The 72,089-nt window shown below is 38.1% G+C and overlaps 1 protein-coding gene across 6 annotated transcripts; it reads right to left on the reverse strand.

Moving 5' to 3' along the window:
• Positions 1 to 20,978: 20,978 nt before the first annotated feature.
• Positions 20,979 to 37,465, reverse strand: LOC117915827 (protein IQ-DOMAIN 1). 6 transcript variants are annotated; one of them, XM_034831537.1, is made up of 8 exons: positions 37,209 to 37,465; positions 36,552 to 36,582; positions 32,238 to 32,406; positions 31,114 to 31,362; positions 28,338 to 28,565; positions 24,070 to 24,183; positions 22,028 to 22,535; positions 20,979 to 21,597 (listed from the first exon to the last, which is right to left on the reverse strand). In XM_034831537.1, exons 3-8 carry the CDS (start codon positions 32,319 to 32,321, stop codon positions 21,446 to 21,448), a joined length of 1,335 nt encoding a protein of 444 aa, XP_034687428.1. In that variant the 5' UTR covers positions 32,322 to 32,406; positions 36,552 to 36,582; positions 37,209 to 37,465; the 3' UTR covers positions 20,979 to 21,445. The 6 variants fall into 6 exon arrangements, with proteins under 6 accessions (XP_034687428.1, XP_034687427.1, XP_034687424.1 ...); XM_034831536.1 differs by having other exon boundaries at positions 36,473 to 36,582; XM_034831533.1 differs by lacking the exon at positions 36,552 to 36,582.
• Between the last annotated feature and the right edge of the window lie 34,624 nt (positions 37,466 to 72,089).

Consider the following 72,089-nt stretch of genomic DNA (forward strand, 5'->3'; position numbering starts at 1 on the left):
ATGCCTCTTTGATCGGACACTTTTACAAACACCCAATCCCCTTCCTCAAGCTCCAAGGGCCTTCTTATTTGGTTTGCATAGCTTTTCTGTCTATCTTGAGCAGTCTTAAGCTTGTCCTTGATGAGTTATATATTTTCTGTAGTCTCTTGGACAATCTCAGGTCCCAACAAATGACTCTCACCCAACTCCGTCCAACACAAGGGCGATCTACAAGGTTTCTCATAGAATGCTTCATAAGGTGCCATGCCAATGCTAGATTGGTAACTGTTGTTATAAGCAAACTCTGCCAAAGGTAAGTAGTTTGCCCAATTCCCTCCAATGTCCAAAACACAAGCCCTTAACATGTCTTTTAAGATATGGATCACTCTTTCTGACTGACCATATGTCTAAGGGTGAAAAACGGTGTTAAAATTCAATTGGGTGCCCAAAGCCCTTTGTAAACTTTGACAAAACTGAGAAGTAAACTTAGGGTCCCTGTCAGACACTATAGACAAAGGTATCCTATGCAATCTCACAATCTCCTATATATACAACTTAGCTAGAGAGTTCATGGAATTAGTAGTCTTCATGGCTAGAAAATGAGCTGACTTAGTAAGACGGTCCATAATCACCCAAACCCCATTTTTGTTGCTTCTAGTTCTTGGCAACCCTATCACAAAGTCCATAGTGATATGATCCCACTTCCACTTAGGTATAGGTAAAGGTTGCAACAACCCTACAGGCCTCTGGTGTTCAACTTTCACTTGCTGACAAGTTTGATAGTTGGCTACATACTGAGTAATGTCTCTCTTCATCCCACTCCACCAGAACTGTCTCTTTAAGTCTTGATACATTTTGGTACTCCTAGGGTGGATAGTATACTTTGCCCTATGAGCATCTGCTAGAAGTTCATTCCTCAACTCCATATCCCTTGGTACACACAATCTTCTTTAAAATATCTCACTCCATCTACATGAATAAACCAATTTTCATCTACTTCACCTTCTACCAACTGTGCTTTAACTTTTTCTAAAAACTCATCATGAACTTGGGCCTCCACTATTCTTTGGATAAACATTGGTCTAGTCGATATACTGTACAAGCATGGACCCTGTCCTTCCCAACCAACACATAACTCAAAATCCTTAATAATTGCATGCATCTCAAACTCTCTCAACCACAAGCTAGACAACTGGCCATAACTCTTCCTACTCAAGGCATCTGCTACAACATTTGCCTTTCCATGATGGTAATGAAGAGCAAAATCATAATCTTCCAATGTCTCCATTCATCTCCTCTGCCTAGAGTTCAGATCCTTTTGAGTGAAAATGTATTTCAAACTCTTCTGATTAGAGTACACATCAAACTTCTCGCCATACAAATAGTGTCTCCAAGTCTTAAGGGCAAACACCATTGTTGCAAGCTCTAAATCATGTGTTGGATAATTTCGCTCATGTGACTTTAATTGTCTTAAGGCATAAGCTATCACCTTGCCTTGTTGCATTAGCACACACCCTAGCCCTATTGTAGAAGCATCATAATAAACCGTAAACAACTCTCCACTAATAGGAGTAGTTAACACTGGAGTAGTGGCAATTTCCGCTTCAACTCTTGGAAAGCATTCTCACACTCCTCATTGCATTCAAAGTTCACTCTTTTTCTAGTCAATCGAGTCATTGGTATTGCAATTCTAGAGAAGTCTTCCACAAACCTCCTATAATATCCAACCAACCCCAAGAAACTTCTAACCTCAAATACGTTAATAGGACTTTGCCACTCCTGCACAACTTCCACCTTGGAATGGTCCACTACTATTCTTGCCTCAAAAACCACATGGCTAAGAAATTCACTTTAGTAAGCCAAAACTCACTTTTTTCCAACTTTCCATACAACTGATGTCTTCTTAAAGTTCTAAGGGTGGTCACCAAATACTGCTTATGCTCCTCCAAACTCCTTGAGTAATTCAAGATGTCATCCACAAAGACAATCACAAATTAATCCAAGTAAGCACTAAATATTTTGTTCATTAAATCCATGAAAGTAGCGGGGGCATTAGTCAACCCAAAAGACATGACTAAGAATTCATAATGCCCATATCTCGTTCTAAAAGCGGTTTTAGGGACATCTTCTTCTCTAACCCTTAATTGATGATACCCAGTTCTCAAGTCTTACTAAAATACTTTGCACCCTTCAACTAATCAAACAAGTCACCTATCCTTGGAAGATGATACTTATTCTTCACAATAACTCTATTCAACTTCCTATAGTCAATACACAACCTTAACGTGCCATCTTTCTTTTTCACAAACAACATTGGGGCTCCCCATGGCGATGTACTTGGACAAATAAAACCCTTACTCAACAATTCCTCCAACTGAGTTTTCAATTTCTTCAACTCAAGAGGGGCCATCCTATAGGGAGATACTGAAATAGGATCCTTTCCTGGATATACTTCAATAGGGAAATCAAACTTTCTATGTGGTGGTAAACCTTGAAACTCATTTGGGAATACATCCTAAAACTTCCTCACCATTGGAATTTCTGTAATGTCCTTTTGGGCTTTTTCCTTACTACGAAGGCAAGCTAGGAAATTTATTGATCCCTTCCTCAACACATATTGATAGCATGGATCAGACTACAAAAAAGGCAAATTAATACACTTCCCTCCAACAAAGCAAATCTCAAGTCCATCTGGTAGACAAAATATTATCCTGTGGTGATGATAATCAATAAACGCTTTATACACCATCAACTAATCCATTCTCAAGATAACATCATACCCAGTCATATCCAAAATCCTCAAATCCACCTTAAGTGTTCTATTCGCCAAGGTAATAACGCACCCCTTGCATATTCTATCAACTCTAGAATTCGTACCCATAAGGGACTTGATAAGTAATAGATTTTCTACCATTTCCGTTTTCAACCCCAAGGCATTAGCACAAGATGCAGAAATGAAAGAATGAGTTACACCAGTATCAAACAAAACATGTACCCAAATACTATAGACCAAAATCATACCTTCCACCAAAACTCTACCTGCCACCTGCCACCTGCCACCCGCCTCTTTCTATCTCTAGCACTTGACCCCTAAGAAGATCGGGTTTAGCTACTCATGGTGGCTGTCCGGGCTCCCTTCACTGCTGGGGGTAATTGCGACATCTAGTAGTAAGGTAAGTGAAACTGAGGGGGCTGAAAAGGCACCACTGGGGACCCCCTTGAGGCTAAGGTCGAGCCTGTTGTACGTTGCACAATGGGCAAGCCCTCCATAAGTGATCTCCCACCCCATAACCACAACATACTCTAGCAGTAGTCGCCCTCTGAGCACTCTGCTCACTTTCTGCATAGAACAAAGAATGCCCCTCAAATTGCTAACTCCTTTGCCTCTATTGCTGGCCTTGGGATCTCCTTTAGGAACTTTCCCCCATTTTTTGTTTTCCTTTTCTGTTTCCCCTTTGCTCCCAAATTTGATTGGTTTCCTCTATGTCTTGTTCCACCAATAAAGCTTTCTTAACCAACTCAGAATAGTCCCTTATAGCCAGTGGGACTAATCTATTTCTAATAGCAGGCTTCAAGCCCTATTGGAATCTCCTGGCCTTCTCTCCTTCCTGACTAATCATCCTTAAGGCAAATCTAGACAACTTCGAAAAACGAGATTCATACTCCAACACTCACATAGTTCCTTGGATGAGGTGCTCAAATTCCATCCTCTTGGCATGCTTATCTACCTCTCTAAAATATTTGCCCAAGAAGATTCTCTCAAATTCCTCCCAAGTCATTACCTTAGTGTCGTATACTCTCTTCATTGATTCCCACCAAAAATCAACTTTGTCAACTAGCATGTACGCCATCAGACTTACCCTCATTTCCTCAGGTATGTCCAACCCCACTAGAATTCTTTTCATTCTCTTCAACCAATGCTCAACTGCTTCAACGTTGGGCTCTCCATTAAAAGATGGAGATTACATCACCATGAACCTCTTCATTGCCTCCATTTGGCTCATTACTGGCCTCATAGAGCGGCTCCTCGTCTGAGAGTGGTCTGAATCTTCCTGGCCTTGGGTACATCCTGACCTCCTGGAACCCTAGCCTCTCATTAACTGAGCGGTCTCTCGTAACTCCCTTCTTACTTCCCAGATCTCTTATCTTACCAACTCTAGCTCCTCATCTATATCAGATCTTCCTCTTTTTGGCCTTCCTGCCATTTCAATTCCAACAAGCCCTAATCCAACCACACTTCCAAGGTGAGCAAAATAAATTCACATATAACCATTTAGCAACTTCAACAACTATTAAAAACATTAGCTTTCATACAATCACAATACATAATTCAACATAATTAACACTATAATGCTTCTTACATCATCAACAAGCACCATAACAAGATTTTTCAAACATTAAGGATCAACAATTAAATAATTTAATTAATAACCAGTTCGTTAACTAAACACATACAAAAAATCATAAACATAACAATACACATGAACTCTCACAAACACTAACCCCAAGGTATTATTGTAACCTTGGCTTTGATACCATGCTGTCACGACCCAAATTCCGGGCGACCCAAAATGTGGCCTATGACCCCAGGTCAAAGGTTTAACCCTAAGGGTTCCTCTTAATCCACGTTGGCAGTAATCCAAAATGCTCTGAAATTTTTTTCTACACATAAATCACACTAGAGTTCCAACCAACTAACAATCCAAACTATCAATATACCAATCACTACTCAAGAGCAACAAGATATAATAATTATCATTAAAATCTAGAAATAAAAGTTCACAGTTGAGCAAATTAATAAAAAATAAGGTCTCATTACAAATACATAGTTCACAGTTTGCTAGTACAAGTTCCAATATAGCCAACATAACAAATACACTACACTCCACTAGGCCGCTCCAAAACCTCTTGGGGCATCCTGAAGTCTCTCTGCCCCACCTGTGGATCCTCAGGAGTGATATCTGCATCTAAAAAGATATAAGAAGGAAGAGGTGAGTATTCCACATTGTTCAATAGGGTGCCTAACACCCATGGGGTTAATGGGGATTACTAAGTTTCAAATGAACACAAAAGAAACATTCTATCAGCATTGATCCACCCACATATTTTAATCTTTATAATTATAACAATTCCACAATTTTCAACAATTAAATAAAATGCATATAGACATGTGACACACAATCATACAATGCATTGTCGTTCTCGAGCTTTCACCTAAGGATACGCGTTTGCACACAAATACACTCCACATTCAGAGTCTTGTCTGGGTAAACTTTTGGGTCTTTCACCCTAGGGATCTCACTCCCTTCTTAATTCGCCTCACATGGCCCTTTACTTTTCATTACTTTTTATTTTTTTCTTTCTTTTTCCATTTCATGCACTTTTCACAGTTTTTATCCTTCCTTCACACAATTATGATGCAAATGAAATGCCATGAGGTTAGTTACCCTCATTCACACGTATCACCAATATCACATAAATTTTCGACTAGTCCAAATATAATTGAAATTACAATCATACCACAATTCCATAATTTTCCAACAATTCGAATAATTTCAATAATCAAATATAATTATTTTCTCCAAATTAAAATTACCAAAAGCAACCAAATAAATTTCCAATAATTCAAATCTCAATTAAACATGATCTATACCAAAATTCCATAATTTTCCAACAATTCCAATCATTCCAATAATCAAATATAATTATTTTTCCACAATAAAATTATAAAAAATATTCCAATAATTCTAAAAAAAAAAAAAAAATCAACATATCAATAAATTATAAATTATACCACAATTTCATTTATTCTCAACAATCCCATTAATTTAAACAACTCAAATGTAATCATTTATCAACCAAAAAATTTTCCTGTAATCACCAAAATTCCAAAAATATTCCCAAATCATCCAATAAAATTTTTCGTATCACAAATATTACATATTTAACTCCTAACAACAAGATCTATAATTTTTTTCAAGAAAAAAAAAACATTTAATTCAAGTTTTAGGGTTAAGTTTCCCTACCACAGATCTACAAATCAGACCGTTGAAACCAAAATCAGCCATGGTAGAAACATTCCTTGCATTGAGTAGAACACTTCCTCAAAATTTCACTCAAAACAGAGCTCATTTGGCTGCCCAAACGGCCGGCTAAAGAACAACGAAAATTTTTCTCTTCTGTAGTCGCCGAGACCCCATTTCCGCCACTTCTTTCTTTCTTTTCTCATTTCCCTTTTTAATTCTCATTCCTTTGCCTTTAAGCCTCCAGCCATAAGTGGCTCACGACCCAAACATTCAAAGCCTTTGAATTTTTTATTTTTTTATTTCTTTTGTTTTGTTTCATTTTCAATATATTTCCACTTCTTTCATTAATTCAATTTCCATTTCACTTTATTTTCATTTTTTTAACAACACAAAATAATTTAATAAACATCATCCCAAAATTTTAATTTTCTCTAATTTATTATTAAGCAAATTAATTTAATTTTTACTTAATTAGTTCTAGTTAATTTTTAATTAATTCATTTTTCATTTTTCGTTTTCGCCTTTTGTTTTCGAAAATTTTCAATTTTTACGATCCTAAGAAATTTCCTACTATAAAGCCGACATGGTACAAAAATTCAACTCGCTTAATTGACCAACAAAATATTTCGAACTCCGCCAATCCAAAATTCACATGTGTTCTCCAATCACTTTTTTTTTTTAACTTTTCAACCACCATTCAAAAGAAGACTTTTCAAACTAGAAATTCTAATGTGACCTAGAATACCCGGTCATTACAACTGCTCTTTCTATGAAGAAATAACCTGAAAATTGAGGAGCAAATAATATATCTTTATGTCTTCATCTTGAGAAGGTTGCATGGGAGCGGCTAGCCTTTGGGGTTGAACCCGTTGAAGATGAAAACATTTTTGTATTGTTTGGACGGAAGAAAACCTTCGCGAATTCGTGGCGATTGTCAATAGAGCAACAATTACGAACGATGCATGACTTCTCATAATTGCCAAGGAGAGTTGTCCACAATCTGCTGAACATACCCTTAATGAATGGTCTCTCTTTGCTGGTACAGGCAAGATATTGATTTGTGTGATCCAGTTGGTGGTTATTGTTGGTAACCATGGGCTATTGCAGAAGGACAAGGTTGAAGGTGGGTTTATTTGGAATTAGTGGAATCAAAGAAGAAGGACGTGTTAATGGTGAAAAATCTGGGAATAAAGGAATAAGAAAGCTACTCTCGACATTCTCCATTTTCAGACTACGTCGATGCATAAACCCAGAGAATAGATCCAGTTGATGACAAAAACTATGGAGAAATTTGGCGATAATAGTACTAATCCACTAGTTGTATAACTCTATCGAATGAGCCACTGCATGGGAGATATATGGAAGAGCTAAAACTAGTCAAGATTCAGAAATCCCAACTAGCCAATACTGGACCCACCAATTCCTTTCCATCTTTCCCCCTTCTACATGCACACATGGCCCCTCATTTTGCTTTATTTTGAAAGACATGTTGCTTTCCTCTAATCTTGCAATGCTTGTTTTTTAAATCAATTTTAGAATTCCATCGTCTTGTGCTCTTTTCTCAAAGGCCACGTGTCACGTTTCTTTCCTCACTTTTGCTTAAAAAAAATGATTAAATCCAGTTTTCAAATAATTTTAACTCTTCAGCTCTTTTATTCATCCTTAGATATCTTTAGGACTCTAAAATCATTTTAATAAATCGTTTGCTGCCATTTTCTCTTTGGCAATCATCTTTCATAGATTTCTTTTCTTTTTTTTTAATAATTTTTTTATTTTCTCATTTTTTAATAAGTATGAATAAAATTCTATACTTCTAAACATAATGTAATACTAGAAAATTAATTCATACAAAATAAATTGGGCATGGGTGGGGCCCAACATTTGTGATTGATTGCTTGATTGACTTTGTCCTACTCTGACATGCATGCGATTATTCTGTATTTGTGCACTAACATTATCTCTCATGATAGCACTCGGCTTGCGACTAAGGTACGCCTCATACCCGATCATATTTATTTATTTATTCGTTATCATGCATGACTTGTTTTATTATTTGATCATTGCCTTAACCAAATAGTAAATACCTAATTCTTGGGTGTTAGAGGGGTTTTACAGTCTATCACCATACCTTCCTAATAGGTAACCTGATCCCCGAACCCAGACTCTATTTTTCGTAGACCTATTTTTCATTTAGGAGTCACATTTAGGGTTTTTCATTCTTATTTTGTTTTTCCCTTTAAAAATAAAACAAAAATAAGTGGTGACTCCAAAAACTTTTCAAAATCAATTTTCCAAATAAAAAATGAGTCTCGCCATTCGAGTGGAAACTCATGTGAGAAATACGGGGTCCACAACTACTCATTTAGATTATGGACACCAGTTCATAGGGATTTTGCATGCAATGAATAGTAGGTTACAAACTTGAGTTTTAGCTTACTATAATTTCATAAGATATTTTAATGCAATTGACTCTGTTTAGTGAAGTGTTGAGTCAACTTTAGAATTAGATTTTGAGGGAGCCAATATTTCCCTACAAGTCTTAGTGGTCCTCACTCGAACTCTTATTTCATGGTGACACATTTTATTTGAGAGATTTGCATTTAAGTTTCATAAGTATGGATAAGGGCTTTTGGTAAAAACACAAGGTTGCACTGGATCTTATGAATTATCTTTTTGAACCGAACTAGATAATTAATTGGAGCCCAACAGGGTTGTAATTAATTAATTAGGACTCAAGTGGGGTAGTGTGGACCCTCCCCTGATCCATCGACCAACGCGACTCATGATTAAAAAATATGTGGAGAAAAAGTGTGGTTTTTGAGTTTTGGAAAATCCGTCCCCAATGAGGAATGGTTTTGTTTGGAGTCGCCACTTACTTTTTATTTTTATTTTTGAAATGGGGAAAATTAAGTAAGAACAAAAACCCCTCAATGACTCCAATTAAGAAAAAACGGTCTGCGAAACTCGATTTTTGAGTCCGAGGATCAGGTTACCTATTAGGAAGGTACCTCATGCTAGGTAGCACCCCTCTAGGCCCGGGGTTCGATCTCTACTAGTGAATTGGGTACATTGGAGAATATGGGTCAAAGATTAGTCAATCCCCCCAGGCTACATGGATGATAAGACTCATACAATCCTAGCTGGTATTCAACGTGCATAGGAAATCAATAATCAGAATAATGATGCGTACTTGAGGTCCCTAGCCATGCACTGCGAAAAAGGGTGAGTAATAAGCATCAGCACACAACATATGCAACCACCAAATATACTAAAATTTAGTCGTATTTCTACTCGAATTAAGAGAATTTTTAGCCATGACCAAACCTTATATATGTAACTTCTAATCTCTACCAAATGACCGCCAAAATGCAGCCATGAAACTTCATTAAGTGGCTGAAATATAGTTATTCCAATTCCGTTGACTTTCAGTTGGGAATTAACATTTTTTCCACTTGAATTTCATCCACTAACAACCACAAATTCCATAATTCTCCATAAAAAAATTTAGCTACAAAAGATCAATTATAGGCCATCGAATTCATGAAAGTCACATGCATTTTCTTTCACATAGGTCGATGCTAGTGGCAATAGGGAATGAGGTCTAGATTGATAGGAGCTGCAGACTAAAGCTAGATGATGTTTTGGGGGTGATGGGTGGGCATTATGAGTGGGATAAGCTAGCGGTGGTTGTGCGTGTGTTTTCATAATGGCAGCTTGGTGAGTTGTGTAGGCTTTGTGAGTGCATGAGAGGGAGGTACGACTGCATGGTGAGCTGTGTGGGCTTTATGAATGGTCGTGGCTGCATGGTGGAGGTGAAGTTGTGTAGGTGAGCTATGAGATGGTCGTGGTTGCATGATGGAGATGAAGTTGTGTGGGTGAGCATGTGGTTGAGTTGTGGGTGAGTCGTGGAGGCCATGGGCTGCATGTGGTGAGTTGTGTGGGTTGTGTGAGTGCATGAGAGGGAGGTACGGTTGCATGGGTGAGCTATATGGTGGCCGTGGTTGCATGGTGGAGATGAAGTTGTGTAGGTGAGTTGTAAAGTGGTCGTGGTTGCATGGTGGAGATGAAGTTGTGTGGGTGAGCATGTGTGAGTGAGGAATGGCTGTGGGTGAGCTAGATTTGGTGGTTGTATGGAGACCTTCTTTGGTGCAACTCTTTGTGGAATGGCATCAATGGTAGCATCTGGTTGTTTTCTTTTCCATTTTGATGCTAATTTTAGAAGAAAAAAAAAACTTCATGAAAGATGTCAAAAACTTCATCACCTCTGAGTTTAAGAAACCAACAAGCCTTAGTTCATCAATTCTCAAGACATAAAACCAGCTTTTAAACCATTCTCATGAACCGATTCTTGTACTAGACAACCTGACTGCCAAATCCATGTTTTCCTCAACATTCTTTCGACCCAAATTCTAATAGTTTGAACCCATTCCAAAATTACATATGCCTCACTCCTCAATACTTCAAACCTTGACCCATTGCCACTGATCCCATTAGAAGAATTCTCAGCATTCCAAGTAATAGTATTACAACCTACTAAATGATTCCAGCTCCATTTACCTCTTTGCTTAGAACATGTAGGTTACTCAAAGAGGACCCATCCCCTTTAGACATGAAGCAGTAAGCACAATCTTAATGTGCTAAAAAAAGGTTCTCCAGAAAACAGATGAAAGAGCAGAATCATGAATAAGGGAGGATCCAAAGAAAGAAAAGAAACATAAAAATAAATAAACAAATAATAGAACAAGAGAAAGCCATATTCATTATCTTATCAAAGGGCTTGAAAACTAAGTGAAGTAATTAGAGCATATCCCATATAAATGAGAATAGCAACAAGTCTTCTGAATGCTACACAACAAAGCTTAGGACAGAGTCGTATTATTCTCCAATCAACCCAACAAAGTGAGAAATGAATCAACAAATATAAGCCCACTAGTAACCTAAAAATCAACAAAAACAAACCTATGACTTATAACATCTACATATAAATCAGTAAGTTATTCCTAGAAATCAATAGAAAATGGATCAAATAAATGAAAAAATAAGAAGCTCATAGTTTCCATACCTGGAAAGGTCCCCTCAAGCAATATTACTTGTATTTAAGTGAGTTGTATCTTCTTGCAAAAAATAGCCAGACCTAAAACGAGCTACCTTCTTTCTCTGTTTTTTTACTTTCTCATCTCTCTTTGAAAATCCTTTTATACCAGCTTCCCCCCTCAGCATCTGCACCACCTATTTTTTCTTCTTCTTACGCTTTGGAATCCACCACGATCAGCCTCAGAACTCCAGGTTATTCAACTCCTCTTTCTGTCACGAGGTGGGCAACTGCCCCTCATAAATCCCCCATTGCTTACCCATCAAGAATCCACATAGATTCGGGGTGGGTTTCAATCAACCCGCAAACCGGTCGATCTAGCTAAGAAAAATTCTCAAATTTTGATAAAAAGTTCCTTGACGAGTAAGGTATTCGACAAAAAAAACGGTACGCAATTATAAGCTTGGATGAGGGAGAAATGGCTAAAACAAGCTAGAGTGCTCCAATTTGGATGGGCTTCAGTGAGCTGCCCCGACGAACTGGTTGAGTTGGTTGCAAACCGATAGAGTCGGTATAGAAAAATTATCAAATTTTGAAATAATGTTCCTTGAAGGGTAAGAAATCCAAAAAAAAAAAAACAGTGCACAATTATGAGCTCGGATGAGGGAGAAAGGACTAAAACAAGCTAGAGTGCTCTAATTTGGATGGGCTTCAGCGAGCTCCAACTGAACTGAAGTTTTTGTGGAGACCTTAACCTTTATCCTGCAGCATGATATGAACCAAGGAATTGGCCGTGATGGCATTTCATAATGGACCAAATTCTCACACTAAATCGAACCATAGGTGAACTCACGTGAGGTCCAAAAACCAATGAAGCTCAACAAGGGCTCCATGACTGTGACATACAAAAATTAGGTGTGGGCGATACCCCCAAAATACATGCAAGTGTGACCTTAACCTCTATCCTGTAGCATGATAAGAACTAAGGAATTGGCCATGACGACATTTCATAATGGACCAAATGCTTGCATTAAATCGAACCATAGGTGAACTCACATGAGGACCGAAAACCGATTAAGCCCAACAAGGGCTCCATGGTCGTGACATACAAAATTGGGTGCGGGCGGCACCTCTAAGATACATGCAAGTGTTAAGGGACAAAATTGAGGGTTTAGAAATATGCCCATCTTCACTAGAGTGAATGAACGAATGGTTCACGAGCACAAAGCGCAAGTGATGAATGGGTAGAAATGAACTCTAGTGAAGAAATCAAAGGCCAACAATTTTGTCCCCGCACAATAATACCGAAGGCCAAAGGAGCTAGGTTATAATGATTAAGGACTAAGGGATCCGAGCATGATACCGGAGAGCCACCGATGGATTAGGGGATTCAGACACGATGCCGGAGAGCCTCTGAAAAGAAAGGGGATTCGGACACGATATCGGACAGTCGCTGAAAAGATAGGGGATTTGGGCACGATGTCGGAGAGCCACCAAAAAGATAGGGGATCCAGACACAATTCCAGAGAGCCGTCGAAACAATAGGGGATCCGGACATGATGCTAGGGAGTTGCTAAAACGATAGGGGACCCGAACACGATGCCGGAGAGCCGTAGAAAAGATAGGGGATCGGGACACGATGTCAGAGAGCCACTGAAAAGAAAGAGGATCCAGACACTATGTCGGAGAGCCACCAAAACGATAGGGGATCCAGACATGATGTTGGAGAACCACCGAAAAGATAGGGGATTTGGACACGATGTCGGAGAGCCTCCGAAATGAAAGGGGATCTGGACATGATATCGGAGAGCCGTTAAAACGAAAGGGGATCCGGACACGATGTCGGAGAGCTGCTAAAATGATAGGGGATCCGAATATGATGTAGGATAGCCGTCGAAAAGATACGGGATCTGAACCAAAGAGTCGCCGAAATGAAAGAGGATCCGGACACAATGCCAGAGAGTTGCCGAAATGATAAGGGATCCGGACATGATTTCGGAGAGCCGTCGAAAAGATAGGGGATCCGGACATGATGCTAGGGAGTTGCTAAAACGATAGGGGACCCGAACACGATGCCGAAGAGCCGTCGAAAAGATAGGGGATCCGGACACGATGTCAGAGAGCCACTGAAAAGAAAGAGGATCCAGACACGATGTCGGAGAGCCACCAAAACGATAAGGGATCCAGACACGATGTTGGAGAACCACCGAAAAGATAGGGGATTTGGACACGATGTCGGAGAGCCTTCGAAATGAAAGGGGATCTGGACATGATATCAGAGAGCTGTTAAAACGAAAGGGGATTTGGACATGATGCCGGAGAGCTGCTAAAATGATAGGGGATCCAAACATGATGTAGGATAGCCGTCGAAAAGATACGGGATCTGAACCAGAGAGTCGCTGAAATGAAAGAGGATCCTGACACAATGCCAGAGAGTTGCCGAAATGATAGGGGATCCGGACACGATGTCGGAGAGCCGTCGAAAAGATAGGGGATTCGGACATGATGCTAGGGAGTTTCTAAAACGATAGGGGACCCGAACACGATGCCGAAGAGCCGTCGAAAAGATAGGGGATCCGGACACGATGTCAGAGAGCCACTGAAAAGAAAGAGGATCCAGACACGATGTCGGAGAGCCACCAAAACGATAGGGGATCCAGACACGATGTCGGAGAACCACCGAAAAGATAGGGGATTTGGACACGATGTCGGAGAGCCTTCGAAATGAAAGGGGATCTGGACATGATATCGGAGAGCTGTTAAAACGAAAGGGGATCTGGACACGATGCCGGAGAGCTGCTAAAATGATAGGGGATCCGAACATGATGTAGGATAGCCGTCGAAAAGATACGGGATCTGAACCAGAGAGTCGCCGAAATGAAAGAGGATCCTAACACAATGCCAGAGAGTTGCCGAAATGATAGGGGATCCGGACACGATGTCGGAGAGCCGTCGAAAAGATGGGGGATCCAGACACGATGTCGGAGAAACGCAGAAATGAAAGAGGATCTGAACACAATGCCGGAGAGCTGCCAAAATGATAGGGGATCCAGACACGATGCTAGAGAGCCGTTGAAAAGATAGGGGATTTTGACGCGATACTAGAGAGCCGTCGAAAAGATAGGGGATCCGAACACGATGTCGAAAAGCCGCCAAAAAGATAGGGGATCCGGACACGATGCCAGAGAGCTGCTGAAAAGATAGGGGATCCAAACACGATGTCGAAGAGCCGTAAAAAAAATAAGGGTTCCGGACACAATGTCGGAGAGTCGTAAAAAAGATAGGGGATTCGGACATGATGCCGAAGAGCCGTCGAAAAGATAGGGGATCCAAACACGATGTCGGAGAGCTGTTGAAAAGAAAAGGGGATCCGAACACGATATCAGAGAGTCGTCGAAATGATAAGGGATCCAGACATGATGCCAAAGAGTCGTCGAAAAGATAGGGGATCTAAACACGATGACGAAGAATCGTCGGAATGATAGAGGATTTGGACACGATGTTGGAGAGCTGTCGAAAAGATAGGGGATATGGACACAATGTCGAAGAGCCACCAAAAAGAAAACACGATGCTAGAGAATCGTTGAAATGATAGGGGATTCGGACACGATGCTGGAGAGCCGCCAAAACAATAAGGGATCCGGACACGATGTCGGAGAGTCGCCAAAAAAGAAAAGGGGATCCAAACACGATGCCGGAAAGCCATCGAAACGATAGGAGATCCGAACACAATGCCAAAAAGCCGTAAAAAAGATAGAGGATCTAGACACGATGCCGGAGAGCCGTAAAAAAGATAGGGGATTTGGATACAATGCCGGAGAGTCGACGATGGACTTGGGGAGCAAACAACTCAAAGGGAGAGAGGGTATGCCTTAGTATGGTGTCTAGGAAATGCCAATAAATGACTCGAATAAGCAAGAAAATCAAACACCTAAGTCAAGATGAAAGGAGGGGGTATACCCTTGCAGGACGATACCCAAACATCAAGGATCGACAGGAGACAGAATGAAATGGGGGATGCCCTAGTCTAGGATATCAGTACCATGTCAGAAAGGGCTATGCACTAGTCTAGGATATCAATACCACGTCAAAAAAGGGTATGCCCCAGTCTAGGATATCAGTACCATGTCAGAATCCCGTAACTGCACATGTGGTTAAAATAAAAGAGTTGAAAGCATCACACATAATCATCCATAACAAATCATGCACTATTTTTCACAACATCTAGTGTCCACAGAGCTGTTAAGGGGAATGCCCCTGGATGTACATCTGACATATGTATTCCCTGACGAACGAACTACAAAAATGCATCCCCGAAGACCATCATCCATTTGAACACGCAAACATGACAATGCATGGGATATGTCCTAGTGTACACTCCTACTAGTTCAATGAATATGGATGAATCTGATCTCGGGCAAGCCCCGAAAGCACTCTACTATATGAAGAATCTAGGTTGAATGTCGAGTATGTCCAAACATCGATGCCAAACATCTTCGAGTGAAATGGATTGCATGTGTACATGTAAGAACTGATGTCATCATGCAAGGATAGGGGGTATGCCCCAGTATGAACATGTCAAAGCAGTAAGAAAATGTGTCCTCGATAGTCCCAACTCTTTGCATCATCTATCTCTGATCGTGGACCAAAGACAAGGAGATTGAATGGAGAAAGCATTATATGATTCCTCGATATCCTCAAGAAACGAAGGTCGGCTAACATCCCGTACTTCAACCAGTGGACGGAGCCTGTCCAAATGAAATATGTCGAAGCAAACACAAGATCTCGTGGCCTTAGGGTGGTCTTACGACTCAGACCGTAATGAAACAATGGGAAACAAGACCCAAATACCCAAAAATAATACCAAGCCTTTGAGTAAGCAATGTCAAATATTGGAGAATCGTGTGAGCCTAGTGACTTAGCCTACATATAAATGAACAATGCCAAATGAGAGGTTATAAACGTTAGAGGACACGTCGTTCAAGCAAAACGACGATCGGCGAGGGTAGAAGAAAACGAAAAGGGATAAGACAAATGATGAAGGAGTGCAGAAGAAAATAGTGAAACAATCAAGATAGAAAATATGGCAACATGTGATAACGACGAACAACTCACCCTAATAATGACAGGTCGAAACAGGCCATTGTAGGACAAGAATGGTGATGTAGATAATGATCCAAGGGACCCAGCACTAAGGAAACCCAATCCTCACTCTCGACGTGTCTCCCAGATCCATGTAGAAATGGATCATACAATGCTCTCACCCACTCTCAGAAGAAAAATAAAATCCCTTACACGCAAAATGACATTTGATGACTGAGCCGTGATACCGATGGCTAACAAGGCTAATCCAAATATCAATGAAATGAAAATCAAACGAGCTTACTTTTTTTTTTTTTTTAATGAAGCCACAAACTAAGTAAGCTGAAGGCTACACTAGCACAAGCTAACAAGTGACTCTCAAACCCCAAACCCAAATGGTTCCCCCATACTAAGACTCTTGGATCAAAACCTAGGGGTTGAATGAAGGGTATGACATACTTGATTTGAAATACTGGGACGAGAGCGCATCATCATCACATAAGGGAAAACAAAATAAAGACGAGACGACACGATAAAAACAAAACTCAAAGATAGATGGAGCGACGATGCCAAATGGAGGAAAGAAAAAACCATGAACGACCTACAAAAGGAACAAACGAACAATGACACAATGTGCTCACAATACTCTCCGATAAAAAAAATAACTGCAAAGTGCACACAATAAGAGGCCCCCAACCCAGGCGAGAAAAAGTATGCAAGGCTAAGTGAATGAAAGGGTCTTAATGTACCTTGTGAGGCTCAATAGGCTAGCAATTGGATATATCAATGTATGGATATGCAAAAGGGATATGGCTACTCGAAACAATGGCCACCCATCATTCAACCATGATCTCATGCGTAAAACTTCTGTAGTTGGTCCACGTTGACTGGCTTCGAAAACTGATTTTCGTCTAGATCTGTCAACCATGCGGCTTCTTCTCGAGTCAACTCTAGGATAACATAAGGCCTGCTCTAACTTGGTTTAAACTTACCCCTAGGGTCACTGATCAATCCCCTGAGGACCCTCAAGACTAGGTCACCTTTCTAAAATTTCTTAGGCTTAACCCTCTTCTTGAATGCACGGACCAGTTTCCTTTGATAAGCATGCATGTGATTTGTGGCCCTCAATCTCTTTTCATCAAGTAAATTCAACTAGTCGTATCTGGCTCGCAACCAACCCGTCTCAGCAATTTGATGCTCCAAAACTATTCTCAAACCTAACAAAATGAGAAATGAATCAGCAAATATAAGCCCATCAGTAACCTAAAAATAAAATAAAAAACAAACCTATGACTTATAACATCTACATATAAATCAATAAGTTATTCTAAGAAATCAATAGAGAATGGATCAAATAAATGAAAAAAAAAAAAACAAGAAGCTTACAGTTGCCATACCTGGAAAGGTCTCCTCAAGTAATATTGCTTGGCTTCAAGTGAGTTGTATCTTCTTGCAAAAAATAGCCAATCCCAAAACGAGCTACCCTCATTTTCTACTTTTTTTCTTCCTCATCTCTCTAACTTCTGCAGACCTACTCTAACCACTTCTTTCTTGTTTTCTTTTTTCTTTTTCTTTTTTTATCTCTTCTCTTCTATGAATCCTTTCCTCCCATTTCAATCGTCACCCTAGCAGAACCTCCCACCAAAAATTTCCAAAACCTCATTTTCACACTCTCTCAGAAAATCCTTTTATACCAGCTTCCCCCTTTAGCATCTGCATTTCCTCATTTTTCTTCCCCTTCAGCTTTGGAATCCCCCACCATCAGCCTCGAAACTCCAGCTTATTCAACTCGTCCTTTTATCACGAAGTGGGCAGTTGCCCACAAAAATCCCCTATTGCTTACACATCAAGAATCCACATGGATTCAGAGTGGGTTGCAATCAACCCGCAAACCGGTCAATCCAGTTGAGAAAAATTCTCAAATTTTGAAAGAATGTTCCTTGAAGAGTAAGGAATGCAACAAAAAAACGGTGCCCAATTCTAAGCTCGAATAAGGGAGAAATTACTAAAACAAGCCAAAATGTCTAATTTGGATGGGCTTCAGCGAGCTGCCCTGACAAACCAGTTGAGCTGGTTGCAAACCAGTTGAGCCAGTTGCAAACCGGTCGAGCTGGTTGAGAAAAATTCTCAAATTTTGAAAGAATGTTCCTTGAAGGGTAAGAAATCTAAAAAAAAAAAAAAAAAAAACAATGCGCAATTATGAGCTCGGATGAGGGAGAAATGGTTAAAACAAGCCAGAGTGCTCCAATTTGGATGGGCTTCAATGAGCTCCAACTGAACTGAAGTTTTTGTGGAGACCTTAACCTCTATCCTATAGCATGATATGAACCAGGGAATTGGTCATGACGACATTTCATAATAGACCAAACGCTCACACTAAATCAAACCATAGGTGAACTCACATGGGGTCCGAAAATCGATTAAGCCCAACAAGGGCTCCATGGTCGTGACATACAAAAATTGGGTGCAGGTGACACCCCCAAGATACATGCAAGTGTGACCTTAACCTCTATCCTGTAGCATGATATGAACTAAGGAATTGGCCATGACGACATTTCATAATAGACCAAGCGCCCACACTAAATCAAACCATAGGTGAACTCACATGAGGTCTAAAAACCGATTAAGCCCAACAAGGGCTCCATGGTTGTGACATACAAAAATTGGGTGCGGGCGACACCCCCAAGATACATGCAAGTGTCAAGGGACAAAATTAAGGGTCTACAACTAGATTAGGTGACCTAAATCCAATTTAGGGTCAAGTCATTTAAGCCTATAGGGAGCCCTATAAATACCCTTTTAAGGGTTAAATTTTCAAATTTTTGCTTATCATTTTCCAAAGAGCCTATGAGGACCTTAGATTTCTTTATGCCGAAACCCTGGATCATCTAGTACATGCAAATGTACCCTAAGCTTCTCTAGAGTCTAATCTAAGTGGAAACATGTTTTTTTAAAACCATTCAACTTAATAAAACTAGAGAAGAAACATTTATACCTGGATCTGAATGTTCCTAGATTAATTCCTTTTGGTGGAGAAGATGACTAAATATTCTAGATGTCTCATACACCTAAAGTCTTCCTCTCAATGACTTAAACCGTGACCTTAGCACTCTAAAGAGTGAACTTTAGAAGGGAAGATGTCTTTGCGCTCTCTCTCTCTCTCTCTCTCTCTCTTTGGCAGTGAAAGATGATAGTTAAAAGCTTTTTTTTTTTTAATCCTTAAGCCCTAAGAGGGTATTTATAGGGTTCTTCTACTAAGCTTAGGTAACTTGAGCCCACCAAGGCTTGGGTCACTTAATCTAACTCGAAATGAATCCTAATTGATTAATTAACCACATAGGGTCATCTAATTAAATTAGTCCAATCCAAAGAACTTGTTAACTATCCCTTGTGCAACCTTGTGTAATTACCAAAATACCCTTATGCACAAGAGTGAACTTATAGTCAATCCAACCCTCATAAATCATGTCATCATGGTATATGAGCTTAAAGCGAGAACCATTAGAACTCATAAGAATAATAGCTCTCTCATAATCTAATTTTGAAATTGATTTAAAATCCCACTATAGATAGTTAACTACACTCTAGTACTCTATGTAAATAACAATGAGATGAAGCTCGAGCTCGTGACCTACTATCCATTACGTGCAGACTCCTCATGAACCGGTGTTTGTAATCTAACAAGGTACTGCTATCACCTTTCAAGATTACCTCTTCAATCCTTGAGTTACAAGTTCCACTTATTATGTGATGAATTGACGTACTCTAACTCCAAAAAGCATATGTCAAATTTTCACTAAAAGAAATATTATGGTCATAGTCTTTTAGATCACATGTTATTTGGATCACCTAGAGGACACACTGTCTTAATCATATGAGATATTAAGATGCCTCTATTGAGAATACCTATTACCACCAACCTACATCAATAGTAACCTAATTCATAAAAATATTTAACCACTTTATGGTTTCACTTATAGGTTAAAGCCTCCTATTAACTTTAGCATAAGCTATATATTCCATCAAAATTGAGAGTCCATACAATATAATAGCTTGGTAGATTATGACATTCAATAGCATTATGTCATGATTCACCGTACATCATTTTTAATGTGTAAATTTTTTATTTTTTATTTCAAAATCCTTTAGATTTTTGTATACAGATTAGTATTCACAAAATTATTCCAATTGATTTGCAACGTGCAAAGTGTTTGCATTTTGGATGCATTAAAAGTCTTTAAAATAGAGTTTGGCTTATTCTAATTATGTTATATCCCTCTTTCTATTTTCATTATTCCTTCCCTAATTTTAATCATTTTAAAATGATATTCCCATATATACTAAAACTGCGATTTTCTTTCCAATAAATGATTAGGGTTTTGGAACATATTAAAAATTTCTACTGCACGACTCTCACAATATGAGGCATCTTCTTCTTCAAACATTCCTTGAGCATCACTCAGACTTTGATTATTCAGGTATTAGTCTCTTTTCTTAAATAGTTTTTTAATTTGCTCAATTCATTCATGTATTGTTATGGTGGTTAGAACAACTTTCCTTGACAGTGACTGATTTTTGAGAAGAAAGTTTTTTTTGAAGGAAAAAAAAAAAAAAATCAATTTCAACCTAATAGTTTTTCAATTTTTTTTTCCAATTATTGTATGCGTGTATGTGCATATATAAAAATAAATTCATAAAAATCCCTAACAGCACAAATAAATTCAAAATACTGAAGAATAAAAAATAAAAAAATAGTTTACAGAAATCCCGAGATTTAGGAAAATACAAACAAACTCGAGCAAGATCAAAATCATTAACTTAAAACCATGATAAGTGTGGAATTTCATTGGAGGCGAAGAGAAACAAAAACTGAAATTTGCATACCAACTCTTGTCTACGTGTTCAGATGCCAACAAATAAACAGAATCACTAGTCTACATGTTTTTCTAGTCTTTCTTTCATGAAATCACAAGTTGCCACTATCTTCAACAAACAGAGATAGAAGAGCTGAAGAGACAGTAGCATGAACGTGAGGCGCTCTGAAAAATCATCCAATTCCACTCCAAAAATAAACACCCATAAAATCACATACACCTGAGATGCCAATAATTAAATGATTACAACAGACCCAAATCTTATTTCCTAGACAACCCAACCCAACCCACCTTACGAATATTATGATAGCAACTAAAGCAGCAGTGTGGTTACTATCTCCTTTCAACATGTTCTATGACAAGAAAAGACAAAATGGTGCTGCATCGGCCACTCCCTCCCTCTCTCTCTATATGTACAACCTGATGCAGTAACCACCCAGAGAAACATAAAACTAGAGATCACTGACCGATGTAGATTTTGTAGTCTCCAAGTCCCCCTTTATGTTCACCTTGGAATTATCCTTTATCGGCTTCTGTGCACTTGCTGCTTTTTTTAACACACTTCTACTTTGCTGCCTGGCTGCTTGAGCCCCAGAACCTATCCCTGATCAAACCAAATCAACACCTAAATAAATATAAAGCAGAGAAAACTACCAATTATATGCATTAAAAGTATTTATAAATAAATAAACCAACTAATCTACAAATAGGACAGTGACCATACACATCAGTGTTGTTTATTAATGGTAATGAAATCCAAAAAAAAAAACAGAAACAGATACTAGTATCTAGTTTGTAAAAGCATATACTACTATCCAATTACATATTGGAGAAAGTTTCCTGCATATCATTTAATGGTTTCCAAATGTCCAAAAGGTTGAGCCAGGCACATATATTTCTTGTAGTGGGAAAAGGTCACAATTATAACTGGCAATGAACAAGAAAATGGGAGCATAGGCTTCTTTGTGCAGAGCAGTCCTTTCAAAATAGATATATAGATATAGATAGATAGATAGATATAGAGAGAGTCTCACCGCTGTTGGGCAGAGACAACCGCTTCTTTGCCTGTTTATCTTGTAGTGTGGATCTCTCTTTTGGATTGCTGTGGGATCTAGACCCAACACCAGGTCTAGAGTTGGCTTCTTCAGCCAGATCTTCAAGAATTGGCTTAGACTTTGGCTTGACTGAAACCGTGCTGGATGCCTCTTGAAACATTGCTGATTTAGTGGGAGAAGAACTACCCCCATCAGAATTAGATGGACCCATTTTCTGATTTGAGAGATTTAAAGAAATGGGTTTCTTTCCAGCAGATTTTGACTGGGTCTTGGAGCCATTCTTTCCCTCAGTTGAACCATTCTCACGAATCATCACTCCATCTCTCAGATTTATGTCAAGAAACCGATTCTCCCATGGACGAACAGCCATCCATCTTTCCAACCAGTTCCAACCCCAGTTGCTTTTATCTGGTTCAAACCCAGAGGGAACAGCCTGCTGCCTTGATCCCGCCTGCCACTGCAGGAACAGAAATGATCTTACACAGGCCTACAAGGGGGAAAACTGAAAGACATAATCTAGGGCAGATTATAAGACCCTAGTGAGAATCAATATCCACAAAAAGGCTCCTACAGAGGAATTTGGATTTACCCAACAACTTCAGTAAATATTTCCAACAATGTCCAAACACAAAACCCAAACCTATAAAAGATGCAATATTAGAGAATAACTCAGAAAATGCTAAGCCCTCTCGCAGGAGGTTCTCAGCATTATTCAAAATGTACTAACATACTACCATGTTGTCAAGGATACATAGCGGCCACAGATGTCTCTTGCAGGAAATGTGCTACTGATACAATTGAAAAATTCTATGTTTATCTGTAATATAATGGAGATAGCATGCTATCACAGTACAACAAATCAAGATGCATATTTATTAGATTCAGAATTCATGGGTGGACTAAATTTGAGAATTAATGATATAATGTAACGTCTGCAAATTAGCATTAAAGAATTCTACAGCATTTCTGATAATAAAGTTACATATTGAGATGATATGTTATATCCTTACAAATGATAAAATGCATCACAATGATACCCATAACTTTTGCATGGCCTCTGATTTTCCTTTTGGAAACTAACGTTTGAATTCTTTCTTGTATGCATGTTTGCCATGATATTTCACATAATTTTATTTTCCAAAGATTGCATCCACTACCCAAGTCAGTTTGTACTTATTTGAAAAATGATTTTCATTTTTTATTTACTTATTTTTCATGTTACTTTTAGCATTTCTTAATTTTCTATAAAATCTTGTAGATTTTCTAAAGATATTGAGCCTCTTTCCTACAAATCAATACAAGAAGCACAATACTCCATTATCTATGGAAAGATAAATAATACAATATTGACATGTGAAACTTGAGAATATATGTTGCATAAAGTCATAAGGTGAAATCTTAATGATTGGGTTCCTTGAGAATGAAAAGTATTTTCAAAAACTCCCATTGCCTGGTCTTAAAAAACAATAATAAAATAATAAAAAGCTAGTAACCTGTTACATCTGGACAGCTGAAAAAAGTTGCACTCACCCATTTCTGGTTACCCCATAACCTAGAAATATTCATCCAGCCTATCAAAGTCATTACCTTTGGATCTCTGAATAAAAAAGACATACCTTATCATTTATGGTTTATGACATGGGATATAATAATTATACAACATATTACAGATCCAGCATAAAAGTAAAGCATTCAATGTCAGCTTTAAACATAGGTGGCAGGTGAATTTTTTAGTAAAATTGCTTAAACCCCACAATCAAGAATGAACAGAAGCTAAAAGGAAATTGCATCAATCTATAGATTTTAATCCATTAAAAACTCTAAAATATCATTCCGGTTCAGAATGCTAAGCTGGAACAGAAGTTCTCAAAAGCAATCCATGACTAGGTTTAGATGTACAGGATTGAACATGTACTTTCTTGTTTGTTATTAATTTCCCTACTTTAACTCAGCTTTCTAAAGGTATAACATGGTTCATATGCAAGTGACTTCATATTCAAGGGGCTTTATCATATTTTTACCTGATGAGCCAGAGCATAGGCCATGGCTCTCTCTCGCTTAGCTGCTGCCTCCTGCCTTTTTAGCAATTTGGCTTGAATATCTTCAACAGATCCTACACTATCGCACCACCCTTCCTGCATCAGTCACAAGCCACATGAATTTCCTAACTGAAACTAATCAGAAAATTAAGAATGAGCATGGGGTAATATTTCAAATTCCACTTATTTTACATATTAGTCATGGATACACTTACTGTAATACTAAAGAATATAATTTCATCCAATAATTTTGTAACAAATGCATTTCAGGACCCCATTCTCCTCACAACAGATGGAACAACTTTGGAAATGCTATGAGAGCACTACTGGGAATTATATGGAAATACGAATCTAGACGGTCTCTTTAGAAATTGCAATCAGGTTCTATCATTTTATTTCTACCACAAGATCCCAAACATTTGGTTTTAGCTACATCCAGGATCATCAATTTAGAGCACTACACTACTAACAACTACCAATCACATCTTGTTTCACTAGGTAGAAATTCATTTAGATGTGTCAAAAAGGGAGTAAGGAGTTTCATAGATCCCAAAAGGCAAAAAATGTAAAAGTAAAAGATATGAAAGACCATCTTCTAATAGAGATCTATGCAGACCAATAATAAATTTCTCCATGGTGGGGCATAGGTAGACCAAAAAGTATCTCAGATAAGTCATCCCTTGCTTTGAGGTGTCTTATGGTTGAAAATAAATAATAAGAGTAAGCCCACTTGAGTTCGGTCAGTGGAGGAAGTTTGATGGTTTGGCTAGGCGTGAAATCAAGGAGCTCGCTCACCAACTACTAGGGCTTTACACTACAGGCATCCCATGGAGCAATGTGGTAAGGAATTCCATTTACTTGAGAGTAGATTTGATGGGGTGGAAACAAAATTTGTCTAAATGGGAAGGTCGATGCTTACTAAAAGCATTCTATCAAGTCCAATAGTGCACTTTGTTTCCACCTTCAACAACCCAATATCAGTGCATAAAAGACTTCAAGAAATGTAAAGAAACCTCCTTTGGGTGACCTAGATGAAGAGAAGAAATGTCTCTTTATAGTGGGGTTTGAAGTGCCTCCCTGCATATAGAAGGGCTTAAAAGTTTGTCTTTACTTAATAAAAATGCTGCTTACAACCAAGGATGAAAATATCGGTAATCACGGATATATTGGTACTTCGATTTTACGGATATATCGGATATATCGGAGATATATTAACGGATATTGGAAAAAAATATTGGTAGACTTAAAATTATTAAAAACTCATAGAAATGCAAGGAAAACCTCATAATAATACAATTAGAAGTATAATGGACATTTTAAAGTTGTTTTATTGAAAAACTTGATATGTATATATGATATAATTTGCGATATTAGATATGATTATATCATGTTGATCTATAAAAAATGTTAATTTTGTAATTGTTCTCATTATAAAGTCACATAAAATACTTTATTTCATTAAATATCAATAATTTGTACACATTAAATTCATTAAATAAACATATTTCATATTCAAAATATACTAGTTCATGTTAATTAAATTAATTAAATAATTTTAGCTAAGTTAACTAGTTTAATTTAATTCTAAATGTGAAAATAAATCACAAATAATAATCTAAAATAAACATATCAATTTATAATTAAATAATCAAATTAACCTAAGTTAATTCAATAAAAATATAAAAATTAATTACAATTGAATGTAAAAATAGCATTAAATCATCCATATTGCAAACATACTAATTAATTGAAAATACATGAGCTAATTACAATTGCAAACAAAATTAATTACAATTTAAATTAAATATACCTTAAAATGATTAAATAATTGAGCAACCTTAATAAAAATTGGAGTAATGAGAGAGCAAATGAAGAATGAAAGAAAAAATGGATGAAATAGATGAAATTTGGGCTATTTATAGAAGAAATTTGGGCCAAAAAAGCCGTTGGAACATTAATTTACCATTGAAAATCAATTTTGGCCGTTGGATCAAAATCTGGGAGCAATCTGGCCGTTGGATTGCCATATTACCATTGGAATCACATCTAGGCCGTCGGATCAACACGGATGTGATTTGGGCCGTCAGATCACATTGCATGAAGGAGGGGAAATATCACAAAAAAATCAGCGATATATCTCCGATATATCTCCGATATATCGCTGATATATCACCGATATTTTGTCACCAAAGGCGATTTTTTCAAAATATCTCCGATATATCTCCCAGAACCGATATATCGCCGATATATCACCGATATTTTGGCGATATTTACGGAAATATCTCCCCTCCGATTTTTCTTCACGAAATACCGTGTCGACCCCTCCCGATACACGATATATCGGCGATATATCGCCGATATATCCCGACATTTTCCTCCTTGCTTACAACATGTTTCAAAGGTTTGCAGTGCAGTAAAATAGCTTATGGAGGAAAACTACAGTAAAGAAATACACAAAGAAGGCAGAGGGGTGAGAAAAAATGGCCAACATAGAAAAAAGGGAACGCAAAGCTATAAAACCCAACATAAATCTAATGCAAGTGAGACACATGCTTTGAATAAAGCATTTGCAAATCAGGTATAGTGGTTCAAAAACTTATTGCAGTATGAATGTAAAATCTTGGATAATTATGTTACAGCCCAAAGCCAAAAACAATCTAGCCATGGATGTGAACCCCAAAACTCATGTGAGCCAGCCATTAGCAAGTGCGAAACCTAGAAGCCTATGGGAAGTTGAACTGGTAACATACCATGTTGGGATTGTATGCCCTGAAAGCCACTTTATTGACTTTTTATTTAATTAATAAAATAGTTTATTGTGTTTTCATTGTATATCTTGCCTAACAAGTATCTTATTAATAAAATAATTCTTTAAGCTTCAAAAACATTCTTGACAAAGCTTTTTCTCAAAATAGGGCGAATTTTTAAAATAGATTAAGATGTTTTCACTTGCTTTTTGTAGACTGCTCTAAGAACTAAGGAAACGCGGATGATAAAGCTGTTCTGACAACAAATTTCTCATGTTGTCTTACTTTTAAACACAGGGTAAGGTTGGCTTTCAGAATTGAGTACCTAAATAGAAATTTATTCCTAAAAACAGTATAGAACTATTTTTCAAAACTATTCTCAAAATTGATTGTTGAGAAATACTTTTTAAAAATGCATCCAAACAGGCCCATAGGATAGATGGTGATTCTCCAAGGAGCCCCCTTTGCCTAATCATCGGAGGTGGCTAAAAATGGTGTTTTCATATGAGATACACATGAGAGAACCTAGAAACTTGTTTATACATAAACTAGATCAATTATTAATTTATTGTGTAGAAGTAAGTTTCTTTGCGATTTTTTAATTTGGAAGTTTGAAAATTTGTTCTCACTTAGAGAACAAGTCATATATTTAAATTTAAGTCTCAAATAAGTCTTATTATGGCTTTTAGCCTAATTATAAAAAATGTTCTAAAAATCCTAATATTGATAAAGTCTTTTAGAATCTTGATTGGATTAGGATAGATTTCTAACAAGGCTTTTGAGATTCTCTTTCATACTCTATAAAGGCCATAAGGAAGATAACTAAAGAACTTTTGTCTATTCATTGACAGCACTCTTTCATTCTCATATAAAATTCCAGCCTTAGTCTCCCAAAATCTTTTGCATGCCATAACAGTTTTCAAAGAATAAGAGTGGTTGTTGGGGAACCTATATCCCCAAGTCCATGAAACCTTAAAGAACATTTTGAAGGGCTCTCGGGGCTAAGAAAAGTTTAAGGATCGAGATCTAGGGCTGCATTAGATCGCTGTTGAATTTAGAGATACAAAATGTAATGATCGAGATTCTAAACTAAGTCTAATTTTCCAGGAAAAGTTGTTGGTTTCTTTTTGTCATGTGATTTCTTGGGATTGTCTTTAAATTAATAGGAATGAGATTTTTCATGAAGTGGTGGCATAGACGAGGACTCTTGCACAATGCTTTAAAGCCCAAAAAGCAGCCAAGCAATGGCCAGGTGCAATTTTCTCTACTGAAAATTTAAATTAGATCCTCACATTCCCTAAGTTCAACAACAAGATGGACAGCATCTGAACATGTGATACAGTTCTGGTACAATAGAAAAAGCCCTTGAGGCCTAGCTCAAGTGGCAAGTCCTTGGGGTGGGTATGCGGGGCATTTCAGTTCAAAAAGGAAAATATAATGTATAAGAAAAATTATCACCACAACAGACAAGGTCCTACCAAATTAGGATCTAGGGTTGCTTACCTCAATTTCTCGAACACGAGCCTCATTTGCTAGTTGCAGATGAAGTTTTTGTTGTGCTGTTTGACTTTCCAATGCCAAGCGAACACGTCTTGCACGGACACGAGCTTGAACTCTCACTAAAGCTTGCATGCAGCGTAGAGTTATTGCAGCTTGCTTTCGCACAGCATGGCCCCTAACAAGGGCTTGAAGTCTTACCAACCCTTTCAAAGCACGTAGAGCTCTTCTAGCCTGATCAATGGTCAATAGAGCACATTAGATAGAAGTATATGGTATGCCAGTGCTCCCAGTGCTGTCAAGCCCTGATCAATAAACCTACAAAATCCTTCAAATTGTATCTAATTAAACCCAAGTATTGTAGGCATTCCCTCATTTCCACCCTGGAACATTTTTGGTTTCCCATTTATCGAAAAAAATCCCATTATTGTTATTGGACATTGAGCACATTAGATAGAAGTGTATGGTATGCCTGTGTTCCCAGTGCATATTAAATGCATTATGAAAATAGAACAGATACCCATGCAGACCATAACACATAATCTCTATTTCTAAATAAATTGTAATTTTGGTCACTATATTTGAAGGACCTGTTTTGCATACAACCAGTTCTGGCCATCCAAAGTCGGACCATCAAACTTTGGTTGGACAAAATTAAACAAACCCTGAGGGTTGTGCTGAAGTTCAATTTTACACATGGTCTCCAGAATAAAATCATGTGACTGCACAGGTGACTGTTTACAAAACAACAGAAATGATAGAAACATCAAGTTTAAATTCAGTTCATCCAGTCAAGGATTCCAGACAGCACCAAAAGTATCTCAAGTGTCTCTGCAGAATATTATTTAGTTTAAAAAATACCTTTTGATAGTTTCCTCACCAAATGCATCAAGGTCTACATCTCAGAAACTGGCCTTGATATCCAACATAAACGGGACTGCTAAATTTTTGGGTATTCATTAATTTAATGTTGTCCTAGTGTAAGTTCGGTTACAGGAATGCTTTTCTAGCTCTACAGTTTGACTATAATTGGCAATAGTTTTTTTTTTTTGTTTCTTTTTTTGATCAGAAACAAAAAATTGTATTAAATATGGAACCATAGTTGGGAATTGTACTAGTCTGGTAACCTCCAATCAAGCTATTTTCCTGCTTGGATCCTAGTATCAGTTGGACTAGGCCTTAGCTTCCGATTTAATAGAATATATCCCCTATAAGAAAAGAAAAAGGACCAAAACAGTTGGGCACAGTGAAAAACATAAAACTGGAGAATTGGGCTAAGGCAGGATAAGGGCATTCAAGCATGACAGTTTAAGGTTGTGTTGAGCTAAATCAAGCTGACTAGGAACTTAGTCTCAGCCAAAGTCCATAGGGCCTCCTTTCGTGGTAATGAGCTCATGTTTTTTTACTCAGAAATTCAGATTAGCATGTGGTTCTTGATGAGTCCAAATTTGTTGGGTGTTAAAAGTAAGCCCATGGAATAATTAAAATGATGACAGAACAGAGTATAGAAAATTTTGGATACTAAGCTTATATTTTAAAGTCATAAATATTACTTGGATGGCTATAACATGAGCCGATATGATGACTAGAATGTAGATGCAACTAAATATAAAAAATTTTGAACAGTAAAACTATGTTTTAAATTGTTTGAGGGTTCATCAGAAGAACAAGTGTGGATTCCTTCTAACCCTATAGTAGAACTCATAACTTGTTCCTTCTCTTCTCTCTATTTTTAGTTCTAAAAAGTTTCTACTTCTCTTTTTTGTTTTTTTTTTTAATTAGAAACAGAAAATGTATTAAATTAAGAATAAAGAAATATAAAAGAAGGATGAGGAATCCTCCCAAAAATACAATGAACTAATTACAAAGTATGCTTGAAGCATTCAAAGTACTAAATAAACCTATACTAGTAAAATACCACATGGGAATATACAAAAAACAATTCATAGCTCCAATATTAGAAAATTTTCTACTTCTCTCTGTTCAGTCATAAAACCTATTACACCATTTTATTGCTAAGAAACCACAGGAAAAGAAAAAGAAATTCTCTATGTTAAGACAGCCACTCCAGTGGAACTGTTATAGGATTCCAAGTATCTGTTGGCATTCTTTATGACTTTTGACAATCAAACACAGCTAAATTATAAAATTAAACACACCCTGAAAAACCTTACTCTCTCTTTCTACTTAATTGATTAGAAGAGACCCAAATTCTATTTAAGAACAGTCTAACATCATGCCAATGAAAAGATATAAGTTAGTGTGAAGTAAGGTACTAAACACTGCAAAGGAATGGAAGAAAAAGGAAAATTTATTAAATATAATATTAAAATTTTGTGCTCCAAGTGGAAGACAGTTGTCCAGTTCAAATAGTTATTGTGGAACACTTGGATTATAATAACCATAGCAATGACCCATGTATATAAGCAGTGTATCAAATCATGCATATAAGTTTATGTCAAACTTCCTCATCCACCCAAGTGCCGGCAGCCCAAGACCAACAGACTAGCCTTCTCAGAATTTTCCTTAGCCAAACCAAACAATCAAAGAAGGTTCAAATAGTCCTTCAGTATATGGACAGGGAAAATAAAGTGAGCAAGATACAACTGCAACAGTTGGACATTTAGAAGGGGCCAAGATCCAGACACAACTCAGCACAGCCTTAATCCCAACTATTTGGGGTAGGCCTTCAGCTCTAGATCCCAATTCATCTTTCAACTAAAGAGACATTTTAGAAGGTAATCAGGAAAAAGATAAAAAGTTATGCTTAGCACTTCAGTACCAAAAATCCTCGAAAAGCTGTTTGGATGTATGTTGCAGCCCACTCTTCCCTCACATTTTGCTGAACTTGAACTGCATCCTGTGCTTGATTTGAACCAGAAGGGGAACCAGCAGGATCTGGGACTGAATTGAGATCAGCATCTTCCACTGGTGGAGCAGCATTCTGATCTAACTCAACTTGAAGTAAATCAGTATTAATCTCAACAGAATGCTTTCTCCTGTGCCAAAACTTGCTACCTGCTGCTGTTCTCTGAAATTTTAAAAACAGGGGAAAAAATGATGCATATTTAGTGTAAATTGGGTGTTTATAAAGTTTACGGACCAAACCAAAAATAACCTAAGGTTTAAACTTAGGATCTCACACAACAAGGCATTCAAGAAAATGCTATTACCCTAAACGAGAGTTCAAATACTAATCCCTACCCCTAGCATCCACAAAATAGTATGACAATCCAGAAGAGATGCACTTCATCAATAACTAATCAAAATTTTTCACTTCTGTTGTGACCATTCTATTTTCCTCTGATTTTATGACTGTTCCACTGATTTCTACTCAAGAGCATGTTGGTCAGCTCAACTAAAACATTACCCTGGTCACCTGGAAAAGTATATAAGTCCTCCTTAATTTAATCTTCAGGACTTTGTACCAGTTTTGCAGGAAGCTTTACATTGCCTTTTTTTTACACTATCCTAATCCTTTCTCCAAGCCAGGGACCAGTTCTATGATAGAAAAAACTCTGAACTAGACAGAGTTAGTTAGATGTATATAAATAACTCAAAATATGACATAATTCCCAAATCTTACTGGAAAAAAAAAAATCAGATAGTAAATGTGGAAGTCATCATGCTTATCAACAACTAGGTATTAAGTCAAGTAGAACAGATGCCAGCAGATATACCACATGCCAGATGGAATAGCTAACCCAAAAAAATTTCATTCTCTGAACTTTCTCTCAGATGTAAGATGAGAATTCATTATTCTTAATAGCACATGCAAAACGAGAATAACCATCAATAGACTCCAACTTCAGACAAGAAACTAGCATAAGATATGCATATCTTTACCAAGCAGGAAAAGAAAAAACATACAAAATTTGGAAACTTATAAAATAAAAATTTACTCACATTTTCATCCTTCTCTGAAGACTGCGACTTTTCTGATTTCTTTAAACCAACCAATGCTTTAATCCATTTCCCTGAGACCCCCATGTTATCAATCACTTCAGCTCAATCAAATAAGACTTGCCACAGGGAATCTCCTTTGACAAATCAGTGCACAAGCTTTGCTTCTTATCTGTATATTAATAGCACCACAGAAGAAACAAAAGCAATGATGGGCAGAAGCACAATACACCTCTGATGAATTAGTCACTCAAAACACTGTACTTCAGAAGTAGCACTTAACTCAAACAACAAAAATGGAAGCACAGTTTTCTCATTAGCCATGTTTGGGTAAAAACTTGCAACTAGAGACTCATAAAGAAATTCACTAACACATGGGAAGTGATTTACCCAAACCCAAAATAAAACTGCAAGATTGAGATTTGAAAATATAATTAAATCACTGATCCACTGTATTACAGCAACATTCCATCATGGAAGATGGAACACCTCCTCTAGAGGCCAAATTTCTAATTTCCAAAAAAGAATATTATTAGGGTATGTTTGGGAGCTGTTCTCAAGAGCAGATTTTTGTTTTTGAGAACAAAAAACCATAAAAACATGTTTGGTTGCCCATTGTTTCCATGGCTTGTTTTTGAGAATTGTTCTCAAAAAAGGGTATTTTTTAGAACAACTTGAAGCTGTTCTCTTGTTTTCAACACTGTTGAGGAAACAAAAAAAACATAAAAGGAGAAAACAGGAAGAACAGCTCTGTTCGCCCACTTGTTCATCTTTGTTCTGTCTCTGGACAGAAATGCATCAACATTTACACATTTTGCTTTGTAAATTGATCCTCAGGCACACTTTTCAAAGATCTTTAATACCCACTTCTCTGATTCCACTGAACTCGCTCACACAAATCCCCAACCAACTCATTTCAGACTCGATTCTGTCTCCAAAACCCCAAATTTTCTACACACCTGCCTGCAAATCCCACTATTTTCCTCCCCTAAATAGGTCAAATCCATCAACCCAGTTCATTTCTCGGGTGAGTCTGAAAAAATACAGTGGTGGGTCTGTGAACAAGTTGGATAAGGACAAGGTAGTGGAGGAGATCAACCTCAAGTTTGCAAAGGTGAGGGTGGAGATAGAGATGACTTTGGAGATTATATTTTGATGAAGAAGCCAGTTGTACAAAAGCTGTTATGAAGGAGGTGGTGGACATGTTTGAGGGTCTTTTGGAGAAGTTGCTAGAGAGTCACAGAAGGATGGTGATGAGGTCACTGGGGCTGAAGATTGAGCAGTTGAAAGTTGAGCTTGAGCAATTGAATGAGTTTGATTCATATGGTTTTTCGTCCATTGGTTTACTAATGTGTTATGTTCTATTGAGGATGAATCTGCTATAAACGTGTAGCACGAATTACAGATTGTGGCAATAACAATTGTAAAAATGATGCAAGCAATTTTAAAAATGGATACAATTTTTTTAATTTTATAAAGTGTAAAATCTAAAATATATATACATTTAAAATATCAAGTTAATTAAGGAAAATACTCGATCAAAAAAAACTTCCAAGCAATTTTTTTGTTATACTTGTTTTATGAAACTGTTTTTATTAATTCAACTAAACATCTTTTCTTGTTTCTAAAAACAAAAAAAATTGTCTTTTAGAACTCAATTTCCAAATGCCATTTTACTTCTAAAAACACCAACAAACTATTCTTAAGAACTATTCTCAAAAATTGTTTTTCAAAACCATTTCCAAAAACACCTCCCAAACAAAGCCTCAATGTGACAGCATTGCAACAAGAAATGAGATGCCACTGCTCTTAAATCATCCAGTATATTATTGGTAGTTTCCAAATAAAATGATATCACTATTCTTAAAACATCCAATTCACCATATATAGTTTCCAAATAAATCATGAGCATAAAATAAGAAACAGAAAAGAGTTCTGGGCACCTTAAGCAGCTTCACCCTTCAACGATGAAGGGAGTTTTCTCTAGGAGTGACTGGGGGGAAAGGAAAAATAAAAGAATATGCTTTAGAGTGGCTTCCTGTCCTGAATGATATGACATCATCCTTCAATAATGAATTTATGACACAAATATCTGATTAACTGAATACAAATGACCCAGAAATGAAATACTGGCTGCCTATGTGATCACCAAGTGCCACAGTTTCTCAAGCACATATAGACATGAACACTGACTAAAGGAGCAACTAGAATAAGGATGAGAGGATCCAACATTAGCCATCAGTGACCTTCAGGAATGCAGCTCAGTGTGCTCTTCAGTAGTTGGCACAAGTCTAAATGGTGTAAGATGGCATGGAAAGAGGTGCCTCAAGGCAACAGTACTCGAACCCACCCACTGGGATGAGGCCCCAGATAGCATCTCCAGCGTACGCTTTTTTTTTTTCTTTTTCATTTTTTGTCCCCATTGAGATTTGAACCTCTAACCTCCCATAAACCCACTCCATCCATTTACCACTTGAGCCAGGCCTCAAGAGTACGCTTATGCCTTCCTAGTGAGCAAATACTGCAAATTATCAGTTTTGGATATAGAGATGTTGTCTTAAACAGATGACAAAATGCATAGTAGGTTTGTCACATTCAGGTAGACACACATGTCAAATTCTTTCAACTAGCCCAAATCATATATACTTAATTGATCATATAATTTTACAACTTTTAGGGGGAAAATGGTCTGGTACAGAAAAAGGTCACAAAAGAAACAGTATGCAATTCTGAGGTGAATTAGGTGTTTATACAGGTAATGATGGAGTTTCCAAGAAGCACATTAATGGCACCATTTTGTCTTCCAAATGGAAAGTGATGGTGAGAGTGACCACCTATGCTTGCATGCCTAGCCTCAAGGCCCTCACCTACATGCCATGCTCTAGGGATTTCCTAAGATGTTAATGGGTTCCCAGAAACCCATTACAGCAAAATCCATAGCACATTGTGCCCTTGATGGAGGAGCATGGCATGAACTTGATGACAATTAGGAGCCGCAGAAAGACAGTGAATCATGGAGAGTATGATGACAAGCAAGGAGTGAGGACACTACAAAGTAACACTCAGCTAAAAAGTCTGACATGCAACCACCATGCCATGCAGACTATTCACTTGATTGGCTCCATTTCCAATGGAAATATATTTCATGCTCCATATGAGTGTTCAACAATGCTCATGAGCTGTGTACTCTGTGGCCATGTCATGGCCCTAATGCACATTTTAGGCAAGGATATGCACTTGGCTTATATGAGTGTATAAGTACCGTCAGCGTGTCTTGGGGTCATCAATTGCCTTAGTACTCAGCCACTAGCTAGGGGCTTGCTTAGGGGGTGTGTCATGGCCTTAACACACGTTGTGGGCAAGTATGTTATTCAAGATGTACATGCTGTGGACTACTGGCTATTTTGGTATGCCAGCTTGGTCAAGGACTTCTAAGGTGACAATGTAAATTCAGTGGACATTGATGAGTATGATGCATTTCTTTCCTGTTTGAGACTGTGAAGCTAAAATTATGCCATGCACTCTGGATGCTCATGTGGGGTTCACTATCAAAGAGGGTAAGTGAATCCAAAGTACCATACCACATTTACAGCTGCAACAAGCTTTGTAGGCAGAATCAACTAAAAGGTCTAACCTATTAACCATTCAAGAAAATCTCCACAATAAGCAACTTAATGTATATGCATGGTTCAGCCATCATGACAAATTACCACATTTAATAGCAAAGATCAAGTAACAACAGGTTGTACACAAAATACACACTCAGATTTATAACCGATCACATGTAAATAGAAAGTCCAACACAATGAATGCCACCTGACATTAACCAACCTCCAGCAGTGGTTGAGCACTCCAATTGACAAATCAACCAAGTCTAATCCCAGTTGGTAACTTCTCTTACATGGAAATCATTAATAGTGTGGAAACAATGGTCCATCCACACCATTTGCTAATTCCACAACAGTTTGGTGATGCAATCATCTCTTCCAAATAAGAGCATCACACAAATTAGCCTCATTGTAATATGTAATGATTTTGAAGAGCACTATTTCACCACCACAAGGATCATATCTCTAAAAGGAATAAACATAAATTCTTCAATAAAGACAGAAGACCATTATTACAGTTCATTCCATGGCAATTAAGGGAAGCAAGTATAGATTACATTTAGTTGCTAACCATCAAACTCAGTAACACAATTTTAAGCATATGACATAAGCAGAAGTACAAGCACTAACATTTAGGATGATCATGAATCGGAAAACCAGTCAACCCATACAACTCTTGAGAAATAGTCAGTAACCTCTCAATCCTAACCTTCAAACCTTGACCTTTTACCATGTGAAACCTGTAGATTTAACAAAGAGTTACAATGCCATCTCCCATATTCCCCCTCCAAATTCCACTGCAACACACAAATTAACCAATAACTCCCACTTTAAAGCACCCGGCACACACACGCATAAGAATTCGAACTCTAACCGAATATAACAACTCTTCATTAAATTTACTTCCATTACAAGAAGGGTTTTGCACAAACAAATCAAAACTGTGCATATTTTCGCACTATCCTTAATCCGTTTGCAATCCAATTTATTATCCCAATAAAACCATACTGATTTTGCAAATATAACACAGATCTTGTCACGTGGACTGTCAAAGAGCAAATGTATTCACTGCCATTATAAAACCCATACCACATTAACCAATTCTACGGCACCGTTTTGGAGCATTTCTTGCAATTCGACACAAAGTTCATGGTTCTACAAAGACCCAAACGACAAATACGCAAAACTACAACAAAACGGCAAAAACTCAGAATTGAAAATTGAAAATGTTAAATGTGGGCTAAATCTTGAGCACCCTAAACTCAGAATGCAGCAGGAGGTATTATAAAGTCACCGGAGAAAAAACGAAATTGGGAATGAGAAGAGCTCAGATCGAGGGATCAGGAAGCGGAAAAGGTGAATTCACCTGAGATTCTGAGAGAGACCGATTGAAAAAGGTGAAAGAAACTTTTTTGGGGCCGTTGATCTGCGAACCAGTCAAAGTGTCAAACTCGGTCACTGTCCCATCTTTACACACCTAATTCAAGCTTCCAAAGATCAGAAATCCAAAACCCAAAACCCCAACGTCAATCTCGATCTCAATGCTCCTTCGCTTTCTCTCTCCACATTCTCTCCCATTGATGGTGAGTAGTTTTTGTGATAAAGGCCGGCACAGAGGGACAAAAGGGACCGTTGGGTGCTAAGGTGCGCCGGGAGGGGATGGTGACGTCTGCGTAACGGCGTCGTTTTGAGATTGCTGTGGTCAGGTCGTTGTCAATGCTCACGCGTGCGGCCAAAGAGTGAATTATGAGTGGTGGATTTATCCCAAACCGCACACCATCACGCATTGGGCGCACGTTAGCTGTCACCGCCTTGCGTTGAAACGGAGAAGGGAGGGAAAACGAATTAAAAAAATGGGAGAATTATCTTTTGGGGGTAGATGGGCCCAAATTAACAAAAGGTCCATATAACTCTTCAAATTAAGTTGAAGGATATGAAATAGTAACAGACAAATATACCCTTTAAGAACACATATAAAATATTTTATAAAATTAAGTTAAATAATTTTTTTTTAAAAAATACTAAATTAAATAAAAGTAGTTTTCAAAAATATTAAATTAAATATTTTTTTTTCAAAAATATTAAATTAAATTTTTTTTTCAAAAATATTAAATTAAATTAAAGTATTTAAAAAATATTAAATTAAATATTTTTTAAATATTAAATTAAATAAATTTATTTTTAAAAAATATTAAATTAAATAAATTTATTTATAAAAAATATTAAATTAAATAAAAGTATTTTAAAAATATTAAATTACATAAAAGTATTTTTAAAAAATATTAAATTAAATAAAAGTATTTTAAAAAATATTAATTTTTTTCTCAAAATCAACAAAGGGCATTTTTGAAAATACTAAAGGATGATATCCTTCAACTCAATTTTCATACTTTCATTGGGTCTTGGGCTTAATTTGAAGAGTTACATAGACCTTTTGTTAATTTGGGGACTCATCTACCCCTAAAACATAATTCTCCCTAAAAAAAATTAACCTTTTAAGTCATTCCACAAATTATTCTCATAATGTGTGCCTTCAATAGTAATCTAAAAACAATTCCAAAATTATCTTCTTTTTTTTTTTTATATGGGAGGTGATTGATTTCTCACTTTTATTTTGATGCTTTCTTTTTTTTTTTCACTTTTAATGTCCACTTCCCACCTCCCACTCTTTATTTTAATTTTTTTTCTCCCACACCTCACTTCTACCTCCTTACATCTAGTGTTTGAAAAATAGTGATTTTTCGTTAACATTTCAATAATTTCGTTAACATTTCAACAAAAAATCGCTTATCGTCAGTGGTTGGTACGAAATTGGCCACCGATAATTGGTCCAACAATTTTTTGTTAAAAAATCAATGAAATAGTTGATATATTGGCATTTATCAACTCTTTTGTCGATTTTTTTCGAGAGTTTTCCCCATTTTGTGCCCCCACCTACCCCTTCTTTGGGTTTTAAGTTTGGTTGCCACAAGCCAAGTTCCCACTTTTTAATATATAGTCGTAATAAATATGTTAAAGTTCATTATTAAAAAATAAATTTTAATTATTTTATTTTAAATTTTATTTAATTAATTAATAAATAAATATATAAAAATCATCATTATAATTTTCTCAATAAATATTTTTTAATATAATTAATATGATAATTAAATATTAAAAAGTCATGTATCATCATTTATTTTATATTATTAAATGCATTTGAATTAAATAAATTATAGTTTTAATACTAAATGTATCATCATTTATCTTATTAATTATATTTTAAAAAATTACTATCACTTCACTTTTAAACTTTTTATATTTATCATTTCAATTTTATTTTATTTTGAATGTTTTTTTTAATATTAAAAATATAAATTTATTCAAAAAAATACTAAAATATAAAAATAATAATAATTAATTTCTAATATTTTATAAATTAAAATTAATTTGATTGGATAAATAATAAATTATTAATACCGACATATTCTTACTTATCGATATTTTTATCTTTAGCAATACCTATGTCAATTACACTTTTAAAAAAATAACTTTAACATGTTGTGGACCCCGCATTTCGGCTCATGCGTTTTCCACTCGAATGACGAGCTCGATTTTTATTTGAAAAATTAATTTTATTGATTAGGAAAAATGACTTGGAGTCGCCACTTATTTTTGTTTTATTTTTAAAAGGGTAAACAAAATAAGAAAGAAAAACCCTAAGTGTGACTCCTTGTTTTGGAAAAAACGGTCTGTGAAAAACCGGATCAGGTTCGGGGGTCAGGTTACTTATCGGGAAGGTACGGTAGAGATCGTAGCACCCCTCTAAGCCCCTAAAGTCGGGTCTCTACTAATACAATGAAACTGACGTGGCAATCAACGAGAAAATCAATGGATATTCGCCTAAATCATGCACAATATGAAAATCAAAACACGCAATAGAGGTTGACTAGAATGGGAGTGGATGCGTACCTCGGCCACGAGCCACAAATGCGCCATCACGAAACAGGGTTAGCACACAATTAATGAATACGGAATACAGCTCATGCGTATCGAAGTGCAAAATGAAGATCAAACAAAATACATTAAGTGCAACAGTTGACAAATCGAAGGGATCAAACATAGAGCCCCCCCCCCCCCCCCCCCCAAGCCCAATTTATCGTTCATGGACTAGTCTCACAAATTCAGTGTTTCGGAATCATGAAGAATTCATAATTGCTTATGTAAAATCAAGAAAATCAGAAGATTATTTAAGAGCCGAAATGGAATTAAAACTATTTGAGTGAAAACTGGATTCTTGGAATTTGTTTGAAAATCGGGGGTCTTGGGAATTAAATTTAAGAGTTGGAATTTTGGGAATTGAATTATAAAGAAATTAGAATTTTGGAAATTGGAAATTAAGTTCGGAAATTGGAATTTTAAAGAATTGTTTAAAATGGAATTCTAGAATAAACAAATAAAATAGTAATAATTAAATAGATTAATGTGAATATTGAAATTTTTGGAATTAGAAATTAAATTTGAAAGTCGGAAATTTTAATGAATTGTTTAAGATGAAATTTTAGAATAAATAAATAAAATAATAATAATTAAATAGATAAATGTGAATATTAGAATTTTTGGAATTGGGAATTAAAATCAAAAGTCAGAAATTTAGATGAATTGTTTAAAATGGAATTTTAGAATAAATAAGTAAGGTAAAATAATAATAAATAAATAGATTAATGTGAATATTGGAATTTTTGGAATTAGAAATTAAAATTGGAAGTTAGAAATTTAGATGAATTGTTTAAAATTGAATTTTAGAATAAACAAATGAAATAATAATAATAATGAGAATAATAAGGATTAAATAAATAAATGTGGAAACTGGAATTCCGAAAATTAAAAATCGAATTTAGAAATCGGGATTTTGTAGAATTACCTGATGATAGAATTTTAAATAAATAAATAAATAATAATAATAATAACAGGAATAATGATTGAATAAGTAAATATGGAAATTAGAATTCCGGAATTTAGGAAATTGAGTTTGGAAATCGGGATTTTGAGGAATTGTTTGATGGTAGAATTTTAAATAAATAAATAAAATAATGATGATTTGAATAAATTGATGTGAGAATTTAAAATTTTGGAAATTGGAATTTAAATTTAGAAATTAGAATTTTGAAAGATTATTTTAAAGATTGAATTTTAAAAATGAACAAATGAATAAATATCGATGATTAAATAAATTGATGTGAGAATTAAAATTTCGGAATTTGGAATTTTAAATTTAGAAATTGGAATTTTGAAAGATTATTTTAAGATTGAATTTTAAAATAAACAAATGAAATAATAATAATAATGAGAATAATAAGGATTAAATAAATAAATGTGGAAACTGGAATTCTGAAATTAAAAATCGAATTTAGAAATCGGGATTTTGTAGAATTACCTGATGATAGAATTTTAAATAAATAAATAAATAATAATAATAATAACAGGAATAATGATTGAATAAGTAAATATGGAAATTAGAATTCCGGAATTTAGGAAATTGAGTTTGGAAATCGGGATTTTGAGGAATTGTTTGATGGTAGAATTTTAAATAAATAAATAAAATAATGATGATTTGAATAAATTGATGTGAGAATTTAAAATTTTGGAAATTGGAATTTAAATTTAGAAATTAGAATTTTGAAAGATTATTTTAAAGATTGAATTTTAAAAATGAACAAATGAATAAATATCGATGATTAAATAAATTGATGTGAGAATTAAAATTTCGGAATTTGGAATTTTAAATTTAGAAATTGGAATTTTGAAAGATTATTTTAAGATTGAATTTTAAAATAAACAAATGAAATAATAATAATAATGAGAATAATAAGGATTAAATAAATAAATGTGGAAACTGGAATTTTGAAAATTAAAAATCGAATTTAGAAATCGGGATTTTGTAGAATTACCTGATGATAGAATTTTAAATAAATAAATAAATAATAATAATAATAACAGGAATAATGATTGAATAAGTAAATATGGAAATTAGAATTCCGGAATTTAGGAAATTGAGTTTGGAAATCGGGATTTTGAGGAATTGTTTGATGGTAGAATTTTAAATAAATAAATAAAATAATGATGATTTGAATAAATTGATGTGAGAATTTAAAATTTTGGAAATTGGAATTTAAATTTAGAAATTAGAATTTTGAAAGATTATTTTAAAGATTGAATTTTAAAAATGAACAAATGAATAAATATCGATGATTAAATAAATTGATGTGAGAATTAAAATTTCGGAATTTGGAATTTTAAATTTAGAAATTGGAATTTTGAAAGATTATTTTAAGATTGAATTTTAAAATAAACAAATGAAATAATAATAATAATGAGAATAATAAGGATTAAATAAATAAATGTGGAAACTGGAATTCTGAAAATTAAAAATCGAATTTAGAAATCGGGATTTTGTAGAATTACCTGATGATAGAATTTTAAATAAATAAATAAATAATAATAATAATAACAGGAATAATGATTGAATAAGTAAATATGGAAATTAGAATTCCGGAATTTAGGAAATTGAGTTTGGAAATCGGGATTTTGAGGAATTGTTTGATGGTAGAATTTTAAATAAATAAATAAAATAATGATGATTTGAATAAATTGATGTGAGAATTTAAAATTTTGGAAATTGGAATTTAAATTTAGAAATTAGAATTTTGAAAGATTATTTTAAAGATTGAATTTTAAAAATGAACAAATGAATAAATATCGATGATTAAATAAATTGATGTGAGAATTAAAATTTCGGAATTTGGAATTTTAAATTTAGAAATCGGAATTTTGAAAGATTATTTTAAGATTGAATTTTAAAATAAACAAATGAAATAATAATAATAATAATAATGAGAATAATAAGGATTAAATAAATAAATGTAGAAACTGGAATTCCGGAAATTAAAAATCGAATTTAGAAATCGGGATTTTGTAGAATTGCCTGATGATAGAATTTTAAATAAATAAATAAATAATAATAATAATAACAGGAATAATGATTGAATAAGTAAATATGGAAATTAGAATTCCGGAATTTAGGAAATTGAGTTTGGAAATCGGGATTTTGAGGAATTGTTTGATGGTAGAATTTTAAATAAATAAATAAAATAATGATGATTTGAATAAATTGATGTGAGAATTTAAAATTTTGGAAATTGGAATTTAAATTTAGAAATTAGAATTTTGAAAGATTATTTTAAAGATTGAATTTTAAAAATGAACAAATGAATAAATATCGATGATTAAATAAATTGATGTGAGAATTAAAATTTCAGAATTTGGAATTTTAAATTTAGAAATCGGAAGTTTGAAAGATTATTTTAAGATTGGATTTTCAGAATTTGGAATTTTAAATTTATAAATCGGGATTTCGAAGCGTTATTTAAATATCTGGATTAGGAGAATTTTTTTTTTTTTTAAAAAAGTAAGTTTTAAATTTAAACAAATAAATAAATAAAGTGATAACGATTAGATAAATAGATAAAAAAAGAATCGGAATTTCTAAAATCTAGATTAAATTTAAAAGAGCGGAATTTAGGATAATTATTTAAATATGCAAGTTTTGTAAGTAGGGTTTAGAAATTGGGGTTGAGAAAATTTATTGAGAAATTTATGCTTTAAGGAGGTACATTATGTAAGTTGAAAACAATCAAATGGGCCAATTTTAAATGGGTGAACAAAACATGAGGCCCTTCAGCAATACACATGGGCCTGGGCTCCATCTCATGCCCATACCCAATGGCCAATATGGGCAAGCCCAAAACAGCCATTCCCATTACAAACTTGGGCTTGGGCTCAAATCTGAACCTGCCACCACCAGAAAAACCCACATTGCTGCCCTTGACACCTTGAGCCTGAACTTCGCCTCCTCGTTTAAGCTCGTCATTGACAAACGACACACACCGCCTTCCCCCATCGAGCCTGAAGGCTCCAACTGCCCTGACCGCTGCCCCCCGACGCCGTCGGATTTCTTCACGTCGTCTCCGGTAGTCGGCGTTGCACGTGACCCTGTCGTTGGCTGCCACTCCTGTGCTGAATCTGCCGCTTAAACATGTGAAGGCCATTGTTGAGCGGGTGAGATGGGATTCGCGTACCCATTGATGACTTAAAGAGAGGATCTACAAAGAGGAAGATAGAGAAAGAAAAAGCGAAATGGAGAGGTGCTTTAGAGAGAGAAAAGGTGGTGATGAAGAGAGGAAGGGCAACAACATGCATGTACAGTCCTCATGCTCGTGGAAGGGATGATGGAAATGAGAGGGTGGTGCTTCCGATGGGTGGTGAGATGAGGGTAGCCATACTCGTATAGTGTTGTGTTATCCATTCTTTCAATGTTGTAAAAGTGTAATCTTTTCAAAGGGGCCCCAACAGCACCACCATCCCCACTAAGAAGTTGTTAAGCAGGTTATGGAAAGAATGGATGATTCCTTCCCATGTCTAGATATTTTAACATTCCATGAAAAACCAACTGCATCTACGAAATTCCTAATGGTATAAACCAATGGCTGAGAAGATCCGGGTGACAAAGATGGTGCAGAAACTGTACCAAGCCTAAGAGATCTAGATAATAATAATAAAAAAACACTTACCGAAGGACTTTTCCAGCTCATTGGGTCATTGTAAATACAGCTGCATTGTTAACCTTTGGAACTATTGTCGTCATGTCAATAATGGCATAACACAAAGAATCCATGGCACACTTATGAAACATTATACAAGTAGCTGCAATGTAGCATAGGCTTTGTGTATCTAGCATAGAAAATACCTGGACCAAAACGAGAAGCTCCTCCTCTGCTCAGCTCGAAATCACCTCCCTATAGCTCCTCTTGGTTACAGCTTCTCCATGGCTTTCAAACTCTTCTTCTCAGTCCTCTCTCACTCTCCCTCATGCGCTCAAAATTTTTCCGAACCCCTCTTTCTCTCTCTGTTCCTTTTTTTTCCTCCTTTTTCCCTTCCTTTTTAGCCGAAGCCTCCCCTGTTTCTATCTTCCTCGGCAAGCCTCTACTTGCCCTCCTGTTCCCCTCGTCAGCAAGCATGGTCGGGTATGCCCAGGCAGCTGATTTCCTGGGCATAGGGAAATGGGGGCCCCCACTTACCCAGCTGCTGCCCGGCTCCTCTAATGTTATTTAAAAAAACTAATCCCTTGGCTCTTCAAAGGGGGTCTACAAATATGCCCCTCTTCGGTAGAGTTCACGAGTGTAAGGAACATGAACAATGGAGTGAAAAGCAAGTGTGAATAGTGAGTGGAACGAAGTGAACTCTACCGAAGAATCAAAGAGACCCCCATAGGGACACTGGTGAAACACAAACTCACTCAGGCTAGCAGAAGAACACAAAGGCTCTAATCCTAAAAGAGAAAGATGGTTCAAAATGCCTCTGAAGCCAAACTAAGGATCCAAGCTCCCTCTAAAACGTCTCCAAAAGTGACTCGAAGAACCAATGTCAAAGGTGAGTAGCGGTCGAACCACCCTGGAGTACGAACCAGAATGCGTCTAAAGGAGCCTACCCTATGTGGACTACGAGACGAATAAGCAATAAGCACCGGGTAACGAGGTGAGCAGAGTGAGAATAAGTGCAAATCCATGAAGGTGAGACGTGCAATGCCAGAGAATGTGAATGCTAGGAGCTGCGACTTTGGATGACGGGACTGACCCTAAACGCTAAACTGAGAAAAACAATGGCTCTGGAAGCCAAACCAAAGAAGCTAACTTTAAAAGCTAAACTAGAAAATAACAGCTCTGGAAGCCAAACCAAAAGGCGAACTCTAAACACTAAACTAGAAGAATAATGGCTCTGGAAGCCAAACCAAAAAACTAACTCTAAAAGCTAAACTAGAAGATAACAACCTTAGAAGCCTAACAAAAAAAAAAACTAACTCTAAACCCTAAACTGAGAAAACAGCAGCTCTGGAAGCCAAACCAAAAAGCTAACTCTACACTAAATTGAGAAAGTAACAGCTCTGGAAGCCTAAACAAGACGACAGTAATGGCTCTGGAAACCTAAACAAGATGACAGAAATGGCTCTGGAAGCCTAAATGAGATGACAGAAATGACTCTGGAAGCCTAAACAAGATGACAGAAATGGCTCTGGAAGCCTAAACGAGACGACAGAAATGGCTCTGGAAGCCTAAACAAGATGATGGAAATGGCTTTGGGAGCCCAAACAAGACGACGGTAATGGCTCTGGAAGCCTAAACAAGATGACAGAAATGACTCTAGAAGCCTAAACGAGACGACGGTAATGGCTCCAGAGGCCTAAACAAGATGACAGAAATGACTCTGGAAGCCTAAACAAGACGACGGAAATGGCTCTGGAAGCCTAAACAAGATGACAGTAATGGCTCTGGAAGCCCAAGCAAGATGACAGAAGTGGCTCTGGAAGCCTAAACAAGGTGACGGTAGGGGGATGCTCTAGGTGATAACTCGTAAAGATCGACAAATGAGTCTGACAACCATGAAATCAAGATGAGACACAATAAACCCCAAAGAAAGGGGGTATGCCCCAGTAGAAAAGCGCTGAAGGGGGTATGCCCTAGTATGACGACTCGCAAAGATCAAGAAATGGACTGAGTAATGAGAAAGATCTGCAAAATATTCGATGAACTCAAAGACGAGGGTATGCCCCAGTGTGGCATGCCGCTGCAAATCTCAATCCGCTAGAAATGGCTGAAAAGGACTCTTCGAGTCTCGAACGACGCTCTGCTGAGGGCTCACGTCGATGAAGAGCTCAGGAATAATGATCAGTGAGGCGAATACCATATATCTCGGCCGAGTGATGGAATCTGTAACGGATATGTGAGAGAACGATCGCCCCCAGGGCTAAATGAGGGCAATATGCCCTAGTATGGCGTCAGATGTACCCAATCTGCCCTGATGACCCGAGAATAACACCAATGGGATGCATAACAGATCTAATATGTACCCCACTGAAATGATGACGCAGGAAATCCAAGCACCATAGACAACTCCATCCAGGAGTCACGACTATATCAAAGGGTATGAATCTGACTGAATGACTCAAAAGAGGCTCCTCGGAGTATCCGGACAAAATAAATCAAACATCGACCTAGCGTGTATCTCATAACCGTGGATGATCATGTAAACCAGTGGGGATCTATAAATCTCGATCAAGATGGGGAATATGCCCCAGTGTGGCATCGAGAATGCAACATGTCGAAAAAATCAGATGAGCTCTGATCATCTATGCCTGCAACTGAATCAAACCCACATATCGAAGAGGTATCCCTCAAAAGAAGAAGCATGAGGACATCTAAATGTCAAAAGTGTGCGCCTGACTAAATCACTCAAGAGAGGCTCCCCTGGGAGATCATGATAAGATAACGAACACGTCCTCGTCTCGGTGTGCATCCCGCCAGTGGGAGTGATCGTATAACTCCGTGAAGATCTATAAATCTCGTCCAGGGCGGAAATATCCCCCAGTATGACATCGAATGTACGGCAGATCAGAAACCAGGTGACATAGAATCATCTATCATCGAACATACGACCTCCGCGATCCAAATCAAGTCCAAACAACTAGGGAACATCTCCCAGGATAAGAAGTATGGCGGCAGCCAAATGCCGAGAAATGTGGGCCTGACTGAATGGCTCCATAGAGGCTCCACTGAGGGATCATCATAAAATAGCGAACCAATCAATCATCCAAACGTACATCTCGCAAGTGGAGATAAGCACGCAACTCCCTGAAGATCTGTAGACCTCGCCTGAAACGGAATATGCCCCTGTATGGCATCGAAATGTATGATAGGTCGGAGATCAGATAGCATGGAATCATCTATCCTCGAACATGTGACCTCTGCGAAGATCCATAAAGATCCTCCGAAACGGAATATGCCCCAGTATGGCATCAGGTGCGCGACAGGTCCGAAGAACAAATGTCATGAAATCATCTATTGTTGAGCACGTGTGTGGACCCGCATTTTTCACGTGCGTCCCCACTCGATTGGCGAGACTCGCTTTTTATTTGTGAAAAATTAATTTTAGAAAAGTTGGAGTCGCCACTTATTTTATTTTTATTTTAAAGGGAAAATAAAACAAGAAAGAAAAACCCTAAGATGTGACTCCATAATTTTTGGAAAAAAGCATGTCTTTGAAAAACCCGAGTCTAAGTCCGGGGATCAGGTTACTTATTGGGAAGGTACCTCTAGGAGGTAGCACCCCTCTAAGCCCTAAAGAGGTCTCTACTAACTAAGTTAAGGGAAGTGTGGCAATTAAATGGTTGATCATGGATACCTAGATAGATTAAGGTGATTTCAAATATTTCATGCCTAACAAGAAAACCAACCATAAGAGAGAGTCGAAGTGCGTACCTGAACGGCTCCTTGAGCGCTATCATGAAACATAAGAGATTAGTTTAAACACCCAAGAATCACATCATGCATGGATATGGTCACTAATCACATACGTGTCCATAGAATTCTCAAAAATAGGTGTGAAGGAGTGTACCTGGATAGCAAGCTAAAGCGCCTTTATGGGAAACAAGGTTAGCCCAATAACAAATATGAAACAAATTCATGTATATCATCAAGAGGAATAAAAAAAATCAATCAGATATCAAACAAACAATATGGAAGAGGGTATCAAGAATGTCGGGCCCCCACCCAAAGCCCTAATTAATTTTGCATGAGTTGATTCTATAAATTCCATTATTTGGAATCATGAATTTTGTTCATGCTTGAGGAAAATCAAGAAAATCAAGAAAATGGTTGAAAGTCAAAGAAAATAGTGAAAGTGCATGCCAAGAAGAAAAAATGGCATTAACGAGTTTGCTAAAATTTGGATCTTACTACTTAAGGAAGGATTGAAGATGTTTCTTTAAAGTAAGGATTATTTGGATAAAAACAATTTGGAAAAGCACAATTTAAAACATGTAGAAGCATGATGAAGACGAGGGGTGTAGGAGGAAGAGGAGAGTGTACACCAGGATGACCGTTTTCAGAAGGCAGTTTAGGGATGTGATTATGACTTGCATTGCTGGTGGTCGTAGATGATGCTGTTGTTCCCTTTGAATTTTTCCCTTCTACTATCTCGCATGCATTTAAGTGTTTTGCATCACTATATTCTTGAGCTCTTCCTTATTTCTTGAAACCCTCTTGCATAAATCCCTGAAACTGGAGCCAGCTTCTGAAGATAACCCTAGGTCACAATCAAAATCCATAAAGTCAATTTCCTTCTTCTCAAGTCTTTTTGCGTGCCCATATTCAAAAGTTAACAGCTTTACTTCCTCCTCAAACTTGGAACTCAAGCGAATTCCCTCGGGTCCTTTGCAACAGATGAAACAACACCGGACTGTTAATTCCTCAATTTATGTCATTAGCGAGCATTGAGTCATCACAGGTAAAAATAGCTCTTCTATGTCAGTGCACTGATCTACTTGTAACATCTCAATTTTCTTTGACAGGTCTTCTTTTTTTTGTGTCTGAAGTTGTGATTCAGTTTCTTTATTTCTTCTGTTTCTGTATATCCCAGAACAGATCTTGCAAGGGTTGAGTGGATTCTAACCTCTCTGCCAATTCAGGATTTTCCCAGCTGCAGTTTTATTTTATAATTCTCTAACTCCTTTGCTTCATTTTCTAAGTCAAACTTGGACACCACCACTTATTTCAATCTTTGGGGTCCAATTCCATATCTGAAGGTAGAACTTTCTGTTCCTTCTACGAATTATGCAACTTCTGGGGAGTCACCTCAGTTCGAAAGAATTGCAGGTGTTCATTATGTGCAAGGGTCTGAAGTTGTTGCATTCCTTCCCACTTCCTGACAAGCTCGACAGTGTTGAAGGAATTCTTGAGAATCTGGAACATATCTGTGAGTAATCTTGGAAACAATTGGGCAATCTGTAGGTTCTTCACTTGCTCTCTTCGCTGAGTTACCCCATTCTCTGATACCTGGACCTGCCACCTTTTATTTGCTTGGAGATCATCAACAAAAGGACAATCAAGGTAAAGTGAGCCTACTGATTCGTATTCATGTTGGTCAGATGCTAACTTGCTGGTGTATTCTTTCAAACTAAGCAAGCTTGCTGGTGTGTTCTATTGAACCGGACGACGCTATATTTACTCTCAAATTTAGATCTTTTAACCTCAGCTTCTGTCAAATGATTTCTCAATAACAAAATCTCATATTCTAAGGCTTCTACCCTTTCCAGGTAGGTGGATAAGTACTTGATCTTTTGTTCATATTCTGCAAGAGTATTATCATGAAATTCAATTCCAGATATCAAGTGTTCCACCTTGGTATTCATCTCTTCATCAGCTCGTTTCAAACTATCCCAATGTTGCACCAAGGACTTCCCTTTTCTAATTGCAACTTTTAACTTTTCTTTCAAAGAAGCTGACTTCTGCTCCTCCTGATCAAGTGGAACTTGCGTCTCCTCCCTTTTCTGATCCAATGCTTCAACTTCACACTGATGTGTTCATATAGCATTTCTTATGCCATGAATAAATTCCCCAAACCACTTTCGGGACGAACACCATGAATAGATCAGATTGGCATCCACAACCAGATTTCTAAAATCGGAGCTCATAAAAAAATGAAGCTGCATCAAATCAGCATCGAATTTTCTTCTCCCTTTTGAGACTCTTGGAATATGAAAAAGAAAACTTGTGAAGAATAAGGTGGAATATTCCAACAATGCAGTACATGGTAGGACCCATTTGAGGGGGAACCCTGCATTCATCACTCTCACCTCCAGTAGCATTAGATGCTTGCTGAATTAACGTTGACATCATCAAATTACTAGTTTTTGTCTTATATACACCAGTCACCTTATCTTCAATTTCAAACTCATTCATTGACTGTAGATTTTACTTTCCTTGCAAGGCTTAGAGCTCATTGGTTGCAAATCAACAATACGAAATAAGACCTGAAAGCTGGCAGTCACAAGAACCTAGTTTTCCCTTTCTCAAAACAGTCTCATTCCATTTAAAACTGCGCTTCTCATTTTTCGAAGGCCATATCCGTATGCCCAAATGTTTGGAATACATAATTCTGGTCAGAATGTCTCTACTGACAGCTGCAGAATCTGAACCAAGCCATTTCGAAAACCAGGTATCTCTGGGTCACCGATTAAACAATGTCTCTTTCTACCTCGGATCAAGACCTTCTCCTTATACGAAATAGGGAGTCCTCATTATAAGATCACAGTAACTATATATCTTCAGCAGGGTTATTACCAAAATTGTAGAAGCACGTTCTGATTCACTATCTGAAGAAGTGCCTGGGTCCGAATCACTTGATGAATAGCCTAAATCACCGTTGGAGGTACTTGAACTACTGCATCCATTTATTCTTTAATCTAGGATTGAGAGAGCCATCTCATTCCAAGAATAATTTCCCAATAAACATGTCATCCTCAACGAATTTTGTATCAATATTCTCCTTAAGGCATTCATTCACTGATCCGTTTGGCAATGTCATTCTCCCTAGGTTCTTCAATAAAATTTATTACCATAGAATCTGACTCGGCTAAATGCTCCAAAATTTTAACAAATTCAGAAAGGCCAAATGCAACCTTAGATTGCATCTGTAGCATGAATGATAAGAGAGACAAGGAATCTCATCTTACGACTGGATGACAACAACTTCCTTCTCATTAATAATTGTGACAGTATTCTGAATCTTATGCAAGATGATTCCTAAGCCCTTCATTCTGAAATGTAATACTTGCTTCATAATACTCTTCTGATCAAGCAACTCCTTCAATAAGCTTTCAAGTATGCTCAAATCAGAGAGCTCCAATCTGTTAATCTTTAATACTCTCCAGCAGATTCTGTTCTATGTCTCTTTCTATTATACAGAAGTTCGAGCAAGTCTCATAAAGCCTGAATTTCTGCATGTAGCCACTGCTGGTGTCGGGTTTATCCAAGCGTGCTGCTTCATTTCTGATGCCAAATTTCAGATTCCTTCTACACGTTGACAGACCAATATGTTATCCTTACCAGGAAGCTGATACTCGATAGTATGAGATTGATTTGATGTCTCCACTGAACTCATTGTTCCTCAGCAGTCTTTAGTTTTGCTGCCCCCCATAAATAGAGAATGTCACCAGTCCAGCAGTGTCATTCTTTCAGATTCAAGGATGCAATCTTTATTGCCAACGCCAGAAGCAACAGCAACAACCACAACTACAAGTTCGGCTTGAAATGTTTCAGGTATTGTATCAAAAGACCTTTTGGAATTAGACAATTTCGATTATTGGATGGAATATCCTCTTCACTATTAGCACCAATAGCATTGTCATAGATCTGCTGATGGGTTAGTGAAGAATTAGAATTTACCAGAAGCTGATTTAAGACCCCCATCTGGTGAGAAACTCGAAGACAATCAGCATGGTTATTAACTTCTCGATGAGGATGTATATAAGGCTGCCAATAAATCGTGGTTGCTGGAATATCCATCCAGCATTGCTGTGAATCAAACCCCACTTGTTGTGGTTGTACAACAAAGGGGTAAAATTCTCCCAAACTGATAGTTCTTTACGAAAATATTGTGCAACTTTATACAGCCAATAACCTAACAGAATCTTGATCATCCCGTATCAGATCCTCAAATATTGACATGGTGTCAGTCTTTGAATGAGCAGCTTCAACAGTAGCAGCGAACTTTCCCAGATTTGATGTAACAGATCTCTTTACCATTGGCATGTCATCTCGACAAAGCTGGCTATATATTGCTATATTGAAGTAGATGACGTATTCAAAAAAACTGTGCTTGTCAACTGGATTAATTTCTCATGACATTCAGAGGAACCACGTTCTTCTTGATTTGAATCTTCCCACCAAGCATTTAATTGAATTCTGGATTCTTATATTACCAATAGGATAAACAAACTAATTCATGTAGCTTCACTTACAAGATCGTAAATACGTTGCTGCCATGTGTTCAATATTAGTCCTGTTTCTATCTTTAGAGCATATATAAGGACATGCTTTAGGAAGTCCTGCATTATTTGCATTTCGCTTAGCTTCTTGCTCAGTAATTCAATCTGAGTACGGGGTTGAGGCATCTAGGATGCAAAGATGACTATGGATTGTGCATTTACTTGTTTGTCCTCTTATCGTTTTCTGAATCAAATTATCTGTTGTTGTATCCCCTGAAGCTGTAGCCTCATCCAACAATCTCTCAAAGAAACATAAACACCAGATTCTACAGCTGTGCTGTTCTCAGATTGCATCAGCAATACAAGGGGTTTTATGTACTCAGAGGCCATCGGTGAAGCTCGAATTTTCGGAATATTTAAACGAAGCAAAGCAGAGTTGTGCAACATTTCCCTTTAGATCTGAGGATGAAGTAGAAGATGACAAAATTTTGCAAAGACTCTCAAGGGGATTCCCTTCCACGTCCGTCATCAAAGATGCTTTTTGATGAATTTCCCATAGTCAACTTGATTAAGACAACAAGAGTAGCTTGTTGCTCACTCTCTGATGCAGCATTAAGCACGTTAATCAAGAGCTGAACCGCCTGCCTAGCTAATTCAAAATCTCTGACATTCTTGGCATCGAAAAGCGCACGTGAAACTCTAGTAGCACTGAATCTAGCATTTCTTGACTCCAAACGCAGCACGACTATTAGTTGATTCAAGGAACTGATTGACGTTTCCTAACGAAGAAGATCAAGATTGCTAAAAGGTATTCTCAATAGCTCAGACACTGTGGCTTCAGAAAAGTCTTGAGGGCTCAAGACAAGTACTTGGTTAGAGCATCCAATGTTCCAACTTCAGCCATGATCAGTTTGTTGGTATCACTTCCATCTGTAATACCAGTCAATAGTTGAACAGCAATTGGAGGGGCACTTGATCTGTCTGGAATTGGTCTCAAAAGATCCATTAATAAAGGTATAAATTTGCAAGCAGTGGAACCAACTCTTGTGTCTTCAATTTCAAAAAGATTTTCAAGAACAACTTGGGCAAGTTTCCGAACCAAACAAAAACTCTTCAGATAAAGCAACAAGGTTAGGCATATCTGATTCTATGTAACCAATTAGAGTTATTAACCCAGCAACTGCATCTGCATTTACAATTGTAAGATTTATTTCCCTGCTTCTATTACAAACAAGACTTGCCATTGCCTGGGCAGCAAAGAATCTATCAATCACTTCATCAGGCTTTAGTGCAAGTGACGGTATGATGGGCATGGTTGCAGGGGCTAGAACAACGTTTGCATCTCGGAACAAAATAGTCAGGAGCAAATCCCTAATCCATATACCTTCAGTATCTTCAAACTCTACTTGTGGATTAGAAGCATAACTTGTAAGCTTGTCAGAGAGGACCTCAAGTCCAACAACTTCCATCACAGTGATTTTTGCTCTTTGCATGAAACGAACAAATTATTGATATTAACTTCAAAGCAACAGTGCCCCCCAAGACTATGGCTAGATCAGGAACATCAAACTCAATCCCTCCTTGAAACACAATTCTTTCCATAAATCCTCTAGGGATTCTCACCTCAATTCCTAGTGAGGAACAACTAGAATTCTGCTTCATCATATCAACCGAAGTATATATAAGAGGTCTTAAATATCTTGATACATCAAGTACATCCATTGTAGCCTGTTTATGTTCCTTTGCGACACAAATGAATAGGGCAGTTTCTCTAACTCTTCTAAACTGGATGAATTCGTTATTCTACTAGCAAATGAACCAATGGGTCTTGATTATACAACCAAAAGATCACCAAGCACAACTAATTGATCCCCATAAATCCTAGATAGGATTTCTATTACCTCAACTTGCACCAGATGAGGTCTTTCGGCCAGGCAGCACTCAAGGGGTTTTAAGCTTGAAGGATTTTCAGCACGAGCAGACCACAGAGAAAAAGTGAGGTTCACACTCTGTTTCATCTCAGCCAAGAGTAAAACCACTCCTAAAGCATCAGCAACATCAGTCCCATCAAAATCCATTGAATTTAAGGAATTCACAAGTGCGAGAACAGCAAAACAGCACTGAGTATTTCCTGTGAGCACATCACCTACTAGAAAAATTTTCAGTAATTGATGAAGGGCACACGAGGCAGTTTTCTTGTCTTCTGAAGTGTCTTTCCCAATTGCAATGTTTGTAAGGCAAAAGCTACTTTCTTTCTCCAATCTGGATACCATACAGATCTTTTTTTATCACTGAACTCTGTTAGATCAGTAACTGCATTCAACTCCTCTCCATGCTTGTCAGGAAAATCCCCAAGGACCTTCAGTTCCTGTATCAGCTATCAAGACATCTTCGGTCAGTAGAACATCTTGACTATTTCATTACTGTTTCCTTCAGGCTGCCCATCTAAAGATTCGCTTTGGCAAATTTGACCATCTCTGAAAACAATTCGATTGCAATTTCTGGTCGATCCTCATGCAAATAACCAGACATTAATAAATTCCAAGTGGCCATGTCCGATAGGACATTTCATCGAATAGCCGTTGAGCACTTGAAGTCGCACCACATTTACCATACACATCCATAGGAACAATGGACAGCAAGTGTGGGGTTGTCCCCTGTTTCAGTAAATGAAATTACATAGAACCCAGCATTGTGTCCTCCTAGGTCTGTACTTTTTTACGAGTGACACGTTCAGAAATCTACAAATGACAAGGAGGACCGAGCCTGAAAGAGCTTCAAATCCTACAACCCCAAGAAGGATTCCAATGGATAGAAAACGTTGGAAGATGCAGCTCCATGCTGAATGGAACCATCAAAGAAATTCCCTTATTTTATAAGCGTCATCCACAATATAATTCACAATCCGGCCAGAGAAGTCCTCCTTAATGCTGTCCCGGATGAAGAAGTCGGTGGTACATTCCCTCTCTTCACCTTATCAATGACAGTGGGCTCAAAGTCAACAAACACAGCACCGGGGACATGCTTTCTAATACCACTGTGTCATTTCGAGACTTTCCATCATGACCCAATCATTTTCTGCATTTGTTTTTATTGAAACATCAATAGCACCATGCACTGACTCTCGTGGTCTCAGCTTAATAGTTATAAACTGAAGCTTTCTTCCCCTTTTGAATTATTCATGACATCCCAATGAACCTTTTCAAGCTGAAGGATGGCCATCTGTGGGAGGTCCATATGGTAAAAGGATATGTAGAATAACATGCATAAGGTTCTGAAGATTAAGGCATGAACACAGTTGCATTTAAGGCAAGTAATATATTTATACCCTCCAAAGCTGTAATGGGCACAACCTTCTAACAAATTCTGTTTAATTCTCTGTATTTCTCCACTTTCTTTAATAGTACCCTTTCTATTTCATTGCCACCACTGGATGACCAGCAAACCCATGTAGAACAAGTCTTCCTTTAATGCATATAGCCAGGCACTTTTGAGAAGTAGTTTCCTTTAGCATAGGCCTTGAGAGTACTCTTGTAGTATCTTTGCCAGGAAAACATTCTCAGACTTTGTCCAACCTAGGTTCCCCACATCTTTCCATATAAATTCTTCCTACTCTTTCTGAATTTTAGTTTTAGGCCACGCCATGAACCAAAGTAGTTCACTATGCAATGAATTTTTGATACCTTCCACTCCATCCAGATGAATTAAAACTTCTACTGAATCACATTTCACAAAGGATTAACATTTGTATGATAGATGCTTCTTCTCTAATGCAGACTGAATCATAAGCCGCCTGTGATAATCTGTTTGTCACTTGATTTATATGATCATGCAAATCATTGTATGAGAACTACCCAGATTCACAGTAGTAGGTGATGGACGGGGATGGAGGAAAAACACAGGACTCAGAATCATCCCTTGTCGTGTCTGAGAACTTTTTGACTGTAGCCACAGAAGCAGACTCAAACTCTCTTCTCTGAATTTATTTCTGATTCTTGAATTCTCTGGAGTTACTAAGAACTTGGCTTTCTTTGCTATCCAAGGACTAATCACAACTGACCCAGGAGAATACCCAGTAGGTGTGCAAACTATCGTGCAGCAAGGGATGGGTGACAGAGAAATAGAAAAAGATGCGAAAAGAAACAAAGAAACAAAACAAAACAGAGGAAAGGTGGGCATAGAGTAAATCATCAAGCAAAGCCACATTCCATTATTTTGTCAATGGGCTAAAAAAAAAGGTGAGGATATCAGAGGAGAAGAGAACGGTTCTTGAATATCAATATCAATGATAATCCCATACATCAGCCATTAACAATAGAGATTTAAAAGATTAAAAATAGAAACCAAAAACAGAGCATGCTCATGTTTAAATATATTCAGCAAGTGAAACGATCAGTCCTAAACCTCCACAACAATCAATAAGACAATACCCGGACTTGCAGAATAATATTTAGGATCATATAGGGATGAAAGGATGCGAATTTGGTGTGACCATACCTAGAAGAACCAATCTTTGAGGAGTATTGCTCGGCTTCAAGCGAGATGAGGATGCCTGCTGCCAGTCCCTCTCTCTGTGTTTTTCTTTTGCCCCAGAAAATAATATATTCTGTCCGTGTCCTCCCCTTGTCCTCCCAAACGGCAGCCTCCCCTTCCATTCTTTTCCTTTTCTCACCTATAAATATCACCCCTCAAGACCTAAATTTGTTTCCAAAAAGGAAAATTCTCCTCTTTCCTTTCTTCTTCTCTTCTTTTTTTAAATCTTCCAATCAAAAGCAATCTTCCCAATTTCAAATTCCCCTTGTCCTCCCAAACGGCAGCCTCCCCTTCCTTAAACTCCAATGGTAAGTTTCCTTGCAAAAACCATGAAATTCTTGAAGTTAAATAATTGAATGAATAGATAAGCAAGTAAATAAATTAGGAAATGGTAAAAAATAAATAAATAAATAAACAAAAATAATAAATAAATAAATAAATAAGTTAAGGAAAATAATATAAAGAGGAAGATAACCGATAAAAAACGAATGATAATCATAAAACTAAAACTAAAAATAAAATAAAATAAAATAAAATAAAAATAAAAATAAACCAATAAACAAAAGCCGAGCCCAAAAGCCATGTAACCATGCAAGTCATACAAGTCACACTAGGGTGGTGCCTAATGGGCCAAGTGTATCTAAAAGCTATCCTAAAAAAAACAAGAAAAGCCTAAGTCTAAGTTAAGGCTGCCAAGGGTCACAATAAGGGATCAAATAATCCCTCAACCAAAGTCTCCGAGGTGACTCAGAAAAAGGTAAGTCGTATGAGTAGTGATGGGCCACCAGGAACTATTGCGGGGCACTGAAAATGAATTTTAAAGACATGTGCTAAAGGGACAAAATTGAGGGTCTACAACGTGACCTCCGCGAAGATCCGTAAATCTCACCCAAAACAGAAATATGCCCCAGTATGGGCATCGGATGTGTGACAGGTCAAAAGAACAAGTGTCATGAAATCATCTATTGTCGAGCACGTGACCTCCGCGAAGATCCGTAAATCTCACCCAAAACGGAAATATGCCCCAGTATGGGCATCGGATGTGGGACAGGTCAGAAATCGAGCGACATGAAATCATCTGTCATCGAACATATAACAATAGTTGTCCGAATCCATAATTGAATCATGCACACATATCCAAGATGTACCTCCCAGATGGAGAGGCATGATGGCATCCAAGTGTCAAGAAGTGCGGACCTGGCTGGGTGGATCTCAGGGGCTCCGTAAGGTAACGATCATGTCCACGTCTCAGTAAGCATCCAGTAAGTGATAATGATCGTGCAAGTCTGCGAGGATCCATAAACCCCTAAATGAAGTGGGATATGCCCAGGTGTGGCACCGGAGGTATGATAGGTCAAAAATCAGGTGACACCAAATCAATCATCGTCAAACTCGCGATCCCGGTAATCCGAACACAACTGAATCAGACCTGCACATCAAAGGGGACTCCCAGAAGAAGAAGCATGACATATCTAAATATCAACCAGATCTCAATCACCTGTCCAAGTAGAGGCTGCCGAAGACGACATCTGATCCCATGGCCTCAGGGTGGTCTTAAGACACGGGACGTAACGTAGGCCAAGGTGATAGGGTATAGAAATGAAAGGAAACTAGGCTCAAATACCCAATGATCAAAAACCATGCCCTCATATATGAAATGCAACATGTATAGTAACCCCATGAGCCATGGACCTGAGGACCTAACGTGAATATGATATCGATAAGGAGACAAATGAACAAAATGAACTGATAGTGATATGTGGAATGATGATGTGAAATGAGTATCAAACCCGAGATGGGTTGCTGTAAGAAGAGAATAGATGTGAAGGGAATGAGACGAATCATAAGCAACGATAAAAACGACAGCGAAACAATGAATATGTGAAGAAAGTGGTGATCGACTCAGATCAAACATGAAGTGAAGTCACATCAATAATGAAGTAATGATGGAAAGGACAATGACTCGGAGTCCTTAGGAGAAGGTCACTCATCTCTCTCACAAATAGATATGACGAAGCAATACAAATAACATGGGATCTCAGAGAGCTCACATACGAACTCCCAATAACGAACATACTCGATAAAAATGACCCCAGACATCAATATACATACTCAATGATAAAAAATAATACACACCTACGTTTTTTTTTTTTTTTTTTTTTTTTTTTTTTTTTTTTTTTTTTTTTTTTTTTTTTTTTTTTTACATATATACAAACACGCGTACCCGAACATGAACAAATGAACCCCAAAGATGATATCAATAACAAATGGACACACTCCCAAGTGCTAAGGTAACAAACAAACTCTCTCTGACAAGATGACCTTCTCAAACTAAGGATCTCTAAACCAGTGTCCGCGAGATAGATGGTGGAAATGATGTGACTATCCTCCATGTGATGAACTGAGGAGGCTCACCACTCAGGGTGGAGAGAATATGAGACAAACAATAGTAGATAGGATAGGAAGAAGAGATGAATAACACAACCAATAAGATGAGATGAAAATGCAGAGGTGCAGTGATAGGAAAAGATGATGAGAAAACATGCCCCTAGGTCCAAGGCTCATGAAACTCCAAACAATGCATGCATACATTAAAGGGCCCCTGTCCCGGTGTGAAAATGTGAGCAAGGTGATAAGAAAGAAAGGTATAATACGCATGTGAGGCTCAATGGGCTAGCAACGACTATGTATCACAAAGGAATAACAAGGTAATGGCTAACCGAAATGATGGCCACCCATCCTGCGACCATGGTCTCAAACATAGTACCTCTTTAGCTGATCCACATTGGTTGGCTCTGAGAATCGGTTTCCGTCTAAATCCATCAGCCATGCAGCGCCCTCTGGGGTCAACTCCCTGATGAAATAAGGTCCGCTCCAGTTGGGTCTGAACTTCCCTCTAGGATCTCTGATCAATCCCCTGATGACTTTCAAGACTAAGTCACCTACATGTAGTGGTCTGGGCTTGACCCGCTTTTTGAAAGCGCGGGCCATCTTCCTCTGATATGCACGAACATGGTCTGCTGCTCTCAATCTCCTCTCATCTAGGAGATTGAGCTGATCAAATCGAGCCTGAGCCCAATCTGTCTCGGGAATCTGCTGCTCTAGTGCTACCCTCAACGAACCCATCTCAATCTCAACGGGTAGCACCGCCTCCATGCCATATACCAATGAGTAGGGTGTGGCGCCTGTAGAGGTGCGAAAAGAGGTCCGATAAGCCCACAATGCAAATGGGAGCTTCTCCGACCAATCCCGAGAAGTCTCAATCATCCTCCGTAATATCCTCTTGATATTCTTATTCGCGGCCTCTACTGCCCCGTTCGTCTGCGGCCTGTACGCAGACGACCTATGATGTCGGATGCTATATCGCTGCACCAAGGTGTCAACCTCTGCCCTGAAATGTACCCCTCTATCCGAAATCAACTCATGAGGGACTCCATAGCGACAAATAATGTGTGATCTGATGAAACTAGCAACTCCAGACGATGTCAATCTCGCATACGAAGCGGCCTCCACCCACTTGGTGAAGTATCGATGGCGACCAGATGAACTCATGACCACTGGAAGATTTCGGTGAAATCTTCCCGATGATGTCGATACCCCATACTGAAAACGGCCAAGGTGAAGTCAGTGCGTGCAACTCTGAAGGTGGCACGTGAATGAGGTCTCCATGTATCTGACACTCGGGCATCTCTGAACAAACTGGCAGCAATCCGTCTCCATGGTCAACCAGAAGTAACCGGTCCTCATGATCTTACGGGCCAACATATGTCCTCCCATATGTGGTCCGCAAACTCCCGCATGAACCTCTCTCATCACTCGATCGGCGAGGCACGGTCCAAACACAATAATAGCATCCCATCAGCTGATCGTCTATATAATGCCTCACCACAAATCACGAATCGGGTGCTAACTGTCTCAATGCTCTCCTATCCTTGGCCGTGGCAGCCTCAGGATACACGCCAAGTCTCAAGAAGTGATATATGTCATGGTACCAGGGCAGACCATCGTCTATCTCTGTATCATCAATCAGACAACAATATGCAGGAGCAGACCTCGACTCGATCAACAATGGGCGAACAGTGGCATCCACAGGATGTCAATCATGGAAGCTAGAGTAGCTAAGGCATCAGCAAACTGGTTCTGCGCTCTAGGCAGATGGGTATATCTCAAATCATCAAATCTCCGACCAGTAGCTCCAAATACGCGTGGTAAGGCCTAAGCTTCACATCTCTAGTCTTCCACTCGCCCTGAATCTGTCTCAATACCAGATTGGAGTCACCAAACACCTCCATCTGTCTAATCCTGAGCTCGAGGGCTGTCTCTAATCCCAAGATACAAGCCTCATACTCAACAATGTTGTTCGTGGCAGGATGTCGATCCGAGAATGCCAAACGAACAGATCTGGGAATGTGATCACCATGAGGGGATATCAACAAACGCCTATCCCGTATCCAGAATGGTTGGCTGCACCATCAAAGTACATGCGCCAACCTGACAGACTAGTCACAGCAGCAACATCCTCGTCTGGGAAGTCGTCATCAATGGCCCTGCCATCGGAAACTGGTAAAGAAGCTAGATGATCTGCGACAATGCTCCCTCTAATGGACTTCTGAGTGACATAATGGATGTCAAACTCAGTCAGAAGTACCAACCATCTCATGAGGCGACCGACCAGGGCGGGCCTGTCAAACAAATATCTCAGAGGATCTAGACGGGATATCAAGTGCACCGAATACTCGGTCATGTAATGTCTCAGTCGGCGAGTGGCCCAAACCAATGCCAAGCAATAACGCTCAATCGTGACATATCTCGTCTCGTAGTCTAGCATCCTCTTACTCAGATAATATATGGCCCGATCCTTGCCCGAATCATCGAGCTGAGCCAACATGCATCCCAAAGCCACGTCTGAGACGGATAGGTATAGGAGTAAAGGACGGCCTGGTGTAGGAGGCGCAAGACTGGGGTGACAACAAGTACTCTCGGATCCTCTCGAATGCGCGCTGACACTGATCATCCCAAACAGTAGGCTGACTCTTCCTCAAGAGTCGGAAAATGGGCTCACAAATGTCTGTCAATCTGGCAATGAATCTGCTGATGTACTGAAGTCTGCCCAAGAAGCCTCTGACCTCTCTCTCTGTCCTCGGTGCAGGCATGTCAAGGATGGCTCTAATCTTGTCCGGGTCTACCTCTATGCCTCGCTCACTGACCATGTATCCCAAGAGTTTCCCAGAAGTCACTCCAAAAGTGCACTTCTTGGATTCAGTCTCAATCTGAACTGCCTGATCCTCTCAAAGAATCTCTCCAAAGCTGCTAAGTGATCTGATCTACCTGGGATTTCACTATCATGTCGTCTACATAAACCTCGACATCCCGATGCATCATGTCATGGAAAAGCGTGGTCGCTGCTCTCTGATAAGTGGCTCCTGCATTCTTCAATCCGAATGGCATGACTCGGTAGCAATAAGTACCCCACTCGGTAATGAAGGACGTCTTCTCCATATCCTCTGGAGCCATCAAGATCTGACTGTACCCGGAAAATCCGTCCATAAAGGACAACATCGAATGACCTGCCGTACTATCAACTAGCATGTCGATGTGTGGAAGAGGAAAATCATCCTTAGGCTGGCCTTGTTGAGATCTCGGAAATCAACACAACTCTCACCTTGCCGTCCTTTTTGGAACAGGGACGACATTGGCCAGCCACTCCGGGTACTCGACCACTGATAAGAATCCTACGCTGAGCTGCTTCTGGATCTCCTTTTCACCTGCAAGCTCCAACGAGGGTGCAATCGTCTCAACTTCTGCTTAACCGGTCTGGCATGGGGCAGAAGTGGCAAACGATGCTGGACGATAGATGGGTCAAGGCCCGGCATGTCCTCATAGGACCATGCGAAGACGCCCAAGTATGCTCTGAGCAACTGGATGAGGCTGTCTCTCTCATCTACAGATAGATCTGACCCGATCCTCAACTCCCTAGGCTAATCTGCGGTGCCGAAATCAACAATCTCTGTGTCCCCTACAGCAGGTGAAACCCTCTGATCAACGGGATCCGAATTGGAAGCAGAAGACGGGTCATCGTCTGAATCGTGCTATGCAATCTCATCATCAATATCAAAAATATGTGATGTGGGTGAAGATGGTGCAGATAAATCAATACCAGAAGAGACAGGCAAATACTCAAAGATGCTCAAATCCATAGATGAAGAGTCAGAAGCATAGTCAAAACGGGAGACGAACCCCGACAGAACGTCAAATGAAAGAGGTGGGTCCACAAAGTCGGACGCTCCCTCGATAATGCCAACATGGCTATCAAACAAATCATCAAAAACTATAAGGTCCTCAGCAGACTCCTGAGCAGGGGCAGTCTGGACCTCCTCGGCGATCTCGAGGACGGACACCCCGAAGAGATCAAATGGCGAAGCGAGCTCTGGCGGGGCTATCTCCTCGGTCTGGCTCAAGCTCATCGCGAGCATCTCATCAACGTACTCGTCATGCGGCACGCTCCGTCCACTATGTCCCCAATCTCGGCAAAAGTCCCGTGATCATCGGTCTCATCCGGGAAGCAAAGCGTCATAAGGCTCGTGCGATCTGGGGAGGGAGGAGCAATCAACACAGAAGTCGAAGGGCCAGGGGCTCCGTCACTCAACTGTAACTGCTGGACGAGGCGCTGAAGCTCGGCCTCTTGGGTGGTGCTGAGTCCTCCGATGACCCCATCAGATGGTGCATGTGGCTCTGATGCCCTCACAAAGTAATCGGCTAGGCTCATGGTGTATGGGCGGACAGGATAATAAAAGGGCGTACGAGTCAAGCGAGCCCTCACCCTCTCCCTGCGCAGCTGCGCTATTTGACGATAGTCGGCCTCAGTGGGAATGAATTCGAGCCCGAATGGTACGTCGCGGTCCGGAAAGGCCATGAACTCACTAGGCCCATGCTGACGCCGCCCCAGGCCCATACCGGGAAGATAAGACATGCTCTGCATAATATCGAGCACCACCGTGCTGCTGTGCTGGTCGAAGGACATGGCTACAAAATCTCGGTAGAAATCCTCCATCTCCAAAGTCTGTACCTCGTCAAAGGTAAATCCGGTCAGAAAAAGATCATCATCAGCGTGACTAATCTCGAGTACAGGCTCGACAGAGATGAACCTATCACTCACAGACTGCACCACGACGACCCGGTCATCATGAATAAACTTCACCTTCTGATGAAGGGAAGAAGGAATAGCTCCGGCTCTATGGATCCATGGTCGGCCTAGAAGTAGGTTAAAGGATGTAGGAATCCTCAAAACCTGAAACACGGTGACAAAAGTGGCTGGACCAATCAGTAGTCAATCTCTAGTGTACCCATGACCTCCCTCCGAGTGCTATCATATGCGCGAACGGTCTGAGTGGAGGGACCGAAGTCAAAAGGAGCGTATTTGAGGGCGATGGCAGTGGCGAGAGGACATACGTTCAGGGCCGAGCCATTGTCCAGAAGGACAGATGGGACTCGGCGACCTGAACAACCAACAAATATATAGAGAGGACGCGTGTGGTCTAAACCCTCTGGTGGTAAGTCGTCATCGGAAAAGACGATACAAGTGGCTCTGCCAGCCGTCATCATGTGAATGAGTCCCTCGGGAGTGGTCGTGGTATCAACTCTGATCTGGCTCAAAGCTCGAGTCAGTGCATCCCGATGAGTATTGGAGGACGCTAAGAGGCTCCAGATGGAAATATGAGCCTGAGTGCTCTGTAACTGCCTCAAAATCTCATCGTCCTCGGCTCTGACCTCCTCGGAAGTGGACGTACCCCCAACTAGCCTAGCTGCCGCGGGAGGTGGCTGTCGCATCACTCTACCTCCTCGGAGAACATACTGAATGTCCAGAGTCTGAGAATCATCAACGTGTGGAGCCTGAACCTCCTCAACATCCGGGATCAAGATGAAAGGCGTCCGAACACTGTAATGCGGCAAAATCAATGGCTCAACAGTGGTAGCCCGCACTGATGCCGCCTCGAGAACCAATCGAAATGGAGCAGGCATCCGAGGACCTAGAGTCACCCCACTCATCTCATAAATCACATCTGGCATGATGGGCTCTGGGTCGGAATCGTCATCACTCAGCATGTGGATGCGGTCATCGATCTCATCAAAGTCTAAGAAATGAATGCCATCGGCTGGTGGAGGGACTGCATGTGTAGTGTGGGCAGGTAACGGGTTCGTGGTCACACTCGGCCGACCCAAGTGTACCAAACCCTGGTCGATCAAGTCCTGGATGGCGTGCCTCATTGCGGTACACCTATCAGTCTCATGCCCAGGCCCCTGATGGTAGGCGCAATGTAAGTCCATCCTGAATTGAGGGGGAAGAGGCTGAGGTGGTGGTCTCAGAGTGAGAGCAGCCAATACTCCGGCCTTTGTGAGCTTTCGAAGAGCCTGGCTCAACGGCATGCCTATCTGGGAGAACTGTCTCTGCGTCCTCAAAGCAAATGGAGTAGAGGTCTGCTGAGCTCTGGGCCTAGGGTAAGAAGTGGCGGGTCTCGCAGTGAACTGTGCAGCGTAGCATGGCTGTCCAGTGGCTGTATAAGAAATAGGAGGCCTCTCGATGCTCTGAGTAGCATAATAGGGCAAAGCCAATGGCTGAGGCTGATATGTCTGATCATAAGTCGGGTGAGGTGCTCGTGGCCTGTACTGCTGAGGCGTGTAGGATGGAGGAGCCTCGAGAAGCTGTGGGATAGGCTGATGACGCCTGAGAGGCCTCTGACTGGAGGAACTGATGGCACTCACATCTGTCGATCTCTGTCCTCCGAAGGGTTTCTTCCCCTTAACATCATTAGGGGAAGAATCTGCCCACAAACCCCTCGAGATGCCATCCTCGACATCATACAAAGCCAGAGCCAGAGATCCAAAATCTGTAAAAGGTACCCCGACCACATGCCTGGCAATCCTCGGTTGTAGGCTCCTCAAAACCATCTGAATCTGATCTCTCTCTGATGGTCTGTCCACTATCTCGGCAATCTTCCCACGCCAGCGGGAGATGAATGAAGAAACTGACTCGTCTGATCTTGCCTAAGAGCCTCGAGCTCCCTCCTCGATACGTCAACGACAGTATTAAATGCATACTGTCTCAAGAACTCTTGGGCCAGATCATCCCAAGTCTGACGACGTGATACATCCAAAGAAGCAAACCAACGCTGCGCAGCGCCACCTAAAGACATGGGGAAAAGCATGATCATCTGGGCCCCGTCCAATCCATGAGCCCTCATGATCGTACTGTAAAGCCTCAAATGGATGCGGGGGCACCTAATCCACGTGTATCGCTCGATCTCTGGCATCCTGAACTTGGCCGGTAAAATGGCCACTGGCACTTCATCAAAATCCTCCCAAGTAATGGCTCTGTCGGAAGTCCTCAACTGCCTCAACCCCTGCTCAAGCCTATCCATGCGAGCATGTGGGTCCTTTGAGGTCGGGGTAGGCACGGTGACGGGAGGCGGAGCAACCTTGGTCTGACTATGTAGGGTGAACGGCATGGCCTGTGGTGCTGACTGACTGGGTGGAGGGGGTGGTGGCACTGTATGGTCATACTGGGCACCATCCGGGGGCGGGACCTGCTGGGCTTGCTGCTCATCTATCCTCCGACCAAGGCTAGCTATAGCCTCCTGAATCGAAGCCATGGCCTCAGCGAACTGATCAACGGTGACTATCTGTGAATCCATATCCCTCTGATCTGATCTCTGGTCTAACTGGTGCGATGCCCTGATCAATCTACCCCCAACTCTGATCCAAGAAGTCGAACCCAGACTGAACTTATCGATACTCCTACAACAGTGGAAATACTAGATAAGGTGCGGGGTAAGGGAAACTTCACAAAGAATGTCTATCAAATGTGTCAAAAGGTAGTCTGGAAGCAATCAAACTGATATCCAATTCTGAGCGGATATATAAGAGACTACCGCGAAGGTAACCAAACCTGTTACTACTGAACCGGCTCTGAAGGCTCACAGATGCACCCACGTGTTTGGGAAGGAAAATTCTAATTGAAATGTCTAAGGCTCAAACTACAAGGTCAAGGTGGCTCTAAAAGGAGATAGGTGGACTTTAAAAGATCCCTAGCAGAAGTGATCGTACCCTCCGACGGTACGCAACCCTCTGCACGCCTCCGAAGAGACGGGGCGCTTCCATGCAAGGTGGTCATCACCTCCACACATGCACTACCTCGACATCCCAGGGGGTTTCCTATGGTGAAACCTCTCAAACTCTCAAAGCTCAATGGCCAACTAAAGTGCACAGTGAATGGTGTGGGTGCATCCGAAAACCCTAAGAATCTAGAGCAGAAGAGGAAACACACTGGTCACACGACTATCCATGAAACCTAGCTCGGGGCTATATAGGTCTTCAATGATCGGACTCCAATTGACATCAAAGTGCCACTCTCCTCTAGAATGCTCTCATGCATCGATATAGCCCGTCACTAGACCCTACTCCTAATCTCTGGCTCGGTCAGAGAGCAAGCACACAGAAGGTCTCACACTTGCAATAGTGAGAACCGAGATGAAAGGAATGACCGAAACCAAGAGAGTCGGAGGTAGGGGGATAGAAGTGAGACCCACATAGACAAACGACATGCAATCATGCAGAGAGAGGGCAGTCATGCATCATACAGTCAAGCATAGTAGGATATATCACTTATGTACACACAAGATAAGCGAGAATACGACAATCAAGACGAATAGTGATATGAACATCATGCTCAAAGGACGATCAAGATAATATACAAGCAAATGAATCAACATGTCCAACCAAATGATATACAGTGGTGAGTGTATGTATGTGAGGTGACTAGAACAATCATGGCAAAATCAGAGTCAATGTGCTAAGCAATACAAGACGATCAATCAACAACAAACCAACATGTCTGTCTCAAACGAATATATCAATGAAGCACATAAAATCATGGTATTGAAAATCTCAATCAAGACAAATCAGTCAACATAATCAACATGTCAAAATCCCAAATAGATATAGCATCCAAGCATGCATCAAAAACTCTCAATGTGCAATCAAGAGATGGGCATCCACTGATCGACTCACCAAACGCCATGTTTGCTTCACTTTAAGTTCAAGCTTGACCCTCTAAAATGTCCCCAGTGGAGTCACCATTTTGTGAACCCCGCATTTCGGCTCATGCGTTTCCCACTCGAATGGCGAGCTCGATTTTTATTTGAAAAATTAATTTTATTGATTAGGAAAAATGACTTGGAGTCGCCACTTATTTTTGTTTTATTTTTAAAAGGGTAAACAAAATAAGAAAGAAAAACCCTAAGTGTGACTCCTTGTTTTGGAAAAGACGGTCTGTGAAAAACCGGATCAGGTTCGGGGGTCAGGTTACTTATCGGGAAGGTACGGTAGAGACCGTAGCACCCCTCTAAGCCCCTAAAGTCGGGTCTCTACTAATACAATGAAACTGACGTGGCAATCAACGAGAAAATCAATGGATATTCGCCTAAATCATGCACAATATGAAAATCAAAACACGCAATAGAGGTTGACTAGAATGGGAGTGGATGCGTACCTCGGCCACGAGCCACAAATGCGCCATCACGAAACAGGGTTAACACACAATTAATGAATACGGAATACAGCTCATGCGTATCGAAGTGCAAAATGAAGATCAAACAAAATACATTAAGTGCAACAGTTGACAAATCGAAGGGATCAAACATAGAGCCGCCCCCCCCCCCCCCCCCCCCACCAAAGCCCAATTTATCGTTCATGGACTAGTCTCACAAATTCCGTGTTTCGGAATCATGAAGAATTCATCATTGCTTATGTAAAATCAAGAAAATCAGAAGATTATTTAAGAGCCGAAATGGAATTAAAACTATTTGAGTGAAAACTGGATTCTTGGAATTTGTTTGAAAATCGGGGGTCTTGGGAATTAAATTTAAGAGTTGGAATTTTGGGAATTGAATTATAAAAAAATTAGAATTTTGGAAATTGGAAATTAAGTTCGGAAATTGGAATTTTAAAGAATTGTTTAAAATGGAATTCTAGAATAAACAAATAAAATAGTAATAATTAAATAGATTAATGTGAATATTGAAATTTTTGGAATTAGACATTAAATTTGAAAGTCGGAAATTTTAATGAATTGTTTAAGATGAAATTTAGAATAAATAAATAAAATAATAATAATTAAATAGATAAATGTGAATATTAGAATTTTTGGAATTGGGAATTAAAATCGAAAGTCGGAAATTTAGATGAATTGTTTAAAATGGAATTTTAGAATAAATAAGTAAGGTAAAATAATAATAAATAAATAGATTAATGTGAATATTGGAATTTTTGGAATTAGAAATTAAAATTGGAAGTTGGAAATTTAGATGAATTGTTTAAAATTGAATTTTAGAATAAACAAATGAAATAATAATAATAATGAGAATAATAAGGATTAAATAAATAAATGTGGAAACTGGAATTCCGGAAATTAAAAATCGAATTTAGAAATCGGGATTTTGTAGAATTACCTGATGATAGAATTTTAAATAAATAAATAAATAATAATAATAATAACAGGAATAATGATTGAATAAGTAAATATGGAAATTAGAATTCCGGAAATTAGGAAATTGAGTTTGGAAATCGGGATTTTGAGGAATTGTTTGATGGTAGAATTTTAAATAAATAAATAAAATAATGATGATTTGAATAAATTGATGTGAGAATTTAAAATTTCGGAAATTGGAATTTAAATTTAGAAATTAGAATTTTGAAAGATTATTTTAAAGATTGAATTTTAAAAATGAACAAATGAATAAATATCGATGATTAAATAAATTGATGTGAGAATTAAAATTTCGGAATTTGGAATTTTAAATTTAGAAATCGGAATTTTGAAAGATTATTTTAAGATTGAATTTTAAAATAAACAAATGAAATAATAATAATAATGAGAATAATAAGGATTAAATAAATAAATGTGGAAACTGGAATTCCGGAAATTAAAAATCGAATTTAGAAATCGGGATTTTGTAGAATTACCTGATGATAGAATTTTAAATAAATAAATAAATAATAATAATAATAACAGGAATAATGATTGAATAAGTAAATATGGAAATCAGAATTCCGGAATTTAGGAAATTGAGTTTGGAAATCGGGATTTTGAGGAATTGTTTGATGGTAGAATTTTAAATAAATAAATAAAATAATGATGATTTGAATAAATTGATGTGAGAATTTAAAATTTCGGAAATTGGAATTTAAATTTAGAAATTAGAATTTTGAAAGATTATTTTAAAGATTGAATTTTAAAAATGAACAAATGAATAAATATCGATGATTAAATAAATTGATGTGAGAATTAAAATTTCGGAATTTGAAAATTTAAATTTAGAAATCGGAATTTTTAAAGATTATTTTAAGATTGAATTTTAAAATAAACAAATGAAATAATAATAATAATGAGAATAATAAGGATTAAATAAATAAATGTGGAAACTGGAATTCCGGAAATTAAAAAACGAATTTAGAAATCGGGATTTTGTAGAATTACCTGATGATAGAATTTTAAATAAATAAATAAATAATAATAATAATAACAGGAATAATGATTGAATAAGTAAATATGGAAATTAGAATTCCGGAAATTAGGAAATTGAGTTTGGAAATCGGGATTTTGAGGAATTGTTTGATGGTAGAATTTTAAATAAATAAATAAAATAATGATGATTTGAATAAATTGATGTGAGAATTTAAAATTTCGGAAATTGGAATTTAAATTTAGAAATTAGAATTTTGAAAGATTATTTTAAAGATTGAATTTTAAAAATGAACAAATGAATAAATATCGATGATTAAATAAATTGATGTGAGAATTAAAATTTCGGAATTTGGAATTTTAAATTTAGAAATCGGAATTTTGAAAGATTATTTTAAGATTGAATTTTAAAATAAACAAATGAAATAATAGTAATAATGAGAATAATAAGGATTAAATAAATAAATGTGGAAACTGGAATTCCGGAAATTAAAAATCGAATTTAGAAATCGAGATTTTGTAGAATTACCTGATGATAGAATTTTAAATAAATAAATAATAATAATAATAATAACAGGAATAATAATTGAATAAGTAAATATGGAAATCAGAATTCCGGAATTTAGGAAATTGAGTTTGGAAATCGGGATTTTGAGGAATTGTTTGATGGTAGAATTTTAAATAAATAAATAAAATAATGATGATTTGAATAAATTGATGTGAGAATTTAAAATTTTGGAAATTGGAATTTAAATTTAGAAATTAGAATTTTGAAAGATTATTTTAAAGATTGAATTTTAAAAATGAACAAATGAATAAGTATCGATGATTAAATAAATTGATGTGAGAATTAAAATTTCAGAATTTGGAATATTAAATTTAGAAATCGGAATTTTGAAAGATTATTTTAAGATTGGATTTTCAGAATTTGGAATTTTAAATTTATAAATCGGGATTTCGAAGCGTTATTTAAAGATCTGGATTAGGAGAAATTTTTTTTTTTTTTTTTTAAAAGTAAGTTTTAAATTTAAACAAATAAATAAATAAAGTGATAACGATTAGATAAATAGATAAAAAAAGAATCGGAATTTCTAAAATCTAGATTAAATTTAAAAGAGCGGAATTTAGGATAATTATTTAAATATGCAAGTTTTGTAAGTAGGGTTTAGAAATTGGGGTTGAGAAAATTTATTGAGAAATTTATGCTTTAAGGAGGTAAATTATGTAAGTTGAAAACAATCAAATGGGCCAATTTTAAATGGGTGAACAAAACATGAGGCCCTTCAGCAAAACACATGGGCCTGGGCTCCATCTCATGCCCATACCCAATGGCCAATATG

The sequence above is a fragment of the Vitis riparia genome, chromosome 6 (genome assembly GCF_004353265.1).
Source record: "Vitis riparia cultivar Riparia Gloire de Montpellier isolate 1030 chromosome 6, EGFV_Vit.rip_1.0, whole genome shotgun sequence".
Lineage (NCBI taxonomy): Eukaryota > Viridiplantae > Streptophyta > Magnoliopsida > Vitales > Vitaceae > Vitis > Vitis riparia.

Bases quoted from the DNA above. Each gene is read 5' to 3' on its own strand.
- LOC117915827 (XM_034831533.1), bottom strand. From the start codon at position 32,321: ATGGGGGTCTCAGGGAAATGGATTAAAGCATTGGTTGGTTTAAAGAAA. The intron at 31,363-32,237 runs GTGAGTAAATTT...TTAAAATTTCAG, and splicing joins CTTCAGAGAAGGATGAAAAT to AGAACAGCAGCAGGTAGCAA. The intron at 21,598-22,027 runs GTGAGACTCTCT...TGGTTTGATCAG, and splicing joins GTTGTCTCTGCCCAACAGCG to GGATAGGTTCTGGGGCTCAA.